The sequence below is a fragment of the Pogona vitticeps genome, chromosome 11 (genome assembly GCF_051106095.1).
Source record: "Pogona vitticeps strain Pit_001003342236 chromosome 11, PviZW2.1, whole genome shotgun sequence".
NCBI classification, from domain to species: Eukaryota; Metazoa; Chordata; class Lepidosauria; order Squamata; family Agamidae; genus Pogona; species Pogona vitticeps.
Window position 1 is genome coordinate 2,892,724 of NC_135793.1, and position 70,600 is coordinate 2,963,323.

The 70,600-nt window shown below is 45.7% G+C and overlaps 3 protein-coding genes across 6 annotated transcripts in view; 1 reads left to right on the top strand and 2 right to left on the bottom strand.

Moving 5' to 3' along the window:
- Positions 1-8,723, bottom strand: part of ZC4H2 (zinc finger C4H2-type containing) — an 11,464-nt gene extending 2,741 nt beyond the window's left edge. Inside the window, exons 1-3 of the mRNA XM_020784425.3 lie at positions 5,100-8,723; positions 1,776-1,947; positions 354-526 (exon numbers count right to left, since the gene is read on the bottom strand). Coding sequence (XP_020640084.2) covers positions 354-526; positions 1,776-1,947; positions 5,100-5,152 — 398 coding nt within the window. The 5' untranslated portion in view covers positions 5,153-8,723. The remainder of the gene's footprint in view (positions 1-353; positions 527-1,775; positions 1,948-5,099) is intronic.
- Positions 8,724-10,170: 1,447 nt separating this feature from the next.
- On the top strand, positions 10,171-35,057 carry ZC3H12B (zinc finger CCCH-type containing 12B). Of its 2 annotated transcripts, none has more exons than XM_072981376.2 (6): positions 10,171-10,465; positions 25,623-26,383; positions 28,004-28,143; positions 29,613-29,847; positions 30,454-30,560; positions 31,274-35,057. In XM_072981376.2, the coding sequence occupies exons 2-6, from the start codon at positions 25,782-25,784 to the stop codon at positions 32,692-32,694; spliced, it is 2,505 nt and encodes an 834-aa protein (XP_072837477.2). In that variant the 5' UTR covers positions 10,171-10,465; positions 25,623-25,781; the 3' UTR covers positions 32,695-35,057. The 2 variants fall into 2 exon arrangements, with proteins under 2 accessions (XP_072837477.2, XP_020639988.3); XM_020784329.3 differs by lacking the exon at positions 10,171-10,465 and adding an exon at positions 16,236-20,722.
- Positions 35,058-38,310: 3,253 nt separating this feature from the next.
- LAS1L (LAS1 like ribosome biogenesis factor) lies at positions 38,311-57,595 on the bottom strand. 3 transcript variants are annotated; one of them, XM_072981377.2, is made up of 14 exons: positions 57,501-57,595; positions 56,679-56,925; positions 55,172-55,297; positions 54,770-54,839; positions 54,518-54,599; positions 52,804-52,995; positions 51,198-51,244; positions 50,254-50,363; positions 48,143-48,228; positions 47,029-47,250; positions 46,409-46,529; positions 45,497-45,900; positions 44,472-44,616; positions 38,311-38,641 (listed from the first exon to the last, which is right to left on the bottom strand). In XM_072981377.2, exons 2-14 carry the CDS (start codon positions 56,867-56,869, stop codon positions 38,551-38,553), a joined length of 1,887 nt encoding a protein of 628 aa, XP_072837478.2. In that variant the 5' UTR covers positions 56,870-56,925; positions 57,501-57,595; the 3' UTR covers positions 38,311-38,550. The 3 variants fall into 3 exon arrangements, with proteins under 3 accessions (XP_072837478.2, XP_078236775.1, XP_078236776.1); XM_078380649.1 differs by having other exon boundaries at positions 47,038-47,250; positions 56,679-56,923; positions 57,501-57,519; XM_078380650.1 differs by lacking the exon at positions 57,501-57,595 and having other exon boundaries at positions 56,679-57,466.
- Positions 57,596-70,600: the final 13,005 nt, after the last annotated feature.

Below are 70,600 nucleotides of genomic sequence, written 5' to 3' on the forward strand. Positions count from 1 at the left end.
TGCAGAAATACCCTTGTGACACTAACCAAAAAGGCACAAAAAAGTGTGATCATACAGATCACAAATCCTCGCAGTTTGCACGGTGCATTAATATTCACCTGATTTATTCCTTTACGCCAGGAGTCAGTACAATTCCCCATCTAATCAGCTTTCAAAATGGCTTTTCGTTTATGTTTTAATAACAGATGTTGTATTGTTTCTTTTAAAAAAAGACAAGTATTATAACACATGGGAAAAACAGAGAACTTTTTAGACTCCTGTTGTAAGCTGACATGAGTCCTAGTTTTTTTTTGGGGGGGGAAGATGGGTCACAGATCCAACAAACGGGCGAAGCAAGAGATGCATGAGCTTACTCGAGAGAGAGCTTCTCTTCCTCCTCACACAGATCCGGCAACCTCTGCAAGCCCAAAGTCATCCTCAAGGCGTCCACGTGCTCCTTCAGTGGCTTGTACTCCTCGTGCAGACGACGCGTGGATTCCAAGAGCTTGTTGAGGTCATTCTCGGACTGCTTGATGGTGTTCTCCATCTAGAACGGGAGCAAGGCAGCATTGGTGGAGGAGGCGTTGCCTTGATGCACAGCGGGATGTGACACGGGGCTGAGCACAGGGCCTGCTTCATTCAGGGGAATGTTGACAGCGTGGGGCAGTGGCTAGAGCACCAGACTGGGATGGCCAGGTTCTGTTTCCCAATGAGCAATGAAACTCACTAGGTGACCTTGCACCCATCATTCCCTCTTGGACTGGCTAACCTCGCAGGGTTATTCTGAGCACAAAGAGAGCCACACACTCTCTCCTCCTTGAGCTCACAGTCAGAAAGGCAGGATATAAATCTAACATATAAACGAATAAATAGTCCAAGGGACCAAGAAAAAAAAATTCAGAATGGGGATTCATCAGGGCTGTGCATGTTTTGTGATCCTGAAGGAATGAAGAAGTGGAACAGTAAGAGTGTTATGCTGGGTTGCTGTTTTATGTGGGGCAGAAATAATTCCAGTAGGACCCTTTTATCTACAGGATTGGTATCCAACATTTTGCTTATCTGCCGTCTGCCAATATTAAAAATGTTAAAAGAAAAAAACAGAAATATGTATGTCCACAATGTAATTACAAGAACTAGCCATCAGAGGGAGTGATAGAGCAAGCTAAGTATCGGGTGCACTGTTATCTGCAGGTTTTGGCATCTATGAGAGGGGCTTGGAACTGCTCCCCCACGGATACCAGGGGGGGTCCTACCGTCTGCTTAATAATATTTGCAATCAAAATTATGGAAAATTGACCTAAATCCAACTGATTCATCGAGTCATGTTATAGGCGGCAGGTCTTACCAGTCTTCAGTCATATTCAAGTTTTAGTTCCCCTTATTCACTTTATTACCTAGGAACAGGTACGTGTAACTGAATTACATCAATGGCACTTTAAAAATTAAGAATGATGTTAGAAAACAAAACTCAAGGCCTCCACTTTGCTTTCTGTCTGTGAAGCGGTGAGGCAGGACCCCCCGCACCAAAAGGAGGAGGGCTGCTGAAGGTGTGGCTCTTCTGGACTACAAACCCCACCATGCTTCACCACTCAGGATGGGATTGGCTTTTCAATCACATCTGGAGAGCACACACACCTTCTCCACCCACAGCTGTGCCTTGCTTTGCTCAGAAACAAGTCCCGTGGGCTGCGAAAGGGGTTACACTTGCCCGGTCACCATGCGGGCTGGGGGAATATGGGAATTGGAGTCCAGAAAACCAATATTCCCCCCCACACACACCGTCTCTGTTCACTTACGACGTTGATGTCGGCATGGATGAGTCGCAGCTCTTCCACGTGCGCCATCTTCTCCTGCAGCAGAAGGTCCATCTCCTGCTTGTACTCCTTCAGATGCCTCTCTTCCGACTCCAGCGCCTCAAACTCAGCCTTCAAGCGGGCCTTGATCTTCTCCATTTGCAAAGTCTTGTTTCTGGCCAGGGAAGGGGTTAGGGGGGGAGGAAGAAACCACATGGAGAAGATCAAAGCTGCCAGAGCCTTTCAGCATTCAACGGCTCTTCTAGGCTGCCAAGGTGAGGCGGACCTGGGCACAGGTGGGGCTAAAAGTGGCACTCCGCCGTGTTGGCAGGGTGTGTGTGTGAGAGACAGAGAACGTGAGTGTGAGAAAAAGAACAAGTGGACATGAGAAAGTGCAACAGAAAGAGAGAGGGAGGAAGGGAGGGAGGGCAAGGATCCTATTGAGTATTTACCTGCATGGACCATCTGCTGTGAAAGCTATATGTGGTCACGAACTTGATCCTGTGACCCAGTTGTACCACTGCCTGCACACTGGCGGGGCCACACACACCCCAATATTGATACAAGACACCAGGCAATGTGTGTGGAAGAGAAAGGAGGACGTGTAGAGAACAGAAGAAAGCCGAGAGGATGGCTTGAAGAAGGTGCTCACCCGGTCGATCCCTTGGTGGCCACCGCTGGTTGGCTTTCTTCTCAGAAGGAGAAGACCAGGCAGCTGGTTGCCCATGACCGGTGTACTCAGATGGGCAGCGGCTGTCCTGGGACTCAGACAGAGATTTCCCCCAGTCCGCTTTGGAAATGGCAGGAACTGAATCGGGGACCCAAAGGGAAAGCCTGCATGCTGCGGCCGAGTGACAGCCCCTTCCCTTGTCAGATCCTGTTGCTGCCGCTCCTGCCACATCTAAGCCAGCAACCTCTTCAAAGCGGCCCCGTGACCTGCACTGCTTTAGGTACACCGCTTCTGTCTTCATGCGGCCTCGTTAAAGCTTCAATGAGAGCCCCACTGAGCTCTCCGCTGCCCTCAAATCCTCAGCTGCAGAGGTGATCAGAGACGATGGTGGTGCCCCTGTTCTCATTATGAAGGCTGGAGGTCAAGGTTCCTTTTGCCCATCTGAGAAAGCGTGGGAGAAAAAGTCCTCCCCGGAGCGCCATCTCTGGTCTCCTTTTTTTTTTTTTTTTACCTTTCCCAAGACCTTTGGATAAATGGGAAGATGAAAGCCAGTGGGATGATAGTCTTACATTGAGGGCATAGAATTGTAGAATAATGAAGTTGGAAGGGGCCAACTCCTTGCTCAAGGCAGGAATCCAAATCAAAGGATATCTGTCAGGTCGTTGTCTAAGTTTCTCTTGAAGCGCTGGAGCGCTCACCACCTCCCGAGGTCAATGGTTCCATTGTCATACCACTCTAACAGCTAGGAAGCTTTTCCTTGGATTCAACCGAAATCTGGCTTCCTTTAACTTGACCCCACCATTGCTTTGTCCTGCACTCTGGGATGATCGAGAACCTGGGGGAGAATGCTAAATTGATGCTTTCGATGGACTATTTCTCCCATCATCCTTCCCCACTGGCTAGGTCAGATACATCTGATGGGAGCTGTGGGCGTGTGATATCTGGGAGGCTGCAGGTTCACAACCCATCTTTATTATTATTATTATTATTATTTGATCCACATATATATATAACAAGCTCAAGGCAAGAATACACAGCCCACACCATAACGCTCACAACATCAGGGCTCACCGGTGACTCAAACTCTACACTGCATTACTCTTCAATTATTTAATAACTCAACGCTCAAGATGAACAGAGGAGGAGAGAAGAAGACCACTATGCTCAGTAAAAGAGCCTTTGGTTTGCTGTCAGATAGTCCCATGCTTATTTATTTATTAGTTACTTGTTTATTAGGTAATTAATCCACCTTTCCTAGTTACCTAATCTGCCCATCCTGGTCAAAGTAGGCCAGACTTGGAATGTGGGGCTGATCCCAGGTTGCAGAGAGAGTTCTGTGATTCAACGTGGGCTTCACAAAGGCTCTCCCAAGTTCCAGCGCTCTAACCACTACACTCCATGACTTCATCCTTACCGTCAAAAGCAAAACTGAACCTGAAACAGAGGATTCCCCAGTTTATATCCTTGCCTGCCATCCCCGGACGTAGAAAACCGCAAACCATACTGCCTTTCGTTATGGGCTCTTTCCAAAAATAATTTTTGAAAATTTCTGCACACACGGGCACACCTTCCAACGTTGTCATTTTCAGAGCTTCTCGTGTCAAAGCTGTCCGATGCCTGCCGGTCCAAAAAAGGAAGTTCCACTGAATTTGGTACAGGCGGCTGCAAATAGCTTGAGGTGTTTACAAGATTTTCCATTTTTCTGACTGCAGTCCAATGCACAGTTACTACAGAGCAAGATTCCTAAAAACCCAGTGGATCTTCCTTCTGAGTAATCTCCCATAGGATCATGCCACCTCTCTCTAACGGAGTGGGATTTCATAGGAAAATCTCTCTAAGGATAGCAGAAAAGCCTTTTTAAAAAAGAGAACAATTTAGATTTGAAACCCATGCCATGTTTCTCTGGCTGTAAACAATCTTTATCCAAATCCTCTATAAACAGCAAGACTACTAGTAAGAAACAAGGCACCCCTGAACCTGGGTGATTCCAAATAAAGCTTTGTGCTCATCACACACTCAACCGTGTGTTGTTTTGAGAAAGAGCACCAGGAAATATGTAAGGCGGCTTTTTGTGTGAGGGGCACAGACCCTGCCTAGCATTTCTCCGGCACAGGAGCAGCCCTCTCCAACAGGCAAAAAGAGAGAGAGAAAAGGAATGGAATAGAGACAAGGAATTTATCCTGCAACCCTGCACAAACAGTGGACCAGGGAGTAAGCCCCTCCTCACCTTATCGGACTTCATAAACAGCCATACAGTCATTAGAGCATCTCCTCTCCAGCAGAATGATAGGAAAGCAGAGGGCCACGAAAATAATAAGCACAGCAGCAGCGGTTGAATAAATCACAGTGATAGTAACAGTAATAATAGGAAGAACCAGATCATCATCATCAACAACAATAATAATATCAGGCCATCCTCTCCCACGTACCCATTCCAGGTGAAAGCAACTGCGCATTTGGCTTCCTTAAAACACCCCCCCAAATCAGTGTGGGGTTTTTGCAAACACGTCCCCGCCAATTTTTAGGGCTCGATTTCTGATTTTTTTTAGGCTGGACCCGTTGCTCCCCACCCCCACCCCATCCTTGCAACATCCATGCTGAGAAATAATAATATTAGTAACAATAACAATAACAACAACAACACGCCAAGCCTCTACCTGATTTCTTTGATGCTTTCAAGTTTGCACATGATTTCTTGCTCATCAGCCATGCTTTTTTTTTTTGTGCGAGCTCCCCCCCCCCTTTTTTTTTTTCAAGGATGCAACCCTCGCGCGAAAGATGCAAAAGGATGCTAAAGGGGGAAAGGCAGGCGGGCGCGGAGGAGGAGGAGGGGGCGAATCCCAGGGAGAAGGAGGGAAATCCGATACAAAAGAGACAATGTCGCTTTGCTGGGCGCAAAGGCTGTAGTAGGGGTGTGTGTGTGTGTGGGGGGGGGAGGCAGCAAAACCTCTTGGGACTTGGAGTCCGGCGCTGGATAGCGGGCCAGGTTCCCGCAGGCGGCGCGGACTACAAGGCCCAGCATGCTCAGCGCTCAGCTCTGCCCGGGCTTCTCTCTTTCCGGCGATCGAGGCTCCGTCGTTCCATTTGTCACATCGAAATACATGTACATCGAAGGTGGCCGGGAGCGCAAGGCGAATTGGGGCGGGGGGGGGGCGCTCCTTGCAGCCAAATCCACCACCACCACCACCCGGAATAAAGAGATTTTAAAAAGGGACATTTCCAGCAGGCAGGAGCGCCTTCGCTTTGGGGACGCGTCTGTTTCCTTCTTTTTTTTTTTCCAAAAAAGAAATATGATTGCAGAATGAAAGGTTCGCCTGCTGCTGCAAATGTCAACACAAGAAACAGACAGAAACCCACAACAACATGGATACTGTTGCATCCCGTGTTGATTCTACAGAATGCAACAAAATTGAACCAACTTCCTGAAGGTATTCTCAAAGGCTTTCGCGGTCGGGATCCGAGGGCTCCTGCACGCTTATGTCATCTTTTGCTTCTTTTTAACACGCACACGCGTGTAAAAACAAGCACAGGATGAAAGGGACAGGCAGGGAATTCTGTAAGCCTGGTTAAATTCTAGAAAAGCAACATTTGTAACAGGTAAGCAAAGTCTGATGATTTCCCTGGGTAACCTAGTCAATTTCCAGGGGGAAATTAACCAGCTCGCCTCTGGCCCTCCAGGTGGAATTTTGGACTACAACTCCCATGACCCCGTTGGCCACACTAACTAGGGGAGACCGAAGTAATACTCTGTCCACCTTTCAAGGGTCAGCCTTTCCTCCCTCCTGCTGTTGAGGGGCCAGAATCTTAATTGCATTCCTGTAAGGTATCTGTAACTATAACTTGCCGCAGCTAACTGTGACTAATTGAAGAGGTGTCTCTCCCCCCCCCACCGCCACCAGCTTGGTCATGTGTCTGCAAATACACCTGACTGTGGAACTGACATGCACCCCTCCAGTACACAAGGCTTAAGCAAGACCAGTGAGATTCGCTCTCTAAAGATCACTTCGTGGGGTGACATCGGGTGTGCTGCCATCCTGCCAAGTCAGTCCTGCTCTCGTTCCTTCCAAGAGACCAGCTTCCTCCAATTTCCAGGACACACATTCCTCTGAAGTGAGATTTAATTAGAGGGATTACAACTGATTGCTTGAAGTGGGTTGATGGACATTATCTGGCAGTGAAAATTTCCCTTGGTTGCTAAGACACTGAGACAGAGAGAGCGAGAGAGAGAAAATATCAAGTTGAAGAGACAGTGAGAAAAGATGTCACAAGGATGGTACATCGTGGCCTCCATCCTTTGCAGCTTACCTTCTTTATTAGTCCTACACATTTTTGTTATTCCTATTGTTTTTCTCCCAAATCAGCTGGTTTTGTGTGGTTTTCTCCCCCAGTTTCATCATCTCATATGTGAATGAAAAGTTACTCAGGTTCCTTTAGCAACCAGCCTACTGAGACCGCTGTCATTAACACAAATGAGTTTAATCACATTGCCTCTAAGGAGAAGCCTCTAACTGGCGTGTACAATTAGGCACACTGATGTTGATTTAAAAAATGCAAAAACAAACGAACTCAGAGGGGCTTGAACTGTAGGATTCTTTGCTAGCTGTTCACTCAGCTGAGTTCACTCAGTTGAGCAATAGGAGAAGGAAAAATTTGTTGCAGATTTAGAGAAAGTTTTCATGCCCTCACCCGGGGAATTTGAGGTATGCATGTAGGTAGACTGTACTGTATAGGATCAAATTAGTGTAAAGAATTTCTGGCTCAGTTGCTTTCCCCTTCTTCTGGCTGATAGACAGAAGGATTACTTTCCCTTAACAGTCTTACGCTGATCATGATGGAACAACCTTCCAGACTATTATGTTGTTTCACATGAAGGGTCAATTATTTAGTTGTTTAATTTTAGTTTTTTCTTAACAAGAAAAAATGCTTATTGAATGTTTCTAGAGATTGCTGCTGAAGAAGGCTCAATGATTTTTGCTAGCCAGATTATGCACACAACGCTGATGCTGGCAAATGGCTTTTAAGCTTTTAAGCTTGGCCCCAGTAGACATTGATTTGACTTGGCAACAGTCATCCGTACCTTAGCTATATCTAATCTTGACTACTTCAGTGCCCTCAACATGGGGACACCCTTGAAGAGTGTTCAGCCACTTCCGGTGGCAGAGCATGACACTGCTAAGCTGCAAAGAGGTATAGGTTCTACCACTGTCTGCAGAGGCCCACTTCACGGGGAGAAGTTTCCCCTATGAAAGCATGGCACATTTTCCTCTCTGGGTTGCAGTCAATTCCTGCTCTTGCTATTATTTTTTTTCAGAATGATATGAAGACTTATCTCAACAATTTGTTGCTGTTTAGTCATTAAGTCGTGTCCGACTCTTTGTGACCCCATGGAGCAGAGCACGCCAGGCCCTCCTGTCTTCCACTGACTCCCGGAGTTGGGTCAAAGTCATGTTGGCTGCTTCAATGACCCTGTCCAACCATCTCATTCTCTGTCGTCCCCTTCTCCTCTTGCCTTCACACTTTGCCAACATCAGGGTCTTTTCCAGGGAGTCTTCTCTTCTCATGAGATGGCCAAAGTACTGGAGCCTCAGCTTCAGGATCTGTCCTTCCAGTGAGCACTCAGGGTTGATTTCCTTCAAAATGGATAGGTTTGTTCTCTTTGCAGTCCAGGGGACTCTCAAGAGCCTCCCCCAGCACCACAAACTATCTCAACAAACTCTCCTTTTAAACTCTTTCACTAGTCATTGTGACATTTTTAATGTCATAAGCGATTGATTACTGTGTCTTTAATGGGTTTATTGCCTAGGTTCAGTGAAAACAAAGCACTGTGCACTCCTGAGAATCCCAAATTTATTTCATTGGGAGTTTTTTTGTAGACTGCCGTCTACCTCTTTTATTGCACTTCTGTTCCTCTGCTGGGCTAGACTCGAGGACTCAAGGTGACAAAAGGTACGGTTGAAGCAGGTCAAAAACAAAGTTTTTAAAACATAGAGCTTTTTTAGAACTGGGGAGATAATAAAAAGTAAATAAAATTAAAAAGGTAATAAAATATAATAAATGATAATTAATAAAATAAAGTAATAAAAATAAAATAATGTAAAAATAATATGATATAAAATATTATAAGTAATATGATATAATAAAATTACAATATGATGATAATTATATAGTTATGAGGCTATATATAATATAATATAATATAATATAATATAATATAATATAATATAATATAATATAATATAATATAATATAATATGGTTTACATTATATATATATTTATATATATATTTAATCATTACACACACACACACACACACACACACACACACACACACACACACACACAGTGATTCTATATATGTATTGTGTCTTTCCTTCCTTCTCTTTTTTCCCCATCTCAGATAATGTGTGCCTGCACACACACACACCCCAACAAAGAAAACAATAAGTCTACAGCAATAGAGACATATTTTCCATAGAGGTTGAAGAAAGATCATGAAGCAGCTGATTCATTTCTCTGTTTAAAGGGCAAATCGATACAGAATAAAAGAATAATACAATGACTCACCAGGAATGAACCATGGAGGCCGAGGGAAGTTTCCATCACTCCAAGAAAGCCCTCCATCACTGAACGAATGGGTTGGCTTTTTTTGGGGGGGGGGGGAAACCGTTGTCTTCCTCGTGGACCAGCGTCTCTAACCACTACACACACACTGCCTCTTTTGCACATACCTGTTGCCCACTCGGAGAGAAGGCTGGACTTGGGAGAGATCCAGGTTTTGTCGTTTCAACGGAGCCTTTAACCTTCAGCTCGTCCACCGCCTTTCTTTTTTGCTCCCTGACGGCCTGTCCTATCTTACAGCGCTGTTGTTGTGGGGAAGAAATGAGGAAAGAGACCCAGAAATGACATTTTAGGAGACTTATTGCAGGAAAGCTAGGCTATTGATATAATACATTGATAAATACTGTATAACAAATTATTATCATGATATAGATAGATGTGTGTGTATATCTATATAACTATATGCATATATAAAACCATGAATATTATCATGCAATATCGTGTATATGTATGTACATGCATATATGTGTATGTTTGTATATATATCTACATGTGTATATATATCTACATGTGTATATATATCTACATGTGTATATATTTATTATGTTTCTATCTATCTATCTATCTATCTATCTATCTATCTATCTATCTATCTATCTATCTATCTGTATATGCATATGTATATACACACACAAACATACATGTATATACATATTCATGATCATTTATTATATTTATTTATCAATTAATTATCTTAATAGCCTAGCTTTCCTCCAATAAGCTATATGTACATATATTTATACATAATAGTTTATTATATTCACTATGTTTTTAAGATTCTCTAGTGGCCCCATAAAAGGATTTTATTGAACCCCCCCCCCCAGCCGAGCAAAGGGCGCCTCGTTTTCAGGCCTCCGGGACTGCAACTCCCATCACCCCCAGGCAGGCGACGCTGGCAAAGGCTGCTGGGAGTCGTAGTCCCCCAAGCCGCCATCTTCCTCCCCGCCGGGCCTTCCCTCCAGCGAGGTAAGAGGGGATGCGAAGTTCCGCCGGCCTTTCCCCGGCGCATGCGCATCGGGGCCTCCTCCTCTGGGTGGCCGAGGACGCCTCCTCCTCCTCCTCCCCCCTCGGCAGCGTCGCTCGGCGCAGGCGGGGCCGTGGCGCGGTTGCTAGGCGACGGCGCCCGAGCGGCCTTGCGGACCAGGAGCAGCCTCTGCAGGAGCCGGGAAGAGGCCGGCCGGTCGGTCAGCCAGGCGGCAGGCGACGACGACGGCGGCGGTCCGGGGTCCAGGCCGGCCCTGCCTCCCACCCCCTCATGCAGTGGGCGCCGTTGGGCGGGAGGGGCCGCGACGGGGCCCCCCAAGAAGAGACGCCGCCGCCGCCGCCGCCGCTGCCGCTGCTGCCGCCCCCAGACTCGGAGCGGCCCGAGGAGAAGGAGGAGGAAGAGGAGGAGGAGGAGACCCGGTGAGGAGCAGGCCCCTCCGGGCCCAGCCCAGGCCTCTTTCCCCTCGGGGTGTGTGTGTGTGTGGGGGGGGGCGTCCCTCATCGGCCAGCTTGGCCCCAACACGGGAGGGGGACGACGACGACGACGTGGCGGCTCCCTCGGTCCGGCCTTAGGAGAGCCTCCCCCTGCAGGGGTAGTATACCTTCCTGCCACGTGCTCCCGAGGCCTGAAGGATTCCGGGGGGGGGGAGGAGGAGGAGGAGGAGGAGGAAGGGAAAAGCCATCTGGGTCGCCAGGGGAGGGCGGCTGTGTTTTACTCAGGTGGGGGCTGTGGCTGCTTCTGCTTCGTAATTTATCAGGGAAGGGGATCTGGTTTTCTGCACGGGGAATATTGCTGGCTTTGGGTTTCCTTTTTTGGCATGGTTATAAATAAATAATTTTTTTTTCTGGGCAGAGAATAATGTGGCTGCTTGTAGCTAGGATACTTGTTTTAGTGCTCTCTCTCTCTCTCTCTCTCTCAATACTTGTTTTATCTATATTTATTTATTTAACTTATATGCCGCCCACTCTACCCAAAGGTCTCTGGGCGGCTTACAACAATTAAAATTCAATTAAAATACAATAAAAGATAAAATGATTAAAATACAATTAAAGTTGCCATCAGGACCTACAGTTGATGTTATTTCAATGAAAAGCTTTCTGGAACAGGAAGGTTTTGACCTGGTCCCGAAATGTCATCAGTGTAGATACTTGTTATAGAAAGATAGATCGATGGATAGGATACTTGTCATATTTATATGTAGATATAGATAGACGGGTATCTATATAGATTGCTATATCTCTATCTATCTATAAACATATATAAAATATTTAGGACTGAAGTTGTTGGGAATATAGATATCTATATCTGTCTAGATAAAACAACTAGGACTGGAGTCAGTGATGTGCAGTTTTACAGGTGACTACAATAGCCAGCAGCCTTAGGTGACATTGAGGGATGATGGGAATTGTAGACCATCCCTATGTGAACGACCACACGTTGTCTTTCTGTCCTGTAGAACCATGTTTCTAGGGAAGTTTGTAATGAAAAGCAAAAAGCTCATTAGCAATCATGGGGTAAGAGACTCAGTGCAACTAGATGTGGCTGATAAAGTTAAAAAGGGCTTTAAGAGACTGCAAAGTGAGGTTTTGATAGTACCTGCTCTTTGTAATGGCCTGGTGGAGCCTTGAAGTTTAGGGGCGGTTTTCTTCCTGTATACAAGATGCTTGCTGGGGCTTTGGACGTTGCCGTATGTACATGTAACTTTCCAGATATGGTGAATTATGCAGGTTATTTGGGAGGGAGTTCGTCCTATCAAAGGTTCTTGACCTGGGTAATTCAGTGAGAGTTACATGCTTAGTATACTTCGAATGCCAGCTGCTTCTGTGGCTTTAAAACAAGTGTTAAAATGGATAGAATAAATGGAGGAATGTGGAAGTATTATATGTATAAATATATGTATTTTTTTTTAAAAAGTAGGTCATCTCCCAGGACAGCTCTTCCAAAAAGCCTTAAAACATGTATGAATATTCAAATTATACATTTCAGAAGCAGTCAACAGCAGCGTCCAGAGTTCCTAAGATATTGGAAGCAGAATTAAAACCAGGACAATAACAACTGAAAAGTCAACAAGCCAGCCACGTAATCAGTTAGATAATCTAAGTTAAGACCCTTCTGGAAAATAGTCACTTTGAAGACCAGAAATAGATAGGGCCCTATTATTGATCTTTTACAGGTGATAAGGGGGCCACTGCTGAGAATGCCCTGTCTTTATGGCTTACCTGACGATTTTTCCTTTCCTATATCTTTCTTTGATTTCTATCTTAGTCTAGGTGCAATGTTTTTAGAATTATATTGTTCTTTATTGTAAGCCGCCTAGAGTGGGCTAATATATCCAGATAGGCGGGATAGAAATAAAATAAATAAATAAATAAATACCAGGGTCACAATTTCAGTGGTGGCCCAGTGTGTAAAGCCTTTGATGCAGAATACAGTCTCAGTTGGTTTCATATACGTGCTAGTAGTCTTCAGGTAACCCATGGAACGTAAAGTGTTACGAAGCTCGTCATTCTTCCTATCAATTCCCTTGTGCTTAGCCTTTTTAAAGGATGCAGCCCATTGAATTAAGAGTAAGCTTTCCAGCCCTGCTTAAAGACCTTTTTTAGATGTTGAGCGAACAAAGGCAAGGAACGTTTGCTTAGCAATTTTTACCGCAATGTGAATCAGCTATGTATTTGCGTGTTCAATCCTCTTTGCCATTTTATTGCCCAAATCATGTCTAGATTGGAGAAACACCTCTCCTACCCCTCATGGTCTGTGGTGGATGTTGGGTTTGGAGGCTTTAAGAGTGGCAGGAGTGTGAATGCTGGACAGTGAAGAAAGGTGACAGGAAAAAAATAGGAATTTGCTTGAAATGTGATGTCAGAAGAGAGCTTTATAGATAATACAAACTGCCAAAAAGACAAAAAAAAAGTAGGTTCTAGAGCAGTGGTTCCCAACCTTGGGTCCCCAGGGGTTCTGGGACTACAACTCCCAGAAGCCTTCCCCACTAGCTGTGCTGGCCAGGATTTCTGGGAGTTGCAGTTCAAGAACATCTGGGGACTGAAGGTTGAGAACCACTGGATGAGAGCAAATCAAGCCTGAGCTCTGAATAGATGCCAGGATTTCTTAATGGAGAGTCATCAAAAGACAACATTCACTGGAAAAGACTCAGTATTGCTGGAAGAGAGGAAGGCAGTAAGTAAAGAGTGAAGCCCAACGTGAAAAGGATCAGTTCAGTAAAGAAAACGACAGCCTTCAGTTTGCAAGGGTTGAGCAGGGCTGTTAAATATATGACCTTTTGGCGGTTGTTAATTCATAGGATTGCCTTAAGTTGCAAGTGACCTAATGGCATATACAATGCAACATTTTGTCATGCCTACTGCTATGTTCTTTATGTGTCTGTATTACCTTTTAGCTGGCTGGATAGCTTGGTGAGTTTGTTATCGGGCTGTGGAGCCAGAGGCTGGGAGTTTGATTCCTCACTTGGGTCTCCAGGGAGAAGAGTCAGCCTGTGTATCCCTGAGCACAGTCCCAGGGCATCCCCAGAAGAAGGGAAGAGTAAACCACTTCTGAGTATTCTGTACCTGGAAAACCTTGAAATGAGTTGCCATAAGTCAGAATTGACTTGACAGCACACAATTATTATTTTATTATTACTACCTTTTAATGCCAACGCTAGTATTGATTCTTCCTGTTGGCAGTAATGGTCAAGTATTACATGTTTTTATATTATTTGTCTTTATAAATGCCTGTTTCCCATTACTCTGTTTAACTTTGCCAACTTATAGCTTTCCCACTTGGCAATTTGAAACGTATCTGATATAACTTTGAGGAGGCAAGCAATTCCATTGAGGTCTCTTTCTTTCTCATACATTGGTTTAAAAGGTGTTCCGTGACCACCTCAGAAGAGCCAGCCATCAATTTCTCTTGCAACCTGCATGAAACCCATCTCTTTTATACAGGCTTTTGTTGCTGAAAAATATCCGTAACACTGTATAATATTGTAACTTTTCTTCGCAACACCACCTCTGTATGCCAGGCTCTAGTGGAAATTTTTTAGTGGTTGAAATCTATTGGTTTCTGTATAAATGCATTGTGATTATAATCAAGTTAGGATTTAGTTTAGGAAGAATAATGTGTAATCAGCAGCCTTTATTGACTGGAATCCTCTTGGCGTAACTCTTGCGAAGCCTGATGATGTTATTATCTGGAAATGGGAATGTTTAACTTAAATTAATTGAAAGGCAGGGCTCCCTTTTGCCTTTTTCTTAAAGAGCTTAAACTGTTGTAACCTTATATGGCATGTGCTTCTACACAGAGACACCCCTTTTGCAGCCTCAGGATAGAGGGGAACCTTTAATCAAAAAATCCCTGCTGAGTCATCCCGGGAAATCCCAACTGCAAACAACGGTGGTCTGGTAGCCATTTTTTGAACCATTTACCACGAGGCCAAATGTCTAGTCAGCGGAGTATGATGATATGGTGACTAGTTTTTTTTTGTTGTGCTTTTTTTAAAAAAAAAACAACTATTTCTGGATCAGTTTCTGTAAAAGTGATACAGTCGACCATGAACTGAATTTTTAAAAATTAAAATGTCAGCGTGGTAGTCCTCTAAAATTACCAGCAAAATAATGAAATGCTAACCAGCGTTCAGTTTCTTGTTCTGTACTTCATCAACTCATCTTTAGTCTCAGAGTGCTTAATTTCCAGCTAGCTGATCGTTGCGGCCTTCCATTATTGAATAATTCCGTCCTCATCAGCTGACTAAATTGACTCTGTAATTTATAGCCTGCATGTGCCAGTAGTTTTCCATCCTCAGACTACGGACTTAATCATGTTTAGGGTCTGAGTTGGTGAACTGTTGAGTGGAAATGCTCTTTCATGTGTTGATGAAGAGTGTCTCTAGATTGTACAGTTAAAACACTCCGATGGCATTTTATCTGCGTAGGCTTCATTATATGGACTCCTGGGATTTGTAGTACGGTGAGGAACTTGGGCTTCCTCACCATAGTCTGCAGATGGCGTGTGCACTAGAATTCTACCAGAGAATTTTAAATCCTTCCCTAAATCAGAAATCCAAGGAGGAAGTGGGGATTAAGGAGGAAAGAGAGAGAGAAATTGAGCCATGGCAGTTAACGTTGCACCAGCTCTGTAATATAGATACACTCCAAGTTGCATCAAGTTTATTAAACAGTGTGCTGTACATTATTGTGCCACAGAATGTGTCTAGCAAGAACCACCTTTGAGGTTAGTGTAGACCAGTGGTCCCCAACCTTGGGCCTCCAGATGTTCTTGGACTTCAACTCCCAGAAGCCTTCACACCACCTCTGCTGGCCAGGATTTCTGGGAGTTGAAGTCCAAGAACATCTGGAAGCCCAAGGTTGGAGACCACTGGTGTAGACCTACACAGCAATGCAGCCTTGGGCACTGGATCCTAAACTTGGGGTCCCAGTTCTTGCAGTGCATCTTCTAGGAACCCTGCCTAGCCCACACAGCTAGTGGTTAAGGCTTCTGGGAGTTGTAGTCCAAAGAACACTCATTGCTCCAGGTTTGGATACTACTGGTTTTGGCGCTTTGTATTGGTATACCTAATATTTGATACAGTTTCTAAAGAAGTGGCTGTGTTTGTATCTCTCAGCATGTTGGTAAAAATAACATGGGGAGGAAGAAATAGAGAAAAGGCAAAACATTGTAGCATTTTAAAGACTCCGAGAGTTATTGCAATTTGAACTTTTATGGATCAGAATTGGCACATTTCAGACACAAGGACTGGGAACCGTTGTCAAGGTGGCCCTGTTAGACTATATATTAATCCTTTTCAGATTGTTCTGAGCCACAAGCTTGGAATTTGTTGTGCCATGTCACACATTCTTTGGAATAATGCAAGAACGGTTTGGTTGAACGGACTCTAAATGCCTCACTGAGTAAACAGAGCCTCCCATTCTAGTAGAGGAAAGGCACGGCTGCCTCCTGTAATGTCCACTCTCAATGTACAGACTTAAGAATTCAACCAGAGATTGTTCTGCAGAATGTTGACGTGTCCTGTTGGAATGAAGGGGAGCTGTGGAGGAACATGAGATGGTCCGTTTATTTCACGGAACAGGGCTTGTGCTAGAAAACTTGCTGTTGCTTTGATTTCCCTTGCTAGCCTTCGTTTTGTTAGGCTTTTCTTCTGCATTTAAGTAAAATCTTCCTAGTGAAGTTTGCAGAGTGAGAAAAGGAGAGATGAATGCAACAGGTGAAGGTGTCTTGTATCGACTGCTAAGATTTAGCATCTTCTATTCTAAGCCATCCATTCCCTTTTCTGTTAACACAGAAATAGCAAGCAAGGTTCAGATACTAGGTAGATGGTGTGACTAACAGGGCACAATCTGTCTCTTTTTCTTTCAGAATGTGTCTGGTTAATTTATAAAGCAATATTTTTTCTGATTTTGACAGCCATGCCAATTCAAATACTGTCCTTTCCTAAGATTTAGGCCCGATGTTTGTGCTTCATGTGTGATGGAGGAAGATCTTTGGATATCTGAGCACTTGTTTTCTGTGCCAGATCTGCTTGGGCATTTAGATGTTAGTGTCTCTTTAGTAAAGCTTTTTTTGTACTACAATATTTCTTTTCAGTGTTGTCTTGTTTGTTTCTCCCCCGGTACTTTGCATCTGCAGAATGTAAATGTTTGGTGCTTGAAATGACTTTATCAAAAGGAGATTTATTAATGTCAAACTTGAGGGACTCGGAGTCAGCATTCCTCGTGATAGTCCAGTTTATAAATTTTGAAAGGATGTCATGGGAAAATTAACCCTTGGAATTAATCACTACCCTGGGCCAAAAGTAGGAATTCTTTTCAGTATGAGATGCAGATTTTAACCCTTGTATCTACCGTGCACTCGTATTAGTGATAAATGCCTTCATTGATCCACCAATTAGTGTGTTAATTGTTCTTCCAAATATGTCCCTATCCACTTGTCCAAACCCTGGAGATGCTGTTATTTTTGTCTTCGGGGGGGGGGGGGGGACGTATTTTACTTGCATTTTCCTCTAATTTGAATGAATGAGGAAGTGTAGCTTTCGGTTTTCCCAGGGAGCTAAAACGGGTTCCTAGTGATGCTGCTTCCTGGAAGAATTGGGTATTCTTTTCCTTCTCTATTTTCCTATCCTCCAGTCCTGTATGGATTCCAACAGCATTCGGTAGACTTTGACACCAAGCTTAATGGGAGCCATTAGGAGTTTTTCCGTACCTAAGAGCTAAATGGCTTATGTTTCTTGTTCGTACTGCAGTCACTGTTGTTACACTGACTCGTTGTTTTGAGGAACATCTTGACATGATAGTTCCACTCCTGCTTGTCAAAGAGGTTTAGGAATTTTGGGGATTTCTGTTTGACTCTGTGGTTTCTGAGCTGTGGAGTCCTGCCAGGCTCAAGCTCAACCACCATGCTGTTGAATATCTGTAGGGTGCAGATTGTGACGTGCTCTGGAGATTTGGAGTCTGGTGCCCTTGATATATCGCCGGCTGTCTCTTTGTCTGAGTTGGATTCTGTACTTGCTTACGGACTTGGACGTGGCCCAGTAAACCGAAGCGCAGTTTTGAAGAAGAGGGAGGCCTTGTAGAATGGTGCTTCCCAGGGGTGCTGGCAATACATAAAACCTGTTCATGGTGGATTTCAGTTCCCATGAAGGAGCAAGTATGCAGTGTGGGCATGTTCCTGCACTCAACAGTGTTGTAGAAACCCAAAGGGCAGTTTCTTTGGCACTCCATGTTCTGGTGATTGTCTCGGCTGTATTACTGTAATGTCCTGTGCCCTTGAAAGCACTTGGAAATTTCGACTCGTAGCGCTTCAGTAACACAAGAATCTGGTCACGATCTTCCACCACTGGGAACACTGGAGTAAAATTCCTTGCCTCTAAGCTAAAGGACTTCTGATTACATTTTGGTGGCGGTGGTGGTTGGTTTTTTTGGGAACAGAATTCGGCTACGTGGAACTTGCCTGTGGAAAACTCCTATTGATTTCTCTGGACTTTGAATGTTCAAGGGCAGCTGTAAAGTCTTTGGCATATATATCATGTCCTTATATGTACAGTACTGAGTGATTCCCTCAAATGTCCTCTGGGGGATTCTGGATATATTTTTTCCCCTTTATTTGTATAAAACACCACTGTACACCGTGATTTAGCTGTCCTTATGCCTTCATGCTTCTAAAGCCAGAATGGAAAACATGCAATTGAAAAATTACTATTTTTCCATCATCTTATAATCTTGTAGAATGTAATTACTGGGAAAGCGCTTTCTCTTTATTTTATTGTACAGAAAAGTGTATTGATACTTGAAACACAGCACTATGTGAACAGAATTCAAGCACTTCTCAAATACATGTTCCTTCTGAATTGCATTATCAACTCCGCCAGTCAGTCGTGACTCTCCTGAAAAGCGGTGTTTAGGTAAGGATGCCCGGTTGCTAAGCAATGGGCATCAGAGGCTTAAACACTTAAAGCTGTAGTGCAGAGTTTTCCCTTCTGAGTGATGAAATATTTTCATGTCACAACTTAGAAGGTTGTAGTACTGTTTCCCCCCTTTCCTTCATTGGGATTCAAAATATGTTTTGTACAAGAGAGTCTGTATTATTGTACAAAGGTTTAAAGCTTTGAAATGGTTTATAGTTTGACTCTTTTTTTTAGCACTGTCACATACAATGAAAGACAGTATTATCTACAGCAGGGGAATAATCATATCTATTTACAGTAATGATTTAGGTGATGTTCATGTATCTTTTAAACCATGATCTGTTTGCAAATTAAGTTTTATCAACTTACTGCATTTAGGTCAGTGTACTAATGACTAATCTCAATTAAAAGTAGATTTATAAGCAGAAATCCAATAGTAAGTCACAATTAGAGTAGACTCATTGCAGTGGAACTTACATAGATGTTAGCTCAACAAATTCCCACAGATTCAGTAGGCCTACTCTAATTGCAACTTACTACTGGCTATCACCTGTTGAATCAATTGCTGGATGATAATTCAGCACTTAGATATCTAATGCAGTATAGTGGATAAAGTGACCAGCTAGGACTCAGGAGACCTGGATTCGAATTCCTGCTCAGCTATGGAAACTCACTGGTAAAGCCATTCCTTAAATATCTCACTAACCTTGGAATGCCTCTTGAGATCATTATGTCAGTTCCAACTTGATGGCACATATCAAACAAATTCAGAACTTAAATAAACCATGTAAAATATTTTTACCACACCTTTCTCCTCGAAAGGACCCAAGGCAGCTAGTAAATATCACTGAGCCAGTGAGTCTATTCTCATTGCAGGATTCTGGCCATTGTTTGATGTCTCCATTTTAATTGTCATTGTTATATATATACTGTATATAGTTTATATAAGCAGTACCAGACTTCATGGTATCCCATGAAGGAAGCAGGTAACCTAGCAAATAATACAGAAGTTGGTTATTTCTGAATTCCTATTATTAGCTGCAGAAGAGGGGTGAAAGCTTAGCAGTAAAGAACTTTGACCTTGGGCGTCCTTCTTCTGTCCTGCCAACAAAGATGGTTAGTCCAACAAGCTTGAACACCAGAAAATGTCCTTTGTGAAACCTAAAAACACAGTGGATTCTTGTTCAAAAGATACAAATGTACGATGGACAGAAGGAGAAAGATGGGAACAATCTGCATTTTTCAAACTTGAGAGACGTGACTGCTGGGTGTTTCTCCCGGGGTTGGAGCTTCTCGGTTTGATTCAAAAGGTTTGATGAATTGCCTTGTACTGTAATGGTTTTGGCGAAAGTGCTGTGATAGCCCAGAGGCTGCAAAAGATGCTCTTAAAACCACATGAACTTTACAGCATGCTTGTATGGCCCAGGACCTTGAAGTGTGGGCAAATAATGAACTATCCTTCAAAGAGAGCATATCCTGTTCATTTTTTGATGCCCATAGTTGGAGCACGCCCTGCACAATGGCCATCAGGAGGGTGTCATGGGGTGCCAAGACCAGCAGAGGGCCCACCAACACAATAGCACGTTCATACATAGTCATGTTCTTCGTGTGGTGCAAGGAAACCCCCATGAGGTCAAGGAAATTCTTTGCAGTGGAAACTGGGGACAGACTGGACCCCAAGTGGATGTAATGGTCACTCTGTTTCTCATACTCAGAGATAGGCAGCATTGTTCGGATACTTCAGTGGGTCCTAAACGTGTCATTCTAGGTGTGTGTGTGTGTGGGCAGGGGGCACACAGGCAAAAGTGTGGAAGTTCATTGGAACAGTTGGAATCCAGACTGGCAGGGCTCTAAACACAGTCCCCCGTCCGTTTCTCAAAATGTAGTAATGGCACAGGAATGCTTTTCATTAAAACAAGACATAATTACGCCTCGTAAACATTAATGTAGAGGCAGTCATGCTTCTTGTCACATGACTCGGCCTCCCCCTCCCCTCCCCATCCCCGTTTAATGGGGAAAGTGACACAGCTGAATTTTCTTATTAGCTTCTCAACCTAAGTTGACACTTAAAAAAAAGAAGCAGCCGCAGAAACTCCAGTGAGTCATGGAAGTGGGTGTGTTTCTGCAGAGAGCAGCTTTCGTAATGCATCCATAGAAAACCCCTGTACGCAGACAGACGCAGCCCTGGCGGCACAGTGCTAGGCGTGTAAGTCTTCAGCGTGGATGACAGCGGAGCTGGTGTCGTTATTAAAGGCCCTCGGAAGTGAGTATGGCTGGGTGCTTGGAGGTAGATCTTAATCTGCTTTTAAAGTCTGCGAGTCACACTTGTGGACAGTTTCAAATGGACAAAGTGTGGGGAGCAAAGTAGTTAACCCTCCACCTGCCAAAGCCTGAACCTTTAAATTCCTCCCAGTTGTTTGTATTCTTGATAGCATTGCATTTTGCATGCTTTAGCTTTTTCTGTGAGAATAAAATTATGTTGCGGAAACAATTTGGAGATACGCGGGGACGGGTGGTGTGTCCTCTCTAGGTTGCTTCGCTGTAGAAGAGCAGTTCCAGACTTAGTTATGCCTTCGCTTTAAGTATAGAAAAGAGATGGTCCTGTATTTTTTAGCCTTCATCTTCATAGCAAGGGGCACAAGAGAATATTAGAGGCAGAGAACTTTGTATAGTTACTGACAAACAAGGTGTTCAGCAGTGCAAATAATACTTGATCAAACTGTTACCTTGGGACTTCACTAGCAATTACAGTAGTGTATGCAGAGTTTGTGAGTTCAGTTCCCCACTTTGCTTCTTGCGAGAAGAGCCATCCTGTGTAGCCTTCAGAAAGCTGCACAGTCCCCAGAAATGCCCCCAGAAGAAGGGAATGGGAAACCACTTCTGAGTGAGTGCAAAACCCTGACAAGGGTTGCAATAAATCAGAATTGACTTGACAGCACATCATCATCATTAGAACAGACAAAATAATTTCTGATTTAAAGATTCTTCATAAGTCTGTCTGGAAATTTTCGCCATTACTTACAATTGCATTTCTGTTTTGTCTTCTCTGCTTTGCTTTGTATGTCCTGGTGTCTCCTTTTGTGCAAGTTTTAAAGTTGTTCTTAATAACGTTTGAGCAGCTGTAACTATGCCTCCTAACTGCACAGACTGATAATTTGAGATAGTGCAGAAAGTACAAGTGGGGAAGCCTACAGGTACCTCTGAGGTCATAATCCTTCCAACCCAGATTAATTTTTTGACAGAAACAGTGAGTTCCTACTTTAGTGGCATTTGGGTATCACTGACTTTCTGTCGATTTCAGACATTGTTTCTGATTTTTTTTCCCTGTTCTGAAGGGAAGTTTTTTTAAACTGCCAACCTGAGGTCCTTAAAATGAAAATTACTGTCCCTGGGGGCCTTCTGGAGCAGAAGTAGGTCTCCCCCCCACTCTAATTTCTTTTCCTTTGGGGGGAAGAAGTTGGGGTCCCCTTGGAGACCACAGAAGTGCCCCAGGGGAAAACCAAATGCTGCCAGTGGGCCACAGGGCGGCCACCATGTTTTCTGTTACGTTCCATATATTGCCATAAACCTGTATGAGCTCCACAAACAGTCATATGTGTAGTAAGCAGTAACTGAAATCTGGTATTATGTCAGAACTTGAATAGGCCCATTGAATCAGTGGAACTTGCATAGGTGTTGATGCACCAAATCCCTACTGATTCAATGGGCCTGCTGTAGTTGCCACTTACACTAGATTTCAGCCAGTGTAGAATTTCATCTACATCTGTTTTTGGTGAATTTGCAAAGTTCAGGGTACTTAATGTGATTTGTGACGAATGAAAACTATTCTTAAGTGTTGTTTGCCTATCCAAAGAAATGTTCAATTTTTGGGTAAAATGCCTGTGTAAAGAGAAAGAAAAGTGCAAAATTGTAGGGCAAAGGTTTCCTGATTCCCAAGGGGTGTAGCGGTCCTTTCTGACAGACTGTTTGCAAAGTACCCTCCGTTGCCTTATTACTGTCCAGTGATTTCACAGTGGTGTCCTAGGAAGGTAGACTGCTCTTTCCATGGAGGTTTTAACTTAAAACCGAGTGACTTGAATTATAATTGATTTGATTATTGTCATAGATGGGTGTCCCAGCCCTGCTAGTCGTGCATGTGATAGATTCCCATTTAGCTCTTTCCCAGCCTATATTGGGAGCTTCTTTAGAGGAGAGACTCTTAAGTAGTGAAACTGATGGAGACAGTGAAGTTAAGATGACATCTCCCTCAGTCCTGTTGTTCTTGGGGTCTTCTGTCTGTCTCTCAAGGTGTCACTTGAATAGTCAGTCTATGTAATGAATGCCCACAGGTGGCTGATGATACGTCTGCTGATCCTTCCAACGGCCACACCGTCATCGGTGGCAGGAGGAAGTAAGTCTGCCTGGTGTAATTCTCCATCTGTAGATGTCGTAATGAAAACAAGCCCCATACACATAAATGTGTTTCCTAGACTTAGAATTCCCCCTCTTCATTTGCATAGTTCGCCTGGATTGCTAAAGGAGGGATCGGCTTACTCAGCTGCTTCCTTTCCAATTTCTGTATCAGAAAGCAAGGGCCATAATGTGTTTTAAAGTTGAAATGAGCAAAGCATTCCAGATGGCAAAACACCGTTCTGTAATTTCTTGGAGTTTCCCAATTGCTTTGTTTATTTCTTAAGTTCAATTTTCCTTGGCCACGTGTCAGAAAGGGGGGGAAAAAAGGATTATTAGCGGTACTTCTTTGCCAGTCTCTTCCCCCACCCCCACCTTTGCTGGGAAATTGGTTGGTTGGACATAACATGCATGCAGTCACCAGAATTCAGAACTTCTATCTACTTGGGTCAATCTCTATGAAAATTGATAGTCCAATGTCTCCCTTCCCCCTTACCACTTATGTTGCTAGTCTATCATACGTTTGCCTTATTGGTCCCTATGAACCTCTGTAGGGTCTAGAGGTAATTGATAGCTGCAAGGATTCATACTGAACCCCCAGAAGAGGATAGGAGACAGAAATGCTGGGGAGGAGTGTGTGTTGGGGCTCATCATCATCATAATTGCATGCCATGAAGTCAATTCTGAGTTATGGTGACCCTTTCCAGGGTGTTTTTTTTTTTAGGTATAGGGCACTCAGAAATGGTTTCCCCTTCCCTTCTTCTGGGGGTGCTTCTGGGATTGTGCCGCTGGTCCAAGGCCACCCAGGTTGGCTGTTCCCCTGGGAGACAAAGTGGGAAATCCAACTTCCACAGCCAGAGACTTAAGCACTGAGCTATCGAGCCAGCTGTGTTGGGCCCATGGATGAACACAATTCTGTTATATCTGTAGAATATTATTTAAACAGTTAAAATGATAGAACTGTATCTAGATGGAAATGTGGCTGGATTGTGGGGTAGAAGGAAGCACAAATGAAGGTCTTGTGATGGTCAATGATCCATCCTCCTAAAGATTCCTTTACCAGGTGCAGTGGAGGAAGAGTGACAGCCCATCCGGTGGGAGTGAGGATTTGGAAGGAAAGGGCTGACACCTTAAGTATAAGCTTGGATTTAGACCAAGTTAGGTTGGCTAGACAGCTGGGCTAAAAAAAAATAATAAAAAAGGAGCCAGCCTGCTGGACCCAATAAAGAAGTGAGCCAGGGAGGGCTTGGATGTTAAAGAAGCCAGTTGGGACGGAGATGCAAGTGTGCAGGCAGATAGGGCTTGGCCGGTAGGTGCCTGGTGAGATTTTAATTGAGGAAGCGAGCAGAGCTACCATTGCGTTTTGAACAAGCTGAGGAAAAGTCCCGGAAGGGGCTAAAGGTGCTTTTGAAAATGTTAATAAAAGTAAATAGCTTTTCTAGAAGAAACTTCTTGTTTTTGGTAAGTAATTCTGCTCTTGAAGTCCTGTGTGGAAGTTTATGCTGCCACAACGAATTGGCAGATGTGTTATAAGATGCATACCGTGTCTTTATTAGAGCAACCACCAAGCTTTATCCCTTATTGAGATTTTTAAAAATAAACAGCAGTTTTAGTTCTATATTCCTGCTAGGGCGCATTTTATACCCGGATCAGTGGATAATTGATTTAACAGAACTCCTGTTAATATTAAATGTCATCCTGTTAGTCTAAGGGTTATGCCAGCAGTGACATAAAATATCGTATTTTTGCTCCATAAGATGCACCTCTCCATAAGACGCACCAAATTTTTAGTAGAAGAAAACAGGAAAATAATAATCTGTTTTCTTCTCCTAAAAATTTGGTGAGCCTTATGGAGAGGTCCGTCTTATGGAACACACCCTAGGACTCTTTGGAGGCTCACCCTGTCCCCCCCCCGTGGGGCCAGTGGGGGTGAAATCACCAGCTTCACTCCATAAGACACACAGATCCCCCCCCCACTTTTTTTTTGGGGGGAGTGCATCTTATAGAGCAAAAAATACAGTAAATTTATTTAGCCCCTTAAAACAGTAGGGAGTACAAAAAAGTTTTGATCATCCTTAGACACTGGCATATGCCCACCTCTCACCTTCAGCAAGATGTCTCAGACCTCAAAGGTACACTGACTAAAAACCTTCCCTGACCTAGCACTTTCCATGGGTATTGTACTTCAGCTCCCTCATTCTCGGCTAGCACAGTCATTGGCTCACCTGGCTGGGATTTACGGAGTTTGTAGTTGAACACATCCAGAAGGCACCACATTGGAGAAGGCGACATTAAAGTTGAGTTCCTTCCAAGGCGAATCACTGAGAAGAGCCATCGGCACCTATGAGCCGACTGTGTGACTCCCAGGTGTTTTGGCAGGTAGTCAGAGCTGCACGATATGACCGTGTAGACTCATAACATAGTTTTTTCAGCATGTGGGTGAGGGGGTTCAAGCACATCTCTTTCCTTTCTCCACATTGGGGACATGGTTTCTAATTCATAACTGATGTTGTGACAGGCAGCTATCTGACAATGCATTGACTTCAGTAGTGAATTACGTATGTGGGCGGTGCAAGTGTAATTGCTGTTACTGTCTCTGATGCAGTCACTGGGAGAATGGGGGCAATGGAACTAAATTTGCTGTGAAGAAAACCGTAACAGAACAGTAAAATCGAATAAAAATGTGTTTCGTAAGCACGTTCATTGTTTTGCATTAGTTAATAAAAGCTAATGCCGTGTGTCATATGTTCCTTCTCTCTCTCCCCCCTCCCCAGCTCTTCCTTGTTCCAAGGAACGTACGATCAGCCCTCTGTGTACCAGCTCTCAAATGCAGCTTCTCAAGTCACTGGCGTGACTTCGTAGCGGAGCACCGACTCGGGATGGTCTCAGCACCGAGGAAACTTGGGGAGTAACCTGGCCTGAAGGTAACCGTGATGACGGCCTGGTCTATGGTGGAAAGGTTGACCATGGAGAAGAGGCGCTCCCAGGAAGACAGAACGGCCGGGCAGGATGGCGGGCCTTGCAGCGCGGAGTCGGACGAATGGACGAGTTCGGAGAGCGAGCCTGAACAGCCTTGCGCCAGGAACAGCTGCAGTGCCGTGCTGCGGCCGGGGAAGGAGATGCCGCACAAGCCCCATCGTCAGCTCTGCCGCTCTCCGTGCTTGGATCGACCGAGTTTCTCCCAGAGCAGCCTCCTTCAGGATCTAAAACTGGAAGACGATAAAACAAACACGAACAAAGAATACCAAGCTAAAATTGATTTTGCTTTAAAACTGGGATACGCAGGAGATCAGATCCAAGCTGTGTTGAACAAGCTGGGGCCCGACGCTCTCATTAATGACATTTTGGCAGAGCTTGTGAGACTTGGAAACAAGGCTGAGAACGAAGGGCAAGCCAGTACCAGGAGTACCCCCGGCACGTCTGGTACCGGTACAAAGGAGACGGCCAGTCCCGAGCTGTCTCTGGAAGAAGAAGTGGTGGACAGCTCGGACAACTTGAGACCCATCGTCATTGATGGAAGCAACGTGGCAATGAGGTGGCTTGGCACTAGTAGAATGTATTTAAAGAATGCATCCATTGTGCTCCATTTGTTTCTTTAATTTTATTTTGTTGTGCTTGTCAGAATCCTGTTGCATAACTGCTTGCCCTGGAGTGTCGTCAGTGGCCTCAATTGATTGCCACTAGTTAAGGAGTCCCTGCTTCATGTTGGGACATGTGCTACTCATGCATAATGAAAGGAAGTCACATGCACCCCGAAATGGAAACAGGGGTTCTTTAATTAGCAATCTGCCACTGCCCGTGACCTCACTTTTGCTGCATCAGCGGAGCAGCGCAATAGGATTCTAGCTATTTACACCACACGTCTCTTTTATTTAAAATACTGTCATAAAACATGGGTCTATTCAATAAATAAACTCTCACAATTGAAATACAGATCAGCATGACAATAGATATGAATCAGCAAGAGTAAACAGATCAATATTTTCAGACACTGAAACTTAGAAAGTCTGTGAATGATGAATTTAAGTTCTGTTCATTAATGTATGTAATATCTCAGATTTGAGGGTATTCATACATAGCTATTAGGATTGTAATCTATTCGTACTTTGAAGTAAGTCTGATGGGGTCTTATCTGTGAGTAGATAAGCTTAAGACTAAGTTTCTTGCAGTATGCTACTGTGGAAAATCTGACTTTAATGTTCAAAGACCTACATTTACCTGGTAAGAATAGCATTTACTTAAGTAACTTTTCAAAGCTTTGTTCATATTCTATAATGGCTCTATATATACATTTGTGAATCAGCAGTGTTTCAGGAAGGTCCTCTTAAAACTGACTGAAATTATTGTTTTGTTCCTAAAAAATATTATGAAATGTATAAGTGGTCTTCCGGATCTTTTTCGTATTATTTGCTAAACTATAGCCATCAGTCTTACTCTGTTTTAATTTCACATTTCATCCAATCAGTCGTCTATAAAAGTCAGGATGATTTCTAGAGTCCTCTACAGACTATGGAAATCATGACACAGACAGACTGTGCTCTTGCTGCTTAGCTTCCCAATCATCTGTAAGATAATTGGAATAAGAAACAGGGAGCATCATAACAAGGCAGGATCCTGAAGGATTCTGGGCTTGTTGTGGACAAGCAAACATGCCATGTACGGTATCCAGTCCTTTTTGCCTGCCGTGGCTGCAACTTAGTAAACTCTAAAGCTTCCCTCTGTATGTTATTTAGTGATGTGTCAGATCTTGTCAGAACAGGCGTTCAGCTGGTATCTTCTTCAGCAAGCCGGAGAGGTGCCTTCAGAACAAACTCAGGTGCTGAAACAAGCCAGAACACTGGCTCCTGCTGGGTTCTGCCATCAGGTTGAACAAACTAGGGGCAAAAGATTTGTGGTCCGTGTAGCTGCTCTAGTGGCGGTTAAGAGTACAAACACATTGCTCATCACCAGTAAGACAGCATCCCCATTGACAGGTTTGTGACCGCCAGGTAGGCTCTGTGGCTGAGCAGGAATCTAACGTTTACCTTCCTCATCACGTCTACCTCTCTGATGGCTGCCATCTAGCAGCTTGTCTGTTTTTAGGTATTTTAGAAAGCAAGTAAAATCACAATGCTTAACATCAAGGGTAGCTGAATCACTTCACTCTGTTTTTCAGCCATGGGAATAAAGAAGGATTTTCTTGTCGAGGCATTCAGTTGGCCGTTGACTGGTTTCTGGAGAAAGGTCACAAAGATATTACAGTTTTTGTGCCTGCATGGAGGAAAGAGCAGTCACGACCAGATGCACCCATTACAGGTAGGCACTCAAATGAGGACTTTTTTTTTCTTGGTGGAACAGTTGCTGCTGCCGAGATGAAGAAGTGCCACAATGGTGGATATTAGTGGCATTTTTTAAAGCAGTGGTTCCCTGCCTTGGGTCCCCAGATGTTCTTGGACTGCAACTCCCAGAAGCTTTCCCCACTGGCTGTGGTGGCCAGGATTTCTGGGAGTTGTAGTCCCAGAATATCTGGGTTACTCAAGGTTGGGAACCACTGCTCTACGCAAATAAGAATGTTGGAAGCTCAAGGTTGTTGCTCCCAAGGAGTACCTCCACATGAACAAGAACATTTGCTCTTCGAAGTTGGCATTTTCCCCATGGAGGAAGGGTTTCGGGGCCCTTTCTTTAAGTGTTGAATACAACCTGAATAGAGCTTTGATTTGATGATAATTCTGCATGAGAGAGATTATTCTCTCTTTCTCTGGCTCTCTCAGGTGTGCAGACATCTACAAGAAACACCTCTCTTCCTCTTAGCCAGTATTGGGACCTGTTCTAAGTCACTGAACGTGTCTTGCCTCTTGAAATTTGTGTATTCCATACTCCAGAATTTTAAAAATCCTATTACCCCACAGCTTTTGAACCATGGTTAAAGATGGGACACATATTGAAACATAGGCATATTATCATACCTTGCAGACTCCCGGGAAGAGGTCTCTAAATTACTATGTTTTGTATGCCAACTTTACACTGTTGGGAAATGCCAAAAAGCAGCTCTGTTTTCCTGTCATGTGGCTGTAGCATATTCTGAGGATCAAGATTTACTAGCTTGGAAGAATCTTAGCGTGTTCGTGAGTCCAGAACATGCTTGTGGCATTCCTCTCCACAAAAAATGGAATTCACTGTTGTTGACTGGGGAAAACAAGCCAGTCTCCGTGTAGTAAACTTGTTAATACTGGTGTGATCCAGAGAAGGGCAGGTGTCCCACAGTTTCTCTGAAATTAGCATGGAGTTTAACTGCTTGTTGACGAGTCCTGCCCTGTTGATTTTAATAATTCTGTTCAAGCGTCTGCATCCTCCAACGTTTTTCCCTTTTTTCAGCAATTTAGTCCTTCACTCAGTATTGTCCTAAAGCAGTTTACATGGGCCACAACCAGTTGCCCGAGTCCCTGCTACAGTCTTTATAAGTTGTTCCAGAAGATCATGCATATTATGATAGGGGGGAAATGTAGTATTGGGAAAGTCCAAGGGAAGACAGGTCTGTACGATACGTGGTATGAAAAGCAGAAGCTCGTCCTGGTCAGAAGGGCTACAGATTATTGCCTCTTTTCTGTGGAATACCCTAACAGTACTTGAATGCAGCTGACAGCTGCATCCTCTAAGGGGGCAATATTAAAACCTGTCAGCAGGATCGCCTGCTGATATCTGCAAGCCGTGACCATCTTCAGGAAATATTTCTTGACCTCGGTGCCTTGATTTTAACAGGTGTGTCTGTTGACCTGATTTTACAGATCAAGAAATTTTGCACAAACTGGAGAAAGAAAAAATTCTGGTCTTCACCCCTTCTCGGAGAGTTCAAGGGAGGAGGGTGGTCTGTTATGACGATCGCTTCATCGTGAAATTGGCTTACGATTCTGATGGCATCATTGTGTCCAATGACAATTATCGTGACCTGCAGAACGAAAAGCCCGAGTGGAAGAAATTCATTGAGGAACGTTTGCTGATGTATTCCTTTGTGAATGACAAGTAGGTGTCCTCTCTCCGTTTACCTTACAAATGTGCAATATTTCTGTGAATCGGTGATATAGTACTTGTGCATTCAGAGTGTGTTGCCTGTGTTGTCACTAACATGTTCAGCAACCCTTTAAAGCCATGGTTCCAAAACTTGGACCTCCCCCCAGATGTTCTTGGACTATAACTCCCAGAAGCCTTCACCACTCACTGCTTGCTGGGATTTCTGGGAGCTGTAATCCAGAAACATCTGGGGACCCCAGGTTGGAAACGACTGCTCTAAAATCATGTAGATGTTTTATTCCCCTCTCATCACTCTGTTCCCCCAATTTGTAAGCATTGTTCTAAACTAGAAAAACCGCAAGCCCCTTAAACTTTCCTGATTGAGAAATGGGGCCATCAGTGCTCTGGTTGGCTTTTGCCCATTTTTTTCCAGCAGGCTTTACGGGTTTGGGGGAAGGAAAAGCAGAGAGTGCAGGACTTTTCCTGTGACACCCTGATAAGATCATCTATGTGACAAGAATAGAACCAGGGATTTCCTGACATGCTGTTGGTGTCTCTATCCTTGCATTTTACTACAAGCAGTAAACCTTCGCCTGTTTTCTCTCCCCCCCCCCCCAGGTTTATGCCTCCTGATGACCCCTTAGGGCGCCATGGCCCTAGCCTTGAAAACTTCTTAAGGAAAAAGCCTGTCATTCCGGAACACAAAAAACAGCCGTGTCCTTACGGTGAGTGTACGTACATTGCTTCACTGTTTTGAGAGAACAGCATCAGAAATCAGTGCCATTTATAAAACTCAGAAGTCATAGCAAATCGCCTGACTTTGTGATTGTTGGCAGGAAGTTATTTTAGCAGTGCTGAATGGGATAGTCAGTGGTAGCAGCTTGGCAAGAATGTGTGGGGGGCATGTTTCACTTAGGTGGGTAGAACCTGCTGCAAAGGAAAAGCTTCTGTGTCTCGTTGTCAAGCAAGACACAACATGGGGGCTTGTGACTTGCCCTTGGCATGCTCCGTTTTCTACTCAGTTAGAAGCACAGGGGGTCTCAGGAGGGGCATTCAAGTGGGAACTGTATTTGAGGGAATAAAAGATTAAACCCCTTCTCCTTCACACAGCACAGCTCCAATCTGGATCTGGTTCTTTCCTTGGCACTTGCTCTTTAAGGAACAAAAAACAGCCATGCAGTCATGTATATGTCTGTTTTTGCATCTGGTTTGGCTCTCCATCCTTTAGAGAACTGTTTATATGGTTCACATCACTGGAGAAAAAAATAGCAGGGAATGAAACTAGAGGTTATTCAGCATCCGAACATATTTTTCAACCCAGTGAGAAAGGCACTTCAGGTTAGTTAGAGGTGCACATCTTAGAGGTGCATATCTTGCTGCTCAAGATATGTTTGTTGCGAAGGTCATGCTTAGTCTGAACAGTTTCTTCCCCTCTCAGGGAAAAAGTGTACCTACGGGCACAAATGTAAATATTACCACCCAGAACGAGCCAACCAGCCCTTGAGATCCGTGGCAGACGAGCTTCGCATCAGTGCCAGATTATCTGCGGGGAAGACGATGAGTGAAGGCGCCCTGGCTAAATGCGGAACTGGGACGGGCCTTTCCAAAGGCGAGGTGGCTTCCGAAGTCAAGCGCATTGCTCCGAAACGCCAGTCCGACCCGAGCATCCGGTCCGTGGCCGTGGAGCCGGAGGACAGGCTGTCGATGGCGCGGAAGTCCGAGGCCAGCTCCGTCCCTTCCCTCGTTTCGGCGTTAAGCGTCCCAACCATCCCTGCTTCCAAAAGCCACGCTGTCGGGGCGCTGAATACTCGGTCGGCCAGCAGCCCCGTTCCGGGCTCCTCTCAGTTCACGCACCAGAAATCCTCCCTGGAGCATATGGCCAGTGTGCAGTATCCCCCCATCCTGGTCACCAACAGCCACGGCACATCCATCAGCTACACAGATCAGTATCCAAAATACGAGTCTTTGGGAGACCACGGCTATTATTCCATGCTCAGCGACTTCTCCAATTTGAGCATCAGCAGCGTGCATAATGCCGATTATTACGGGGCGGATGTGGACCAAGGCATGTACTCGAGGAATTCCAGCCCCTGTCCCGACAGTTGCCTCAGCCATACAAGCAACGATTCCTACTCTTCGTACAGCGACTTGTATCTGGGTGTAGGAGATGGAAACCCTGAAGACAATGTGAAGGCTCGGCTCCCGCCCCAAACCCGCCTCCAGCCCTTCTCTCACGGTTATCACGAGGCCTTAACGAGAATTCAGAGCTACGGCACGGAAGGGTCTAAACTTCTTCCTCGTAAGCACTCGAGTTCCCATTTAGCTCTGCACGCCCAACACCCGGTCCTTGGGGCACGGTCCAGTTGCCCGGGGGATTACCCCGGGCCCCCAAACGCTCACCCGTCGGCCACCCCGCAGCCGAGCCGGGCCCTGGTCATGACGAGGATGGACAGCATCTCTGACTCGCGGCTGTACGAGAGCAACCCCACGCGGCAGAAGAGGCCGCCCCTCTGCCGAGAGCAGCACGCCAGTTGGGACCCGTTGCCGTGCCCGACCGACACCTACGCCTACCATTCCTATCCGCTGAGCAACAACCTCATGCAGCCGTGCTACGAGCCGGTCATGGTGAGGAGCATGCCTGAGAAAATGGAGCAGCTGTGGCGCAACCCTTGGGTCGGGGTCTGTGGCGACCTCCAGGAGCCGCACATCATCCCGGAGCATCAGTATCAAACCTATAAGAATCTCTGTAACATTTTCCCCGCAAGTGTGGTCCTCTCGGTTATGGAGAAGAACCCCCACGTGACCGATGCGCAACAGCTGGCGGCCTTGATCGTTGCCAAATTAAGAACAGGACGTTAGAAAGAAGTTCTGTTCCCACATTCTGGATGCGTCCTTAATGGAAAATCCTGTGCAAGCATTCAGTGGAGGAGGTCTGCGAGAGATCATCCTTTGCTTGTAAATAGTTCCAACCGGTGGTATGCAAGTCTGTATATTATTGTAGTAATTATTTAAGATGTGTGAAGCATTCTGTAAAAGCAGACTGTATTACGAGTATTTAAAAATTTTTAAAGCAGGGATTTTTTTTAAAAAAATGGCTTTTGACAGGAAGTGCATACCTTGTGCATGGATGTACCATATGTTGAACCCAAAAGGTCACAGATTGGTAGGTCTAAAACAGGTCCTTCAAAACGGCACACAGTTGCATTTCATGAGTCAGTGTGTAGTTTTCAGTACTAATTGGCCAGTTCAACCAAGGATGCGTGCAGATGAAAATCTTCACAGGAAGAAGCTTGTAAGGAAATTAGTCTAAGCGGTAGACTTGTCTCAGAGTTGCAAAGGGTTTTTGCATGGGTCTCTAGCATGAAGAGACTCTTTAGAGATGTCCGGTATTTGGTGTATGTTTGAGGGGGGCATTTTGCACACACTCAAAGTATCCCTTTGCAGTGAAGAGCATTGCTCAAACATTAAAAGGATGGGATGGGAAACCAACATGCGCATGCCTGAAGCATAGCAAAGTATCCGGATAGTTGTAGCTAGTATCCTTGCAGGTGGAAAACAATATTGTTGCTAAGCGGCTTGCCAGTAAAGGAATTAAAATAATACTCAGATAATATTGGTGTGGCATTAAGAGTTCTAAATACTGCTGTTGGTGTTTCCAAGCTTTTGATTCTACCTAGTTCATCGCAGGCCAAACGTGGTAAGCATTCCACATCTGATTCGGCTTCCCTTTCCGTGGGGTTTCCGACCCACCAAAGGCCAAGAAATTGTACTGGTTGGATATGCAGATCTACCATTAAGGGAAAAAAAAAGACTTTAAAAAAACCCTAATTGTTGCCGAAGGCAAGCTCATTTTTGAAGGGGTGCTCCGGAATTAGATTTGACTACCAACTAAAGCGTTTGCACTTTGAAATCCATGCAAAAGGTGTGTGTTCACTTCCTGGGAAGGTCAGAGTCGTCCTTCTGTTGGGTGGCAATCTTTGCGCAATTGAGTATTTTTCTGCTCAGGGGGTGGGCAATTTTGTAGCTCAGTGTCTCCTCCGAGAGGCATTTATGGCAGTGGTGGCTTTATCATTTTCGTTTTTTTTTTTTTTAAACAAAGCTGCACTGACTGGAAGACCCTTTTTAGATCCAAATGTGTATTTCAATCTTTTGAACCACGACTAACTCGATATGTTCTCGAGCTAGGACTTTGTTGACTTCTACTGTAGTTTTTTTTCATGAAAGTCGAGAAGGCCCGGTTTCTGGCCTTTTGTTTCTTCATGAGAAGGTGTGACACTGCCTAAATGTTTCTTACTATGAAACACACGGAACGTGAGGCTGCCGTCAGGGTTGTTTCTGGTGTTTTGATAAGGGCTTGCAAGCTGCTTTCAGTTTTTTGTGTTTATTTTATTTTTTTTTAATCTCAGGAGTGGTGGGGTGGGAGACCCAAAATGACGTCCTGCATCCTTTACTTGAAATTTTGCACTGATGCTCAGGATTGCAGGCGATGCTGCTTCAGCTTTGTATCAGATGAATGCACTTGGTGTTGTTCTCCAAAGAGGTCAACATACCTTAAGTTAGCCAGCCAGCTAAGTGGCACCTGCTTGTACCCCTAGCTTATACTTACCCCTTCCCCTCCTCGTTTTCCTTCCTTCCTTCCTTTTTATCTTTTTCTTTTGTCTGCCATAAAACGAGGTGGAGGGTTTGGGCTCCCCCCGACCCAGGCAGTGGTGTTCTTACCCAGAGTTGGGACGACAGCAGTGGGAAAACGAGAAGAAACTTTGCAAGCTTGTGTTATTCTGCTTGTCGACACTCGTGCTGAGCTGAGGGGAGGATGCTGTGCCATGAAGGATGATAGGATCTGTTCATCTATCACAGCAATTCTTTGGAACCGGAAGGCATTTCAGGAAAAGCTTGCATGTGCTGTGATGGTCATTTCCAGATGTGGGAATGTTTCACAACCATGTCAAGGTTTGTTTTCCAGGCCTTCTAAAATGCCAAGTGTTATAGTCATTAGGATTAATCAGAGCTTTTTTTCCTTTCGTTTCCATTCCTTTCAATTTCCTGGAATTGCAGGCTGGCTTCCAGCATGTTGTTCCCGCCTGTTTGAGATAGTTCAGAGACGGCACATCATGTTATCCTGAGCATCAGTAGATGAATCCAGATTTTAGCACCCTGTGTTTTTGAACTTCACCTTGGAAGCACACAACTGGCCCTGGGGTTTAGCTTGTGTGTCATTATTTTTTTTAAAAAAACTAGCATTTAAATAAGAAAAATGGGGGTTTGATTAATGGATCCTCCAAATGCATAGTTTAATCTGAATTGGACCCCCTTATTTGTCAAGTCTTTGCCCTTAAAAAGTTTTTTTGTGTGATGTAGAAGCAGCCAAGAGCAACGCCTCAAATAACCAGAAACGACCTTTTGTTTGTTGATACAAATTGTATCTCTTTCTTGATTGTATAAAAAAATTGTACAAAAAGCCATGTGTAGATTAGCTTCGATATCGTATTTTCATCACTATGTTTGTGACACTGTGTGTCACAGGAGAGTAGCCCATAAAGGATTATGAATCTTTTTATTTAAAATGGGCGCGTAACAGTTTATAGAATAAAACATGCACAGCTTTCGAAATTCACTTTATTACTGTATAATGTGCACAGCATATGCGTGTGCACTCACGGGCACTACGGGCTGCATAAGTTATATTAAGTCTATTTATTAAATGAATGCATTCTTGCTATGATCTGTTTTTGTAAAATTCCAGTGTTAATAAGGCTGATATTAATATTTATACTTGGAGCTACTACTGACAGTAGAACTGCTGTAAATTCTGCTTTCGTTTGGGCCAGGGTAGTGCCTGAAGTCACATTTAGCGTTAAATTTTGTGCACTCGCAACCTTTTGCATGGAAATCACCTTTTATGTGTATCTCTCTCTAAAAATGGGTGTTCTTCCTTTATTCCTATTTTTAAGACAAACTTTTCCAGAGTTATTTCAGAAAAGCCTTTCAGCTGATCTGATGCAGAGCAGAAGTTAATGCATGATGTTTTTTTTATTGAGGTTTAAAACATTTTACTCTTGCTGTCCGTAAAAGTTATTTGTTGAGTTCTAGATATTTTTCGTAAAAGCCGTTAGGTCTCTTGAGTGCTCTCTCAGGGAGAAATACTGCTGGAGAAAGGACATAGTGTAATAGAACTGTAGCACTCTCTTTTTTTTCCTTGAGAAAGGGGACCCTCTTTTCTTCTCCACTGCCCCAAAGGGGGAGGACAGAAATCCTGCTTGCCCATCATTTTCCCTTCAGTGAAACTTTGATGTGTTTGGTTTCTTTTTCTCCCCCAAACTTTTCCAGTACCAGTGCAGAACGCAGTATGTTTCCCTGTCAACTGATAACGCAGCATTTCTTCTAACGTAGAAGGGATGGTATAAAAATAAGTCACAGACGCCTTTGTTGTAAATAGAAGACGTTGCTTTAAAATGCTCTTTTTGAGAGCACAGTATTTAATTTTTTTAAATTGTGTATCAAACCACTATAGCATAGGTATCCATAAATTAATTTTAAAAAAAATGGCCCAGTGATGTCCTTCTTATAAAATATTTATTTCAACTCTATGTAATTTATTATTGAAGAGTGCTTCATAGTGAGGTTGTTTGGCAACTGATGTGTGTCTAGAAAAACCAAAAGGGTAGTTTTGGAATGCTGGCTAGAGTGCGGTGATTTTTGTAAATAATCGTTTTATTTAATATTGTGCTTGCTTGTGCACACAAGGTTCTTCGGACTACTGTTAAGTCTTGTTCTTGTACTGTTATGCTACAGTAACTTGCTTTCCTTATTGGTAGAACCAAACATTACCGTTTGATTGTTCTTGTAAAAATTTATACAATCTCTTTGGGTTTTTTTGTTGACCCAAATATAACGTAAGTCTCAATGACAAAGAATGAAGGGAGGACTTGACAGCCAATGGCCCCGATTCAGCAGGACGTGTGTAGGAGGCTGGGTTTCCAAAGTGTGGCAGAAATGGAAGTGTGTCCCAGGACCAACCTTGAAATCGTTGGTTGCATCACGGGATTTTAAACGGGAAGCACCCCCCCCCCCATTTTGGGGCCGCTAATACTCTGAAGCTGAGTCAGGGGCCAGTATGTGGCGTCTCTAATCAGGACCCTCCACTCTCTACAATCTGCATGTTTTAAGGCATTTGTTGGCATGTGCATGCATGATGCCTCTGTAAAAAGTGTTTCTGTGAACGAAAAGGCTGAGAGACCTCACCAAACATCAGCTTGTGGAGTTGAGGGTGGGTAGAAGCCAGTTTTTCCTTTCCTGCGAGAATCAATGCCTTTGTACGTTGCATGATCCTTGCTTGACAAGAAGCAACCTTCCTCCGTAGGCTGGTTGTCCGGATGTCCCTGTGAAACGTAGCACAAAGGTGGCTGAAGCATCCTCTCCGCTGGGCCCAGCATCCCTTTGGCTGCTTTCTGACACCGCAGAAGTCATAGGAGTCTTGCTTGAGGTCACCCAGTCCTCTCCAGAGTGTCCCTCAGTCCTAGGCAGGTAGAGGGTGCGCTCAACTCATGCTTACGAGACTCTGTTTTTAAGGAGGGAGGAGCAGTCAGCTCCACGTGAATCACTTGGGTTCCATCCTGCCAAATAACTGCCTGCAAAGCAGCACATGAACCAAACATAGTGAAATGTTTCACTAATCAGAGCATTAGTTTCTCGTTGTTTGTGAATGGTCCTGCTAAAGGTGTGGCCTTCTTAGCACTGCCGACGGGGAACCTCGACAACCAGGGGCTTCAACTTGAGCCTTGAAAGCCCACCAAAGTGAACAGAGAGGTTCCCCAACAGCAGAGCTGGTTGGGCGGCGTCTAGTCAACGGGTGGAAGGTCTCAACTGAGAAGAGGGCATTTCTTTTCCGTAGAGTCATTGCTTGCCACATGCATGTGCGCACTCATGTAAATTTCATTGTCATTTCATACTGAAAGAATGTACCTGTTCATTGGATAAGCTCCCTCTCTCTTGCATTTAGATTTAGCACTTGCAGAGACAGGTCGCCGACAGAGTCTTTGTTTAACTACAATGCAGAGGATTGTTACAGGAAAAATAATCTACCCCCACCCCTGTAAGAAGACATTCCATGACTGTTTAACAGGTTTCATGTAGCTGTTTTCTATCTACGCATTTATCACAATGTATTCAATAAACAGTCACTTGCTGACTACCACCCAGATCACCTTGTGTATTTCTCTTTGTGCTTTATCATGACAAAAGTCTAACCCGGCTGTTACAGGTCTCCTGTTAAAAATATGTTTGAACATTTTTAAATCTCAAGTTAGACAGTGGTGGACGCTCATTTCAAAAGGCTTTTTTTTTTTTTGGTAAATCCACAGGGTAACTCAGCCCTGGAAGGGTTCTTCAGATCTATCCCCTGCATACCAAAATTATCAGTTTAAAAAATCTCCATGTACCGTATTAACAGCAAATAAAATAAAATTAAAAAAAAAAGAATATGAAAGGACGTTTTATTAAAATAAGCTTAAACAGTGTATGTGTTAAGCTGTTAGCATGGGCTCTACACATTCTTCCCTCCCTCATTAAATGTACAGGAGGTAAAATATTGTTGACTTCAACTCCCTTATGCTGCAATGAGACTTTAGAAGGGCAGGCATCCTCCTCCGTTTTCCTTTTACCGCAAGATAGTACTTTCCACACCACAAATTCCTCTGAGCAGAGAAAATCCACTGGTCAGAAAAGCTGAAGGCCACTTTTCAATTTATGGAGCTCACTCTGGGTCCAGAGCAGCCCCTCAGCACCAGAGCTGCTCCACTCCAACGTGCTGCAGGAGGGGGGAAAAAAAGAGGGATGAAAATGAGACTAGAAGAACAAAGATACATAATGATTTCTTCCACATGTGTCCATGAAATGGGTCAGTTTTTAGTACAGTTGCATCAAGCGGCAAACACACACAACTAAGAGTGAGCTGTGTTTCCATCACCACCCCCACTTAAAATTTATTTCCAAGGATATCAGGGCTGGGCGCATAGCTGATGTCATACTCTTCCATTTTGCTTAATCAAATACTACTAATAAAATAAATAACTAGGAGCCTTGTGCTCCGGGGTGACCCAGCACCATTTGAGTCAGTACGAGCCAGGCCTTCGCTGCAAAGAGCTTAAACGAGCACAGGTTTCTTCCAAGAAAGCCACAGGCTGACATAAAAGGAATTTTGCGGGGAAATCTCTGTCCAGCCAGACTTTCCTATAGCCTTTTTTACTTGCTGCCCCTCCACAAACAGCCCTGAGAAGAGAATGGATGGGAATCAGAAATCCTTCTCTAGAGCAACAGAAAGGTCTGTGATCTGATCAGGCCTTTGGCTTCCATCTCCAATCATCTCCATACATTGCTCTACACCAGGGGTTTTAAACTCAATTTACCTGTGGGCCGCTAGAGGTAGAGGCTGGGTGAGGCTGGGCCGCATCAGATTTTCCGCCAAGTGGAGCAAGAGCCCAAGGAAGCCACCCATGAGTTTCCTCAGCTGACAGACAGGTGGGCTGGCTGGCAGGCTGCAGTTCTGGATGGAGGGTGCAAGAGGTGCTGTCTTGGGAGAGAGCCGGCGAGCAAGGGAAGGCTTTTTTTTTAATTCTTGACAGCAGAGGATGTGTGGGCGCTTTGGGGGGGCAGGCAAGGCGAGGGCCACAAACTATCATCTGGGGGCCCGCAAATGGCCCCCGGGCCGCATGTTTGAGACCCCTGCTCTACACAAAGATAGATCAATAAAGTGTATTTATTACTGAGCTTGTGCGGCTGGTTATATTTTGCACGCACAAGCAAGACATGAAGAAACTTGTATGCTACGGTCTAGTAGCTAGTGTTTTCTTTGGAAACTCAGACAGGCGGCTTCCCAGAAATGCAAATATTAGGCTGGACACCTGCTGACAGTTTTCAAATCAACCTCCGTGGGCTGCCTAGTATCAGCTAGGATGTAAATCTCGTTGAATTCAGCATTTGCTTCCTGCTTTTTGGCTGTTGATTTTACGTCCTGCTTTTTCACTGTCAGGTTCAGAAAGCAGCATCCAGAAGGTAACTAGAGTCCAACGAATGGACAAAAATAATGAGAAAATGAGTACAGACACACTCTGCCCTCTTAGAGATGCCAAGAAGGGGTGGTGGATTACAGCCGATCTTCAGGTAGCCAGGGACTAATAAGAAAGATGACTTGGTCCCTTTTTTTTTTTTTTTTTGAGCATTTAAAGGAAGTTATCCCATAATTTCAGTGCATGGAAAGGAAGTCAGACAGAGCATGATGACAGACAGGGAAGGCCAAGCTTTTTCCTTGTATATTTCTGCTCTGCAATTTCTGGGGCCAGTGGGTCTGTTTCAAAGGTGGTTCTTGAGACTCAAAAGGTCTGCTTTGAGTTGCCTGCGGTTTCTCATTTCCAGTCCTCACAGGCCACTGGTGTGATTTCAACAAGCATGAACAGGAAAAGGCAGAACGCTACTTAAGAATTCCCCTAAAGTTACCCAGAGATAAGAAATTCCCTAGAGCCAGACAGGAGAGGTAAAGTCATGTTCAAAGTTTACGCCATCCCAAACACAAATACACGTCTTGGAGGGAGGGCAAGCTAACTGCAATCAAACAAGATAAGGCCTAAACTCATCTCCTCTTTTGTTCCAGGAAGCTTCCAGTCCTGGCCACTGGAAATTCAAAGGAACCAGGTTTCAAGCTGGGGTCATTCAGATTGAACCTGTCATTATTTATTAATTGCTGACTTGAATTCTCCATTTTTCTGTACTCCCACAAACTGTAAATTATAGTCTGGTCTACAAATTCCATACACCTCTGGGCACAGAAACAAGCTTAAGTTCCCTTGAGTTTCTTACAAGTAACAGGTTTCGTTCAATTTAATTAACGCTTTTCCCCCTCCAGGCTGGAACACCTCTGTGTAATTGTTTCCCCCTACAGGACATTCTTTCACTCATTGAAGCCCAACTTCCTTCTGAAAACCGAGCCAGAGATGTAGGAATTATAATCTTGTAGTCTCTTTCCCATAAGATGACCTTGGTGTAGTTGTTTAGTCGTTAAGTCATGCCCGACTCTTTGTGACCCCATGAACCAGAGCACGCCAGACCCTGCTGTCTTCCACGGCCTCCCGGAGTTGGGTCAACTGGTGTAGTCTAATGGCAAAGGTAAAAGTTCCCCTTGACATTTTTAGTCCAGTCGTGTCATCCCGTTTTCAAGCCGTAGAGCCAGCGCTTGTCCGAAGACAGTTTCTGTTGCCACGTGGCCAGCGTGACTAGGGAATGCCATTTTACCTTCCCACCGAGGTGGTACCTATTTATCTACTGGCATTTTTACATGCTTTCAAACTGCTAGGCTGGTGAGGAGCTGGGACAAAGCGATGGGAGCTCACTCCATCACGTGGATTCGATCTTACGACTGCTGGTCTTCTGACCCTGCAGCACAGGCTTCTGCGGTTTAGCCCACAACGCCACCACGTTCAGGTGTAATCTACCTGAATCAAATTCAGTTTATAGGGGCAGCAGAATTCTGATCCTTTAACCTATCTCAGGGACCATAAAGGAAACCCAGAAAATTATCTTTTTTCAGACTGGAGCTCACAAAATTCTTCCAAGCCAAGCATGACTCTGCCAGTTGTGGGATTCTGGGACTTTGGAACCTCAAACAACTAATTTAATTCAAGATCTGCACCGAAAGCCTCAAGCCAAGCAATTCTCTGTCCCATGCCACAGATGAGAACCAAGCACACCCAACCCGTTTCTACATCTTTGCACTGCTGGTGCAAATACAGATTGAAAAGATCTGATGCTCTAGCGCCTGTCCTGAATGTTACAAACCATATTTTTGCTCACTGGAACAAGAAGTAAGGTTTCTGCTGCATTGCTCTGAACAGTTTAAGTGTAACACAGCTCAGGAGACTCTGACCCACCCCTTAATGTGATAAACTTTCGCATCCAACAGCCATGCCTTCTGCAAAGCAGCTGCATCCTCTACACCACTGAGCCCTTCCTCTTTTGTTTACTCAAGTAGACGGGGAACCAGAGAGGGCAAAACCCAGTCCCTCCGCGGCGTATCTGAAGCTCTAGGAGGAACAGAAACCGCTGATCCGAGACCCCCGGTGACGGAGAGAAACCATAAGCAAAATAATACACCTCTTCCTTGGTGGGGAACAGAAAATTGACACTCGACTGCGAAAGCAGGGTCTCCTGACCCCTCTTACAACTGGCAAAATTATTTGCACTTAAGTCTCGCCAAGGAGGAGAAGAAAGAGGAAACAGAACAACCATAAATACACCAAGAGAGAAGAGTGGTTTAAATAAGATTCAGAGAAGTGGAAAGGGGGAAACCCCACGTTTAATCTCCCAGGGCGATCAAACATGATTCTGGGCGGAATGTGATCTATGCAACTGACAGGGATTTGGCTGAGGGTTGGGAACTGGCCCGCTGATGGAAGAGTGGAGTAAAAGGCAATCACAGATCCCTGCAGGTCCCTTGTTTAACAAAGCTGTAGGGTGGTCGGGGTGCACACACGAAAGAGAGACACACTCAACTGGCTGTCTTGGCTGAAATGGGGGAAGGACTCCTTTCCTTGCTCTCTCCCCTGGTTTTTACATCCGGGGACACAACCCTAAGGGAACGTGCCATTAAATGGGCCTCCCTGAGTGCAGAGAGACTTACTTCTGAGTAAACAGACCAAGAGGATTCCTTCTTGGGTCCCTGGATAAAACTGGAACACAACCAAGCCAAGGAATGCCAACTTAAGGCCTTCTTGGGATTCCAACTTGTTCGCTCTCTTGAAACCGGCCGGGCTGGTTGGCCTGCTGGCATTGGGTTGCCCAACCCTACACTATGGGGAAGCTCAACGGGCTCGCTGAGGTCTTTGACCCTACTTCTGTGTCACAACCTGTCTTGTACTTAGGCAGGAAACGGGTGTGATTGCCGGGGACTGGCCTTCAAGCCTGTGCTCTGAGAAACACCCTCGCCCTACAAGGGGCTCAGGACAGATGGCAGAGATGGTGAAAGCCAGACCGTAGTTGGGACCTTGGAAACAAAAAAGGAGCTTTCTCATCTCTCCACGCTCACTTCTGCATGGCTGTATGGTCAGCCATGGAAAAAAACAGCTACAGCAGGACTCCCACATCGGCAGGATCGGTATCTGTCGTACCACTTCTCTGCTGTTTGCTGCAGCCCTATAGACAAGGGCACCCCTTTGTGTCCTGTGCCTCCCTTCCTTGCATGTTGCACATACGGGTTCCCTTGTATCTGCGGTTTCAGGCATCCACAGAACCAATCCCTTTCAGACACAGGGGTCCTGATGCCCTCTCAGGCACAGGTGAGCCCACCTCGGCTGCACCCTGTGGGCTCCTTGAACCATTTCCAAAAGCCCTCAAAGAGGGGAAATGTTTCGATCTGCTGCAGTGGCATTTTGAACGTTGGCTGGCAGTCCTGTGGGTGAAGAAGAGGAGAGGAAAAGAAGGCTGCAGCCCAGCCTACTTCGGCCCTGGCTTCATCCACTCTTGCCAAGCAGCCCTGGAAAGATAACCTATAAGATGCAGCAGGCTTCACTGGAAGAGTTTCCCACCCCAGTTTCCCAGACAGCACTATTATTACGCTCCTGGAACTGGCTCAAGTGTTGTGTGAATCCTACACCACCAAAAAATAATAAATGTGGGGCCACGTGGGCCTGTAGGAAACCAGTTCCTTTCTCTGTGAGCCAGGCCCCAGAGATCTATGTCCAACCTCTCTCCTCAAAAAACATCCCCATACACAAGAAAACGACCACCACGGCAGTAACGCCTGACGAGGTAGAACGTTTCAGGAAGCTGGCCGGAATGGCTCTAATTGGCCATAATTGTCGCAGCTGCTGTGGCAACCAGCGTGAGCTTCCTGGTGAACAAAATGAAGCGAGCCTAGTGACGTTGATTTGAAGGGACAATTAGAGGCCACCTGCCAAGCGCCTCCGGCTTGGTGGAAAAATACCAAGAGTGGACCGGGGGGAGGGGGGTTGCGAAGGCTCAAAGCAGACGCCAACTCATCTAAAAAACAGATCTGAAAGGCGCAGAGGCTCTGAGACGTTGCGTAGTTTCCAAACACCACTTGAAGATGCGGGTCCTCAGTCGGGTGGGTTGCGAGGCAGGCCACGAGGCCACACAGGTGAGTGCACGCAAAGACCCACAATAAGCAGGCTCAGGGCTTCTACTCAGTGGTTGACGTCCTAACCGTGGAAGCTTTGATCCATTCACTGATGAAAGAGGCACAATCTGACCATTATCAGGAAGAATGCTTCCTTTTCAGATGGTGCATTTCTTGCCATTAAGGATAACTGGGGATGAGGACCTGCTACGCTATTTTTCTCATCCGCCAGGGACTGGCAGGCACTTTTTGATCTGTGTCTGCAGTGGCAAGGACGAGGGTCTGCGCAAACCGCGTGGGTGTTTGCACCGTGCTGTGTAATTTGCATGAAAGGAAGACAACCACTCCTCTGTCTCACGGAGAAGTCGGAATCCGAGCAACCTTCTCCACCAGGCTCATCCATCTGTGCGTCGTGTGGATTCCGCACCGGTTTGTGCGGCGCCTCTAAATAAAAGTTTGCAAAAACAAGGCTTCCACCACCATAAATATCTAAACCCCATAGTGCGTGACTTACGTAGCAATTGGCGAGCTTTTCCGGTCTCTGTTCACCACCTGATCAAGCGCCGACATCATAGAGTAGTTGTCTACCAGGAGGGTATCGGGGTCATCCGTCTGGCCAGGCAGCCTCCCCAAAGGAAAACTCTTCCATTCCACCCCGTCTGTGGGAAGAGACACCTAGATCAAGGCAAAGCAAATGCTTCACGGGCTTGAAGCACTGGGTCCGTCAAGAAGACGCTGTGCTCTACTGTCATTCTCGGAACACTTCGACGGAGACAAAACAACATTTCAGGGCACATTCTCTTGGTCTCTTTAGGGTTCCCCAACCCATGATCCCCAGAGGGGGGTGGATGTGCACTCATTGAGAGAAAAATAGCCACACAAGGCAGAGCAAGGCTATCGGTGCACCTCGAGGACAGCCAGAGGGCAGCTCAAGAAGTCACTAGTTCCACTCAGGTTGGTTTGCACGCCCCTATAAATTATGAAATTTTGCTCTGGTGTTGTGGGGTTTACAAATGAGGAGGTGTGTATTGGGGAGGGGGGGATACTAGGTGCCGGTTGCTGTAGCAAAAGAAGAAAGCACCTAGTCAGAAGGAGACCTTGTTGAACTCCCAATGAAAGCCTAACCCTTCCTCCACCCCAAAACTTACAGGTCACCCATCTTTGATCACAGGCAGTGATGTGGTGGAACCAGGGCCCACGGGGTCAAAGCCCCAGGACTTCTGGAATAGCAGGGGCTGTAACACCCCCCACCCCCACCCTTACCCAGTCTTTCTTCTGAGCTTGGCTGCCATCCTCGGAGCAATGGACTTTCCCAGGAGACCGTCGCCCTGCTTTCGGAGGGTACTTTCATTCTGCACAAGCCATTAAGAGCCACTGACCTTACAAAAGATCTGTCTACCCTTTGTTGATCTGTACAGATTGAGCTGCCTGCGTTTTGGGGGGGCATAAGAGGGGATGGGCTGTGAGGGCCATTAGGAGGAGTTCCTGCACCATGACACCGCTTGGCCCCCGCCTGACAAACTAAAAAGCACCTTTTACCTGAGCTGACCTGCCAGACGGACCCCTGGAGGGCCATCCTTTTCTCTGCCAAAGCCACCGGACTCTCCACAAGGGAAGGTTCATCTCTGGCTGCGGGCTGAGCGTCCATCTGCTCTTCATCCTGGTTGTCATCGGCTTCCTCGTCCCCCTTTTCTCCTTCCTCCTCTTCCTCCTCCCCCAGTGGCGTCTCTTCCCTCCTTGCTCTCTTGCCAAGGCCTCGGGCCAGGCCGCTGTGCTTCATTTTCCACTGCAGGCTCTCCACCGTATAGACGGGCTGCTTGTGAAGCTCCGTGGCTGAGCCCGGGCTCGCAAAAGAAGCAATGTCTTGGGTGTAGATCGAAGTGAGATAAAGCAGCTTCTCTTGAGAGTCAGGGGGCAAAGGGGGGTCCATGCCGGACAGAATTCTGGCCAGAAAAAAAAAGGGGGGATAAACAACAGGTCTCTTTCCCCTGGTCTCCAATGTTCCTACAGTTTTAAAATAATGTTTTAATAATGCTAATCATCATCTTAGACCTGCAGAGTTGGAAGGGATCCTCTAGATCATCAAGTCCAGCCCCAGTCAAGGAGGCCTAGAGGGGAATCAGACTCCCAACCTCTGGCTCCGCAGCCAGATAACTGAACCGCTGAGCTGTCCAGCAGTCCATTAGGTATGTATATATTGTGATTTAAAATCCGATTAATGAGTTTGAATTCATTGTTAGTTCTAATTTTTTGAGCATGATGCCTTGGGTCTCCATTCAGGGAGGAAATCAGGACAAGAATCAAATTAGATCAATCGATAAAGCTTGTTAGGACACAAGGTAGGGATTTCAGCCCCAAGTGCCCAGGAATCACGATGCATTTCTAGAAAGGACAGTCTCTGCCTTGAAGATGGACCAAGCCCATTTCGAGGCAGCCCGCGTCCATACTTACAGGTGCAACAGGTGAGGACTCGCCCAGCAGGTGGCTTCCAGGCAGTCTTCAAGAAGCTTCAACCACTGCAAGGAGACGTGTCGGGAAAACAATGCCAGGGGACTCTTCTTTTTCTTTTTTTCTGTGATGCCCAAACGTGGAAAGGGAGGCGGAAGAGAGAGAGAGAGAGAGAGATTTGGTTTGATTCTTTTAAACATTTCTATGCTTACTGTTTTCAGCTTTTAAATATTGTCTTTCAAGGGTGTAAGCCGCCATGGGTCTTTTTTAAGGAGAAAGGCGGGGTAGAAATACAGTATTTGAAATCAATCAATACTCCACCTCTGGCCTTTTGAGTGGGCTATCCTGTGCCGGGACTAGCAAACAGAGGCTGATCGGAGTGTAATACAAACCAAGTCGAAGGACATGGAGGGATTAAAAACAAAAAACATAAAACATTTCCAACTACAAACCTCTTAGTTCTTCATTTTGGGAGTTACAGATAGCTACTTCACAGAATCCATATGTCTGCCTGACAGACCCCTAAAATAAACCCCAGCTGAGTGAGAGTGAGAGAGTAGGTCCCATTGTGTGTGTGTGTGTGTGTGTGTGTGTGATATGGCTGAAAGGCCCCAACACTTTACCATACTCACTGGCTTGCATGTTGGCCTTGAGAATTTTGGCTATCCAGTTGATGAGGTACTGGGGACGGAGCGCCGCCTGGCTATAAGCGGGCTTCTTCTGCAGCTCCGCAAACATTTTCTCCAGCAGCGCCTGGGTGAAGTCTTTGGAATGCAGGCCCTTCAGTAGAGGCTGCCAGAAACGGAGAAAGGGCCGAGGAAGGCTCAAGTCCCACTCGCTGGTGTCTTACGCCGCCATTGGGAAGAGGAAAACAAGATTATCGTTTTCTTTTGGGATCCACAGAAAACATTTTGAAAAGACCCACTTGTACCCACGCTTCCTTCTCAAGCTTCAGAGTTTCAGGAGAGTGTTTGGAAAGCCAGGAGAAGAACCACAACCTCAGACTCTTAAAAGGCGCAAGCCGATATGGCGCGGAAGGATGAAAATCAGACTCAGAAGAGAAGCAGACAGGGAAATCGGACAGAAACCAACAAATGAACCACCCCCACCTAGGATAAGAGCTTATATACTTGGGTGGAAATAAAAGAACAGTTATAGCAATGGTTCCTGGACTAAGCACTGCACCAAGAGGAAAATGAAGCAAGAATTAATGATGTACAAAGACCAAAAAGGGGGAGGGATGAAAGGTAGACAGCCCCCTTTCTCTCTTCATCTCTCCCTGCCATTCTTCGCTTGTTTCTGAATAAATGTTGGTTATTCCATACACTTATGTAAAAGCCACTCTTCTTTTTGACATTTAAAAATGACGGCATAGTTTTAGACATGCAGAGGTGCCACCCGTATCTGTTCTGTGCGTTTTGAACAGACCACAGCTAAAGAAAGCTGCTCAGGGAGTTAGTTCCCTGGCTCGGGAGCCAGAGGTTGGGGGTTCAATCCCCCCCAGGCATCTCCAAGCAAAAAGGACCCAGCCTGGGTGGCCTTGGGCCAGCTGCACAGTCCCAGGGCACCCCAAGAAGAAGGGAATGGGAAACCACTTCTGAGTAATCTCTACCTAGAAAGCCCTGAAAAGGGTCGCCGTTAGTCAGAACTGACTGAACAGCACATAATTATATTATTAAAGAATGAGCATTTGCCTCTGTGTCTTAAGGAAAAACAGCTCCGTTTGAGGAAACCAACCTTGCTCGTTGATTTTCAACGTCTGCAGCTCATCTGCCGATGGGATGAGAAAGCCATCGTCAAGCAAAGCTCTGGCCACGATGTTCCTACAGTAATGACAAATTCCAATGAGTGTTCTCTAGATGCTGCTCCTTGGCCACGACAGATGTTGGGTCAATCCACAACTGCCCTCTTCCTCCAGTTCCTTCTTTGCACTGTGTAGTTAATGGCCACACGCCTCTCAAAAAAGCTCAGTCTGGCACAGTGGTTCCCAACCTTGGATCCCCTGAGGTTCATGGACTAGAAGTCCCAGAAGCCTTCACCACCACTAGCTGTGCTGGCCAGGATTTCTGAGAGTTGGCAGTCCAAGAACATCTGGATTACCCAAGGTTGAGAATCGCTGCTCTTGCAGATTCAGTGCATTAGATTCCATCACCACCCCTCAAGAAGCAAAGAAATACAATACAACTTCACCAACTTCTAGCGGTCACCCCTTCATGATTGGATGCGCCTTCTGGCAATGAGGTTTAACACCGGCAATGTTGATCAAGGGCTAAGCTGTTATTTGACAAACGGAATCCAGTCGGCGAATATTTCTATTCATTGGCCTGTCTTATTCATTAGCCCCCTTATTCCCGATAAGGGGACTCAAGGTGGCTCACAGCATTAAGAAGAACAGAATTAAAAACATAATATGTTATACATTTTAAAACCCAATTCAACTCTAGTAAAGGTAAAGGTTCCCCTTGACAATTTTTGTCCAGTCGTGTTCGACTCTAAGGGGTGGTGCTCATCCCCGTTTCCAAGCCGTAGAGCTAGCGTTTGTCTGAAGACAATCTTCCGTGGTCACGTGGCCAGCGCGACTAGATACAGAACGCCATTACCATTGAGTGATTAAAAACATGAAGGAACCAGGGGAAGAGGGCAGTTGTGAATAGGACAGCTAACGAAATCAGAAAGCCAGAGTAACGTCTATATCAGTCAGGTGGAGAAAAAGAGGGTTCCGTCTAGATCCATGTATCAAATGCCGCTAAAGGTGAAGAAGCAACCATTGGTGCACATTTTCCTTATCCGTCACACAACAAAGTTCATCCATCAGCGGGAGGAAGGTTGTTTCTGTATCAAAACAAGGACCGAATCTTTACACACGTAGCTTGGGGTCACGTTCTGAGAATGAGACTACGACGACTCGAGACGAGAACAACTTCCTGGCCTGAAAGCCTTCTTCGGACGGGTTCCCCAACCAATACCCTACAAGAAACTCTTGTGTAGAGGGAAGTTTCTGGTTTCTCCCTTTTCCTAAAATAGCCACTCCTTGGCACGTCTCCAAAACAGAGAAACTTCTCCAAAAACAAAACAGGGAAGCAAAACTTGAACGATTCACTTGGCCCCGTATGGTTTTTTTTTTTTACGTAATATGTTCATGAGATCTGCTAAAAAAAGAAAAAAAAATACTCTGCCTGGTTTCGAGGACCATTAGCAAATGCTTAATGTATTCTCTCCAGAGTAATTCTTTTTCTTTTTTACAATTTTATTTTATTGAAATTTCAACTGGTTCAGTTTCTATGCGAATCATCAAGGGACAAAGAAATTTCCAAAATACTAGACCATATTACATGACCGTGTGGCAACAAACTACAAGACTTTCAGGTTTCTTTGACTAGAAAACCCATCATTCTGGCATCTCCACCTGACAAGATGCTTTACGGACTTCTAAATGTGGCTCGCCTGGGAGAAAGACCCCTTCCTAGTTTCCTGTTTCAGAAAGAGAACTCCCAGCTTGCACTGGGGCAGGAACAGGAAGCTTGGGAGGAGCAAGGCCTTAGCTAGGCCTCAAAGCCCTCCAGTTTAGGTCTTTTCTCCCAGGCGAGCCACATTTAGGTTTCCCTCAGACAGAATTCTTAGAATGGAGAACTATGGGATTTGTAGGCCAAATGATCACAAAATCCCATCCCTAGCAGTAATGTCTAAGGCAGTGGTCCCCAACCTTGTTCTTGGACTACAACTCCCAGAAGCCTTCGCCACCACCTCTGCTGGCCAGGATTTCTGGGAGTTGAAGTCCAATAGTTAATAGGCATGTGGAATACCAGCAATTGCACGCTTTGGTGTGAAACTGAAGTTGCAGCCCTCACCTGTTCTCCTGAAGCAAGTCTTTCAGCTGAGCCACCACCCATTCCACCTCTGAGGAAGAGCTACACCACACTCGGCAGGCCTGTTGGACATCTTGCAGCTGCTGGAGAGCCTATTACAAGCAGGAAGAACCTTGTCAATTAACAGAAGACATTGTTACTAGGTTGCACAGCAGAGAAGACAGAATGAGCAAGTTCCTGAGAGGCACCCTGCATGAAGCATAATATACAGGTAGACTCCCAGGCCCCTAATACCTTGCAGCTCCCTTAGAATTTGTCCCAGACACTTTCTCAGTCTTTGTCACATCTGAGACAAATCCAACTGTACACAACGCAGGCACAGGTGGCGAGTCTTGCAGCCCCACATAGTGGCACACACCAACTGGCCCTGACGGCCAATGTCCCTACAGGACTAGGAAGAAAATCTGCAAAAAGGTCTTCCCACCATCAATCTGCCTGTTCATGCTTCTGCAAGGCAACGTTTTCTGTGTATGCTTTCAGTCACAATTAGCAAGGGACACACTGGGCTACTGCTGTCTTAAAACTGAAGTTTCAATGACCAGCCAGGAGAGAAGCATGGAGGCTGGTCGCAGTTACCAACCACCACCACCGAGGCTGTGCATAAATGATGGGCTTTTGCAATCTGTACCTACAAGACATCCAGACGACACTGGGGAAGCACACTCCGCATTTCAAGTTCAAGCACCAACATGATTCCCTACGTGGGTTATCAAGAGGGCTGGAATACCGTGCAGTATCAAAAATCTCTCATACTTTTCACTCTGGTAGCTTTCGATGGACTGGGACCTAGTCAAAGCGATCTTATACCAAACAAACCTGGTTTTTCGGAAGCCACACAACTCTTGGGACCGACAAAGATGCCCCACCCCCTTAGGTTTTCAATGAAAAGGAAATTGCTGATGGTATCCACTGCCTGCGGAACTTACCTTCAACTGGTGATTTTTATAGGAAATCAGGACATCTGTGACTTTCTCTGTGGAAGACAGAAGGGGAAATGAAAGCCATTTGAAACCAATGAAATGTGCAGGAAGGAACTAATATGGAGTCCTTGAGCTCCATTTGACGGAAGACCAGCACGCCAACTTAAGACTGAATAACTAAGCCATTTCCTTCATAATAACTCTAGGTCCTTGAAACATCCTTTGGCCTGTGTAACCTTGGGCAAGCTGCACAGCCCCAGGGTGCCCCTAGAGGAAGGGAATGGTAAAGCACCTCTAAGTATTCTCTACCTTGGAAGTCACTAAAAGTCAGAACTGACTTGATACCGCATGATGCTTATTAAGCCCTCATAGCTCCACTTAGGGAGAGAAACCCCTCTCCCCGAAATCCTGGAGAGATGCTACTAGTTAGGTTCGGGTCGTGCTAGAGCAGAAAAAAACAATGGCATGTCTCGGCATGGAATAACTTCTTGGTTCCCATTTGAGTGAACAGATTTCAAGCTTGGGGGAAGATACTTTTAGTGAAGGAAACATTCTGTAGAAATAAGAAAATGAGGGCCCAGGATTCTGTTCGGAGTGCCTTGTACACAAACGCGTATCCACCCCTGGATGGGCCAAGATCTCTTAATTTAAAGCCTGGGAGCTGTTTTCTTACTGCTAGGGTTTAAAATTTGGGACGCTGACATCCTTAGTCATCTATAGCAACGCACGCCCTGAGAGCTAACGACCCACCCAAGATCTACCTTCTGCACAACCCTGATTCAGTTTTAGGCACATCTGCACAGGCAGAAATGAACATTGGAGCCTCCGGTCCCTAGGATATAAACAGGCCATCAGCTCTTAAAGAGACTGTACAAAACCCTTTTGGCACATCCTCAGGAAGGCTGGAGAGATACAAGCAGGGATGGACGAAGTGCTTTTCTGGACTGCTATCTTTCTGAATGTTACAGCTAGAATATACCTATTTTTGGGTTGTGAGATCCTGAAAGTTTAGAAAAGTAATTTCCCCCCATAAGTCTAAGTGGAGAGGGAGGAGGGCATTGATCTTTCTTTCTTTCTTTCTTTCTTTCTTTCTTTCTTTCTTTCTTTCTTTCTTTCTTTCTTTCTTTCTTTCTTTCTTTCTTTCTTTCTTTCTTTCTTTCTTTCTTTCTTTCTTATTAAACTCTTGATGGCAAATGTCCTCCTCAGCTTTCAAGACATTACAAGTTGTCAGGGGCTTAAGCTGGCCCATTCCCTCCCCTAATTTTCTTTTTTAATTTGACACCAAGGCGGATTTGATTTAAATCACCATTAAAAAAAATTAAATGGATTTCCTGACCATTTAAAGAAAAAAAATAGATTTAAAAAAATTTAAATGGTGATTTAAGTCAATTTGACTTAAAAAAAAAAACATTGATTTTTATCCACTCTTGATCGACACGCTGAATGTTCAACTCTCCACTAGGAAAACTTAATCCACTAGACTCACAAAGTCGGGCAAATCCTTGGTTCTGTTTTTTCTTTTCTCTCCCTGAAAAAATGGTCTAAAGAAAACCATGCAGGAGTCCAGGATTTCCAAGGGGCACTGGCCCATCTCCCTGTCGTTGCTACTCACCCAGGAGCTCCAGGTGCTTCCGGGAGATTGGTGACGGCGATGACTTTTCGGGCTCCTCTTGGCTGCTGTCGGTCCCGCTCTCGCTGTTGGACAGCTCATCATCCTCTTCCTCTTCACGCTCACCTGCCAGGCCATTACTCAACTGCCGGCTCCAGTAAGAGCGCCGGAGCCATTCTAGCACGACATCGCAGCCTACAATGATGACAACAGCAGACGCTGCTCAGAAGACGGGCGAACATAACCCCTTTCCCTGGGGTGGGAAATATCTCCTCCTCCTTCCCCGCAGAAGACTGGCTGGGGGAATCCTCACAGACCTCTCTATATTTTAAGTCCTATGGGAACTGCAAGGCATTATGGGCCCGGGAGTCTACCTGCATATGATGCTTCATCTCTGGAAACGAGAGGTCCCAAGAGCTTAGCCTTGCCTAGCTATTCCCTGTGTGTTCATCAGGTCTGAGAGAAGCCATTATTTCTCAACTGAACATACCTATTGGTACCTTGAAGGACTGCAGACCTCTGGGGGATATAGTCCATGAATTCTAAAAAATCCCACGGCTAAATGCTAGAACAGGAACCAGCTGCCGCAGTAGAAAAGCTGGAGAACCCTGACAATTTCAAGCTGTGGGAAAGACTTCTTCATTCAAAAGAGCAGATTACACCTGCCCTTCCGTGTCCCACAAAAAAAAGCAGCAAACAACATGGCTGCAAAATCTTTCATAGGTAGGACGCGAAGAGCAGATTCCAGATTTCCCTTCTCTCTCTTTTGATGAAAATGTGTAGCTAACTGAAATCTCATGCCACCATCTGGTGGAAGCTCCAAAGCACTGCACCTACAGAAGCGACTTAGGGTCAACTGGAAGGAGGCAGCAAGTTCATGGACGATGGTCTGCAAGAGTCGGGAGGGTGGCATGAAAAGACTACACACTTTCTATCCTCACTGTGGTCTCCTGGGCACTCAAGGCCAACAGGACCTGCAAACTAAGATAAAGGCATGCACTGTGTATCGCCATGTTTCCCCAAGACCACTCTCTATTTCCAACTTAGATGAAAATTTGGTGTCCATGCATACTATCAGAACATGCAGATGGCCGGTGACCTTTGCTAATCCACCTCCACAACCAGGGATGATCTGAAGGCATTTCCAAAAGACTCACCCCTTCTTCCTTAACCCTGATCTACCTCCTGGCATACCTTATCAACATCCTTCGCTCCAACTTCTTCCAGATCCTCCATCGCAAGTCACAGTTCTCACAGACCCTCCCAGGCTCAGCAGCCGTGCTCCAACACTGTTCTATAACTAACTACATGTAACTAAAAAAGATAACTTATTCCCCTTGCCTTCATTTCTCTCCCCTTTCTCTTCCCTCCATGATGACAGATTAGAGACGGGCTCAAACAAGCAGTTCGTTTTTCGGCCAAGCAAGTGCCCGGCATTTCTCAGCCCCGCCTCCGCCGGCAGACATCTAGACAGAGGCAGCGTTTGGAGGAGGCAGGCTGGGGAAGCCCAAACACTGCCCATCAAAGGAGGCAGGGCTGGGAAGCCCCAAACAATGGTTGGGTTGAAAAACAAATTGCCGGTTTGTACCCATCTCTATGTCAGATTCAACACTCTAGAGGGCAACAGTCTGTTCTCTCCTGCTCGATGAATTTGCCATCTGCATAATGACATGACATATAAATAAACGGTAATGGTAACACCGATAACGGCATTTACCTTTACGGCAAGTAGCTAGTGGGGGAAGTTTGCCGTGGGTCAATTCATGTCGGAGGTCTACAATCCAAACAGGGATGTCCAGCTTTGAAAAAAGAAGCACCTCCGTTAAAATCACAGAAAATCACATCTGCCCAAATACAGACTTTGGGTTGCATTACATTGTGAAACCAACGCATGGGTCACACACCCCTGTTGTTGTAAGAGTACACCAGAGGTTTTTGCATGGGAACATCTTTAGGCAGTCACCCTTACCTCTTTAGCAAGCCACCTCAGTGAAATATTGAATTTCTTCTGCTTTCGCTCCGTGATGAGATTTGTAAACCTGTGCACACGAAAAAGGAAAATGGCCCTATAAGTAACGGAACTGAGATTACAGGGATACAACACTACAAAATTGTTATTGAATGGATTTGCTTGGTCACTAACTCACAAGCTAGTATATGTCATCTTCTTGAACTGGGTTTGTCTCACATCATGGCATGCTTTGTCATGGCTCCCAAATGTATCCCTTACTAAAATTATTTCTGAAAAATGTGTGCACAGAGGTTGATGGGCAGAACTAAAAATGGTCTGCCCTTCAAGAACCTAGAGACCCTCCCCAAACTTGGCTTCACTGACAGCCCCTCGTCCCCCTTTCCTGAAGGCAGTCCTTACCTTACAAGAGCCAGACCATACATAAGAACCAACTCATGGGATTTCATATCGTCAGAGGCGTCCAGGATTTTGCATCGAACAAGATCTGCCGTGCACTCCACAGCCAAAGGCATTCTGTGGCCGTACCTAGTTCCAAAGGAAAAAAAAAGACAAAATTGTTGGGAGTTTACAACCTCACATGCTGCCTTCTAGCTTGTTTGACAGGGAGGGGCCTTCCTAGGCTGGGAGAAACTGTCAATCTGTCCAGCATTAACCAATACTCCTCTCCGGTGTGTCAGAACTCTACGAGAGCCCCACCTCTATACTGAGAGTCTTTTTTCCTCACAAGGAGTTTGTCAATGTCCATTGAGGGTGGTCAGTAGAAAAACATCTGTTACAGCATATGGAAGCAGAGTTGTTAAAAAGCATTCATGTTGTTAATAACTTTGTTGTTGAGACACCTTTGTAAGTAAATGGAACATTTTTTAATACACTAATGTCTCAGTGACTGTAAGTGCCCATTAATGAGGAAAGAGGGTGGACTATCTGGGAACTAGCAACTATTATGCTCTGTGAGTCCCTGGACTTCTGATGTACAACCAAGGAAAGTTAACCACGAAATTTTAAAACACTGAAACAAATCAGGTCAGGATCACCTCCTTGCTCAGGCAGAAAGAGTTTCTCTCCACTGATCCCCCGAGATCAGTGGTTTCCCAACTGGAGTTCTCACAAAAGCCACAGTTTGTTTGAGGATGATGGGAGTTCATTGAGAGGATGATGAGCTGCAGGAGACCGGACCAGCTGAAAGACTACATCCCCCCCTCTTGCCTGATCTTTCTCTGCAAAGCATAAGCCACAGCATGGGTTCTGTAGTGCCCTTGGCTGGCTCTGGGACCAAAAAAGACACCTCCAAGCCTTAATGCAGGAATCAGGCGGGTGCTGCCAGATGTGCAAGGATTCCATAAGAAACAAAAATCATAAGCCAAGGAGCATTTTAAGGAAAGAATGGCCGAAAGCCAAAACCCCAGAGGTCAGTCATTGGGAACAATTTCGACAAGTGTTACCAGAAGAAAGATCTTCACACATGTCAGATGCAACCCAGTGATGCTTCTGGAGGGGAAGAATCAGCCAACAGGGTGCTGTTGTTGCCCAGGAGATCCCCGAATATGTTCAGTCTTCACATTCTAATCTCCTGAAGTCAGATAAGGGCTGCCCAACTACATTAATAATAATAATAATAATAAAAGGTGCTATGACATCAATTCGGACTTCTGATGACTCTTTTCAGGGTGTTCCAGATAGAGAATGATCAGAGGTGGTTTACCACACTCTTGGCTGCCTTGGGACTGTGCAGCTTGCCCAAGGCCACACAGGCTGGCTCTTCTGCTAGAACACCTGGTGGGGAATCACACTCCTGACCTCTGGCTCCACAGCCAGAGACCTAAACCACTGAGCTATCCGGCCAGCTAGCGTCCCTTCAGATGCACCCGTAACGTCGTCTCCGCGCCCTGCACGCCTCTCCTCTCACCTGCTCTTCCAAACGGACACCCGGTCCAGCGCATCGCGTTGCAGCTGGCAGTCGCCGCAGTACAGCCCCACCATCACTTGGTCCCACTCCGCCTTGCTCTGCCAGGCCACCACGCTCCGGGGCCTCTTCCGGGGAGATTTCCCCCCTGCCGGCCGCTGTCCTGGGCGTGCGCTTCCGGGACCACTAGCCATGCTGCAGCTGGACTCTGCTGACGGCTCCGGGAATGCAGGAGTGCCACCGACCGCCTCTAGAGATAAAGCAGAAATGTGAGCCAGCGTCCCTTCAGAGCCAGGAATGGGGGGAAAAGTGACTTTTTGAGACTGCATACAACAGAGCATGGAGCTGTATGACACATAAAGAGATGGCTCATCTATCCCGTCTCCCTGACGGATCATGCTGGTAAACACTGAATGATTCTGGGAGATATTCCAACACATGCATCCTCATGCATATTTCCCCCACCTACGTGCATGCTTTTCTTACTCTCCCTCCCTTCTCTCTTTCCATCCCTTCTTTCCTTCCTTTCTGGCTCTCATGCACACTTCCATCTCCCCATCAACGCCAACCCCCCCTCTTTTTTTTTTTTTTTTTGCTTAGCCTGGAAGAAACCCCCATTAATCACTGCTACCCAAATCTTGGAAAGGCACCCCTGCAAATGTTGTTTTTCTCTGGACTACAACACCCAGCATCCCCAGCTGGCTAGCCCTCTGGGGATGCTGGGCGTTGCAGTCCAAAATTACATTATTATTATTATTTTTTATTGTTAAAGGCACGTCCCCCCCCCCGTTTGGCCCTCCCAATCACACCCCCCCCAGGACTGACCAAAGTCCAGCCCCAGTGGAAGCACCGGCCAACTCTCCCTCCCTCCAGGACCTCTGACCAGGCAGCAAAAGGGAACAAATAGAGAGTAGCCAATCCCGGCAGGCGGTACGGGAGGGCGTGGGTGGGCGGGGCCGAAAAAAGAAGAAGAAGAAGAAACGCGCGTGCTGATTGGGCACGCGGCTCCCTTCCGGCCCTGGAGTGGCCGAGGAGGCCGCGGAAGGAGAGGGGCATTAGAGGTGCGATTGCTAGACGGGCGTTAGCGCCGGGAGCTTCCGGTCCCTCTTGCGGTCTCTAGGGCGGAAGTTAGGGCAGTTCCTTGGAGAGACAATGGAAGGCTTCCAGGAGAGCTGTGATTGGCCCACGCGGGGCTGCGTTAGCTCCTCCCACACGACAGGGAGGGGGAAGGAGGAACTTTTTTGCAGCCGTCTTCAAGTTGGCTGTATTTTTTTTTCACACCGATTACCGGTTTTAAAAAAAAGAAATAAAAATAAAAAGGGCAAAAACGTGGTGACACCTTTTTTTATTCCCTCCCCGTGCATTTCTTTTTCTTTTTCTTTTCTTTTTCTTTTTCAATAAGTGTAACAACAACAATAACAAAAAACAAAACAAAACATCAGCAAAGAAAAAGCAACTATTGTAACATAAAAAGAGAAAAGAAACACAAGGGCAACATACATTTCCAATTCCATGCTCCCCGCCAGCCTCGGGATTCATTGCCTTCTTTTAATGTTTTGTAGTTGCCCATTTTTCTCTCCAGAAATGTAATGATTCATTATGTTCTTTTATTTTCATTTTTAATTTTTTAATATCAATTTTACCTATAATGCTTGCAGACTTGCGCGGCTACCCGTTCTACAACTGCAATTTTGGTACCCAGTTGAGCTTCTACGGCTTTGTTCTGTGCTCTTTGCTTTTAATCCGAGTTTTCGTTAGTCTCTGGCTTTCTTCTTATCAATCACTGTTCTCGTTTTTTATTCAGATTCCGTCTTTTTATTCCATAAGCTCCCCAGAATACCTTCACGTTTTGCCATAGTTCATAAAGTGGCTGGGCTGGATGATCCCTTCAGTTCTAAGATGTTGTTGATGATGATGATAAGAAACATGAAACCAAATAAGAAGCCAGTCAATGGGCAAAAAGGTTACTAACACACATGCTATTGTTTTATTATTATGAATGCATTAAATGTTTGTCTCAACCATCTAGTGACTAGACATTCTAGCAATTGTGATCAAAATAATCATAATTTTCAAAGTTCCGGGAACACACATTTATCCATTTATCCAGTAATCCCACCAAACCTGCTGATCTGGCTGTTCTTAGATTAGGCACCCTTCAGTCTTGAGAGACTGTGGTAACATGCTTTGAATAGAGGTCTTGGAACAGCATCTGGTGTGGCTGAGGAGGCCAATTTGAGAGTAACTATCCCTTCATAATAAGACTAAATTCTAGTCTTATTATGTGCTGTATAACCTCCTTTCTTCTTCTCCAGTATTAAAGCATGCCCCACAGCCCTATAATTTAGCTCTGCTGTTTAGTTTTAGTAAGATGAACAATTGCAAAAATGAAAGCAGCAAAATAGGCGTACAGCATCAAAACACTAGATGCTGTTCCAAGCTGTAGACCTCTACGTGGAGCATGGGAATCCACTGAAAGTGTAAAGCCTGATGAGTTAAAGCTCGAGGCAAAATCCGGAGCCGGAGTCCCGGAAGCAGTTTGTGTTGTTCTGTCAACTCCTGTGACGTTGCTGAAACTAGTTGTATTGGCTCTTGCCTTTCCATTGGACTATTTCAACGACGTGGAGAGGGGGGATTTGCTGGGTGGGTAACATCCTATCCTCCATATTATTTTACCCAGGCTTCGTGCCCTGGAGAGGACACTCCAGCTTCGCGTACAGCTTCATGTACAGCGTCAAAACACTAGACGCTGTTCCAAGTCCTCCATACAAAGCACATTACCATAGTCTCTCAAGACTGAAGGATGCCTATGATTCCTTCCACACTGAAGACAAATGCAGTCTGTACCCTGTCCAGCTCCCTGGTTTTGCTGGTTTCGGGATGGCCTCTTTGCCTCGGCCTGCTGGACAAGGGTCTCTTCAAATTGGGAGAGGCCATGATGCACCACCTGCCTCCAGGCTGAACCCTCAGAGGTCAAGGTTTCCCGTCTGTTGAGGTCCATTCCTAAGGCCTTCAGATCCCGCTTGCAGATCTCCTTGTATGGCAGCTGTGGTCTCCCTCTCTGGGGAAATTTCCCTGCACTCATTCATTCTCCATCCAGGAGATCTTTTGGAATCCGACCATTCCTTATATAAACTTACGATCAGACCCCCAACTTGATTTATCTGCAGTACTCCAAATCTGACAGGAGGGGGCGTGCATCAGCCACAAAAGATAGGGAGAACCCTGATTTCCAGAAGAAAATGTCATTCTTTTCCCATTATTACTGACTGGGTTAGTATATAGAGACAGAACATATTTTCTACGTAGCAGTAACATGTACAGCAAGAGTGATGCCCAGACCTTTAAATTGGTTTCCAAATATTAAAAACCCTGCATCGGTGCAGAAGTGCTACTTTCCTGTGATGCAGAATTAATAAAACTCACTTCCACTGACCACGCATGAATCGCAAGAGTTTGTAACTCAGAAACAATTATCAAAGTAAGCGTGCCAGTTGGCAGTTGTTATTGTCATCATCATCATTGTGTGCTGCCAAGTTGGAGCCAATTTATAGTGACTCTAATAGGGCTTGGGGTGGGTGGATGAAATATTTAAGGAATGGTTTCACCAGTTTGACTCCCCCAGTGAGTTTTCATGGCTGAGTGGGAATTCGAACCCTGTCGGCCACTCTGTCCACTTGCACTTTCTCTTACTCTACAATGGCTCTAAATCCAGCTGGCCCTGATTCACCGGAGCGGGCTATCTCCCCAGCCAGCACAGAGACTTTGAACGTATCCAAGCAGCCGCACCTTAATCCTCCCAGTGCTACATAAGATACTTCCTTTTTGAAATCACTCTGGGACTTTCTTCTGCGGAAGCATGACTTGGACCGGAGCAAAAGTCTTTTTACGGATCATCCTGCCTGCTGCTGCTGATTCTCTGCAGAAAACCATATAGCATCAGAAATCAAAGTGTGGGCAAGCGGCGCTCACCGTTGTTCCCGTGATGGCAAAGAGGCCGGCCGCTAACAGAGCCGTGAGAGTACTGCAGGATTTGCATAATAAACCATGCCTCTCCTTATCCAGCAGAGACATGAAGGAAGGACATATATTTCCTCTGTTGTGCTGCAGACTGGCTAGTTGATCCTTCTTGCAAAGCAGTAACCCCTCACAGAGCTGTGTACAAAAATGGCAAACTGTTTTCTAACACAATAGGCAGAGAATACTCAGAAGCACATTGCATTACCCTTCCCTTCCTCTAGGGGCAACCTTGAGACTGTGCAGCTGGCCCAAGGCTACACAGGCTGGCTCTTCTCCCAGCAGGCACTGTGGAGAATTGAACTCCCAACCTCTGGCTCCACAGCCGGGGACCTAAGTCACTGAATTAGATTCTTCCCTTTTGTCCGGCCGCTGGACGCAGTCACTCTCGGCCTCCTTTCCAACTTTACCGACCTGTGAGTCTGTGAACCCTGACAAATAAGATCAGGGACCTTGGAGTTGCCAAAATTAGAATATGACGCAGAATTGGAGACCTGCAGATCATCCGGTCACTACCTTCTTCATTCAGGTGAAGTCTGTTGCAATTTTGTCCCTCTTATAACAAACCATGTCTGCTTTTGCATCTGTTAAGTAGAATTTAATGTATGCAAATCAGGTTCTTCTTTCTCTCTCTCTCCTTCGATGACCAATGCCTTTCCTGGTTTGATCTCTTTTTTTAGTATTTGCAGACTTACTGGTTTTAGCTTCAAATAGTGTCTTTCAATGAGGCAAACCACCTTGGGTCCTTTTTTAAAAGAAGAAAGGTGGGGGTAAAAGAAATATTTTAAATCAATACATAAAATTAATTTTTGAATAGTGTCAATAGTTCTTATGAAGATACAGACAGGAGGGGAAAGAGTAATAGAAGAAATAGAGAAAAAGGTTTTTAAAAAAAGCAATGAGAAACAGCACAACAATCACACACACACACACAAAATCTACAGGGATCAAGGCTGGCATATGAGCGGTGCTCTTATGCTCAATGTTGTCAGCAGAAGATCGAGCGCAGGTGGGCTTTTGCTTCTGTTGGATGCTGGAATTGGTTCAAAGGCATGTCAGAAGCCTTCCGCTTGGCTTCATTCAGCCTGGATCCCAGGAAGGGTTGGAAAGATCCGGATGCCAATTAAAATCACCCTTAGGATTCTCTCCATAGAACTGGATTTCCACTGCAAGGCTTGGCAAAACTACCGCTATGGTCAATAACTTCCAGGACCCCAGAGCCAGCATTTAATTATGACGTTCCAAAGCAGTTTAAAAGTACACAAATTAATTACAACGCCTCTCCCTTAACATCTTCGGTCTTAGCTGCCCATCAGAACTGTCCGATGCTTACCTGAAGTCTTTGCGGTCCAGCAGAATTACAAGAGGAGAAAGGGACAGCCTAGATTCTCTTGGCAGGAAGTTCCACAGTCCCTGAATATTCAGACTCTCCCACCTAGTGCGGCCCCTATTGGCTATGCTGGCTATAAGATTCTGGGGATTGTAAGGGCAATTGCAAAAAGCGACTAATTCAAATTTCACCACCTCCTCCAAGGTATGGTGGCGATGCTGGCTTCGGAAACCTTTATCCAAATAACATTTGAGGCTTTGGTTTGTCTGCACTGCGATTCTGTACCAGGCTTCTCAGGGTGTCAGGGTAGATCCCTCCAGCTAGAACTCTGCCCCACTCCTGCTTCAATCTGGAAATGGGTGGCCTCACCACAGTTCTAAAACATCACACAGAGGGAAAGTGGATCTGTGATGTCACTGTCCCTGATCAATAGGGGCTTAGCCTGGATGCAGGAAAGAAATACAGTACTGCATATATGCTGTTTTAGAGTTGCAGAGTCAGCAACACTCCTTTCCTTGAGATTTCAGGCCCAGAGTCTAGTCCCTTGTGATGTCACTGGGGCTGGCCCTCGAACAACAACTGCACAATGGTGGGTGCGTAAAGGACAAACGAGGCCGATACTCTTGCAAATTAAAGGCCAATTGTGAATTGGCCGGAAATGCTGGCTGCTCTATAGCAGAAACACCCATTGTGTTTCCAGACAGCAGTTCAGGTGTCGACACCTGGGTCCTCAGGTACTCTGCTGGATAGCTCAGTGGCTTAGGTGTCTGGTTGAGAGTTCAATTCCCCACTGCGGCTCCTTGACATGTTTGCAACCGGACAAGGTTGGCTGCCTTTTATGGGGTAACCATGTCATTGGTTTCTTTCCGAAGAGAATTAACTAACCGCTTAGTTAAACTGTCTTCGCACTAACTCCCTAATTGTTTCACATTGGAGGGTAAGACATAAATTATAACCCATTGGTCTCTAATTGCATGTTCTTACCTTGCTACTAATTATCTTTTATTCCGCAATATTAAAGCGCTTCTAAAGAAGAGACAGCCCGCCCTGGCTGAGAGCTTCCTCATTCTCTCAACTTTTCCAGGGCATCATGGTGCAGATCTGAGCTTGGCTACGCCTCAGAGTGGACATCTCAACGGTGTTGCAGTCGGCTACGAAGATATATCTCTCTTGCGGGAAACCTTTCTCCGTAGTTCCAGATATTTCTGCAGGGAGAAAAAGCTGCTGATCTCTCTCTTTTTTTGGACTACAAATCCCATAATGCTCCATTCTGGGAGTTCTACCGGACAGATGGCCATCTAAATGTGGTTCACGTAGGAGAAAGAACGTAGACTGGAAGACTCTGAGGCCCATCCAGGAGACAGAAAGGCGGCAGCAGAACGTAAACCCCCAGCTCTGGTTCGAACAGAGTTTGAACTGTCTTCAATGCCGTGTATTCATAGCTCCATCAGATATTCACTCCCAGAAGCGTGGAGGCATGAATTGTCAATGCTGTTTTTTCCCCTCCTTGCGGTAAAAGGATTTCTTTCCTCCAATGGAACGCAGATAATCACTCTTCAAGGGTGAGACATTTCATGTATTCTGTGGGGATGCATCTCCATCTCTTTGAAACAGCTAATCTCTGCTTTGAATTTTTAACATTGGCCACAGGGGAAGGGCAGACATAAGAATCAGCGCTGGAAGAGAAGGAAACTCCTCGCCCACCCCATCTTTTGAAAGCTGCGTCTAGAAAAGAGATTATGTTTTGGTCCTCTGGCACTTCTTTGGTCGGGGTGATCCTGGGAACCTCTGGCTTTCGCGTTTCTCATGTGGTAAGGTCTGTGGAGCCAGAGGTTGGGAGTTCGATTCCCCCTCTGTGCCTCCTGGGAGAAAGGGCCAGCCTGGGTAGCCTTGGGCCAGCTGCACCGTCCCAAGGGTGCCCCTAGAGGAAGGGAAGGGTAAGACAGTTCTGAGTCTTCTGCACCTGGGAAATCTTGAAAAGAATTGCCATAAGCCAGAATTGACCCAGCAATACATCATCATAATAATTAGAAAAGCACTAGGAACTATAGCAACTCAGTATTGCTGATTTCCCAACAGAGAAATATGCTCTGATTATTAATTATAGAGGTTTGCTATCTAACCATATTATGTGTGCTAGTAGCAAAAGAACCCCCATTTCCACTTGGGATCAGTTCCAAGCCACCCCATGGAGGCTGAAAAACGTGGATTATAGCAAATGCTATTTTAATAGCAAACACTATATGTAGCACGGTCTCTGGCTCCCTCTATCAGTGAGTTTTGGTAACTTCATCTTGAGAAATATATATTTCTAGGATTTTTCTTTTAATATTTTTCATATCCAGTCCGTGGATAAGTGCACTAGCAGATAGTGATCCTCTGGATAAGGGAGTCCTACTATAGATGTAACACAGTTTGAGGCATACAGATATTTTGATATTAGGTACTTTATGGTCACAAGATCTCATCTGTACTGTTCTTCTAAGTCTCTATCTGAAAACAGAAAACATGGAAGATCTTTCTTACTCAGTGGTGAAAATTGTATTAGTTGCCCCTGTGTGTGTAACACAAACATCATCATTTGGGGCAGCAAGATGTCCATGTATACAATGATCTGTCTCACACAGGGTTCTTAACTTGAAGCAGCGCCTCTTGTGTTATGCCAGTAAAAAAATTACAGTAAGGTTTTGGCCAGCGTTGTGGAGAAATATCTAAAGCACACACAGTGCCTGGATCTCCTTGTGACCTCCAAATCTTCCAGGGTTCCTTCTCTACCCCCACCAAAAAAAAGTGGTTTTCCCCAGTAGAAGAAAATATAATTGTCTTCCTTCCACTATCTGGTTTTCTTTTGTGTGAGGATTTTCTCCAGAGAATTTAATCAAGAAGGACAAGCTAGAAAACAGAGCGCAACTCACTGCATCATGTGCTTTGTAGTCTCCAAACTGCAAATGCAGTCCAGGATCAAGACAATTGGGGTGTGTAAAAAGACCAGCAATTGGAAGAGGAAAGATAATATTAAATATAAGAAGTTGCGGCCAGAGATAGCGCTCATTGGGCTGAACGTGATTCATAATTCATCAAAGGTTCGGCATATCTCAGTTTGGCTACCTGCCAGAATTCTGGATCTAGGAAGCAGGAATGAAGGAAGCCACATTATTTAACCTTAATTTACATCCTTCCATCACCCCCCTCCTTTCCTATTAAAAAAGTAACTGTACTTAAAAATGAAAAACGATTGTGCAGCGGAATGCAAGCTTTGTTCAGGAGGCAGAACTCATTAGCGATTTAACGAGAAACCAGAATTCAGCTGACGTTTTGCTTTGGGCTTTCGTATCGAGGTCAAGAATTCAAGTTTTGTGCAGGGCTGAATTGGATAGGCTTCTGGCTGATCCACAGATGCTGGAGAGTCAGGAACAGATGCAGAAGAAAGAATATGGGATGGGAAGCATGATTAAAACCCACAACAGAATGCTTTGAAGTACGGAGGCAGAATCTGGGCCTTCAAAGACCACGTGTGAAAGAAAAGAAGACAGCATAGGCATTAAATTCTTCCTTTATAGGCAGAAGGAGATTTAGGCATATAAGCAGACTAATGCATATTTTCTTGGCAGAGTGCGAATTTTGGCTAGAAAACCCTCTAACTATGTATGAGAAAGTGCCATAGTTATAATGCACATAAACAAAATAATAATCCCATCTTATAGAATCCCTGTGTTTCATTTCAGAGCACTTCTGCACCTTACTAGTTGCAGTGGTTTCCAGCCTTAAGTAACCCAGATGTCCTTGGACTACAACTCCCAGAAGCCTTCACCACCAGCTGTGCTGGCTACGATTTCTGGGAGTTGCAGAGCATTAGGTGAAAACTGCTAAGTTAGAGAACAATGGTCTATTTCCCTTGAATCTTTGCCAAAACTGATCCTCTTCTCTCTTACCCCCTCTCTTTGACGCAGTACACATTCTTCAATATTTATTTGGGGGTAGTGTATTTCCTTCCATCTGTGAAATGGAGACAAGTAATTATTTGTAGTACATTTTCTAGTGCCATTTCTTTTCTGTACTGCTCAATTAATATTTGGCTAGAGGCCACTCCTCGTTGTTCATGACCTTCAGCTACCTGGATGGAAGCTCATTAGCGCATGTGAGGCTGGTTCCATTCACACGCCTTAAAAATGTAATTTTCTTGTTATTTGAAACATTCGCCTTCATTGGTATTATTTTTAAAAAAAACAATATGAGGGACGAAAATGGAGCGCCATGAGCAATGTTTACCAGCCAGCCCAGAAAATGTTTGGAAATGATTTTAATTCATAGTCAAATCATAACGAGAGAGAAGGAAGGAGGGAGGGAGAGAGATTTTGGGAATATCCTATACCCACCCAAATAACTGATTTCAAATAACTAATTATTTCTAACCAGGGCCGGACTGGGACCAAAAATCGGCCCTGGCATTTAGAGCACACAGGCCCACCGGCTGTGGGGACACAGGCCCACCTGGCTTTGGGCCAGGATTGGCCCTATGGACCCCTGAAATGCACCGGGGGGATTTTGAGCGAGGTGCTCTCGCCATCAGCCTGGCCTACCTCACAGGGCTGTAGGGAGGAGGATAAAACTTGGGAGGGAGCCGAGGATATGAACGAAACGAATAAACAGAACCTCCCTGTGCAAGAGGAGTGTATCTTTTCTGCCGCAGCGCATCCTAAGGAGCAGGATAAGAAGGCAACTCATATCTAAAGCGGGGTTGTGACATTCTACAGCGTAGCCCAGCTCTGATGAGGAAATTTTCACTTAAAAAAAAAACTGGCCAGGAAAGTTGATCTTCCCGGGACCAGGTCAGGATCCCTCCGGTCGAGGCCGGGCTTGCCAACGAAACTTCAGTCCAGCCTCGTCAGAGGGGCTTTCCTGGGAGGCAGCATGGCCAGCCCTGCCTGGGAGGAGAGGCTTTCTCGGCTTCCAGTTTCCGATCGGCCCTCCTCACCTCTTCCAGTCCCCCCCTCCGCTCTTTTCCCTGTCCTCGCCCCCTTCCTCCTCCTCCTCCCCTCTCCGCCCCCTCCGGCTTTCCCTCCTCGCCCGCCCGCCTGGGGAAGGCCGGCCGAGGCGCCTGCTCCCTCTCCCATCCCCCAGCGGCGCGCTTCCCTTTGGAGAGGCCAAGGGCGCCCGGCGAAGGCGACGCACCCGGGCACCGTGTGCTCTCGGCCACCTGGGCGCCCGGGCAGCGGGCCAGGCCGGGCCAGGGCGGGCGGGTGGTGGGGGAGGATCCGAGGCGAGGCTGCCTCCTCCTCCTCCTGCTGCTGCTCCCGCTCCGCCCTCCGGCCCTCCCCGGTCCCGGCGCGCCAGGGCGAGGAAGCGAGCGAGCGAGCGGGGCGGGGGATGCGCCAGCCAGACCCTCCGGCTGGCCACCAGCACCAGCCGCGGCCCGAGAGCAGCCGGCGGGCAGGCAGGGCCGGGAAGCCGCGGCATCTCGGCTGCCCGCGCTAGCCTCGAATAAAGCGCACAGCCGCCGCCGCCGCTGGCTCCGCGGGTGCGGGAGGGAGGCGGAGCGGCCGCGTCCCCATGGCCGCCGCCTCCGCCGCCCGGAGCCCGCCTTCGCTGCCACGCTAGGAGCCGGGTCTCGGCGTTGCCCCCCCCTCGGGCGCGGGTGCGCTCTTGGGCTGGGTGGGGAGGTTGGGGGGGACGCCCCAGCTGGAGGGGCGGGAGGAGGAGGAAGGAGGAGGAAGAGGAGGAGGCAAGGCAAGGCAAGGCAAGGCAAGGGGGCAGGGAGGGAAGGCTCCCTTTCGCTCTCTCGCTCGCTCGCTCTCTTTTGGGGAGGGGGGCTGGGGAGGGGGGCTCAGCCTGGCCCTGCGCTGAGGCAAGAACCGGCCCTTCTGACCATCGGCCCTTCTGGCATTTGCCAGAATTGCCAGATGGCCAGTCCGGCCCTGTTTCTAACTAAGGTTGGCTTTGAACCTCCAGTTTTGCCCATTTAGGTCTTTGGAATGGATCCGATTCAATCTGGTGCTAATTTGATGTATGGCCCGTGTCTGGATCAATATGTAAGCCTTTTATTGAACTTGCCCTGGAAGAGCCAAATGGATTTAACTGTTTCGTTTTTGCCCATGAAATCTGGAGGCAGCATAGACCCTAAAAGGAGGGCTAGAACTTACGAACAGCTATCTTCAGAGGTTTGCCGTTTACAATTAGTGTGGGTGGTTCCCCCCTCCCCCGCCCCGAGACAAATTACTGCATACAATTTCTTTGCTTCACTCTGGAACTGAACTTGGGTATTGATCTGGATTTCATACAAACACAACTCTGTTAGTAATTCAGATTTTGGACAGATCTGGTTTGCAGCCCTAGTTATAATGAAACCCTGTCTCATAACAAAGGAATACTTGCATCAAATTATACTTGTAACTTAAAGTGGAATAAGCTTTCCTCCTTCTATACTTCAACTGTAACTTTTGTGGTTTCTTTCGTATTGTACTTTAACTGGAGCTTCTACAGTTAGTTTCATATTGTTCCTTAACTGTAACTTCTACAGTTACTTTCATGGGGTCTGCTTCAATGGCAGAGGAGGGATATCACATTGTCAACTGCCATCTCCCCCTCTTCACCCATTGTGACAGTTACTCCTCTCGTGTGGTCAGATTATTTGATCTTCATGTCAACGCTCGTAAGCAGCATTTCCAGACAAGGTTTTATTATGCAATGGCCTTGATATATGTCCAGAGTAAGGTGGCAGCGGCGGGTGGGGGGGGATGACACCCAGTCTAGACAAGGTTGCCTTTTCATTTGTAGGCCTGCTGTGTTTTCTTGCAATTTCACTCATCTTCTTTTTCAACACCCTCGTCGTTAACCGAGGCGCTCGTTAAGCAAGGCACCACTGTATTTCACTTACTCTGTAGTCATAAATAATATCTATACATGCTGGGTCAGGTTGTGACGACCATGCTTGCAATGGAAAGTGAGTGTTGGCCATGACTGATGGGTGAGGAAGGTCCAGCTTGGTGTGTGCGTGGCTGACGGGGTTCAGTGTCCTGCCACCAAGCCGCACAGTCTTAGAGTGCCACCCGGAAAAGGGACTATAAAGCACTTCTGAGGGCTTTACACATACACAACCCTGCAGGAATCCCATAATCTTCTTAGAATTTAGAACTACACAGAGCTGGAAGGCGCCCTACGGATCACGGAGTCCAAAGCCCAGCGGGGGGGAATCAAACTTGTGACCTCAGAGACATAAACTACTGAGCTATCCAGCAGTTGGAATTACGTTTGCAGCACATAATCAATCCCAGTTGGCCACCTTACCATGGTAGGAGCACTTCCCTCAAAATCTATGGGTCAGTCGGGCCCCTCACATTGGGGCTACTGTCCACTATGATTTACTGGAAACTTAGGATGTTAAATGGAAGAGAGGCAATAGTTTCCTCATTTATCATCCTGCCTTACCACAAAATTCTTTAAAAAGAATGAGGAATCTTTCCTGCCCTTCGCCCTTGATAAATATGGATGCCTTTCGTTTCTCTTTTTAAGAGCTCCATCTCGAAAATACAGCCACAAAGCTAAGGGTCCAGGAGTCTGACAGGCCTGTAATCAAAGTCATAGCTGCGCGATGCCGGCTTTTCGAATCGTATTGCGTGCATTAGGCTAGATTTGTTTCCCTCAGCCATTCCTGGGGGGTTGAATGTAAGCGATGCCTGCTTCGAACCAGGAACGGAAAACAATGCAGGTAGAGCTGTTGGCATAGCCATGACTAGGGAGCCCCAGGTCCCTTCTCCCTGCAGCACTAGGTTTATTGACGATGCCTGCATAAGCCAGAAGGTTGACATGAGTGATACTCAAGTAGGAGGCTGTGTGACAGATGAGCTCAGAAGTAATTGCTGAGGGTTATGCACTCTTAAAAGATTTTTTTTTCTGGCGAAGAGTGTACAAGCACTAAGTTTCCTTCTCACCCCAACGACTGCCGTTCTCTCCATCTGTTGCTTTCAGATAGAATAGAAGCCGATCTTTAACCTCTAGCAGCAAAACGCTCTCCAGAATGACAGAGAAATGGAAGTGCCACCTGGCCCTGTAGACTTGTCAAAAGTTTCTTTTTTGGTGGGGGGGTCGATAACTTCCAAGCTTCCCAAGCCCGTGTGGTCACTGGGCTAAGCTTCCCTTGAAGACCACAAGGGAAGCTTAGGCCAGTTGGCCACCACTTGTTGGCCACCAAGTGTTCTTGGACTACAACTCCCATCAACGGCACCAAGCGATGTTGACAAGTGCTGATGGGTTTTGGAGTCCATCATTGTCCAGAGGTTCACACATGTTGTGCTCTTGTGCTAAGGCACTTTTCCCAGAGTGCAGTCCACCCTGGATTACGTCACATGCAGGCACAGGTCATGTGCTACGAAGAGTCATTCATTGAATTTCTTTTTATGTTATATAGCCCTTGAAGAAGGCTGATAGGCCGAAATGCGTTGGACAATTTACACTGAAATAAATAACATTATACTTTTTACATCCTGGGACTATGGGTCCTTCTTTTTGACCTAAGATTTTAGTGGATGTACCAGTACTTTTCATGATTTCAATATATTATTTACAACTGTGTCGTGGACAT

Coding starts and splice junctions, on each gene's coding strand:
- ZC3H12B (XM_072981376.2), top strand. CDS start 25,782: ATGACGGCCTGGTCTATGGTGGAAAGGTTGACCATGGAGAAGAGGCGC. Junction 26,384..28,003: donor GGAAGCAACGTGGCAATGAG/GTGGCTTGGCAC, acceptor TCTGTTTTTCAG/CCATGGGAATAAAGAAGGAT. Junction 28,144..29,612: donor ACCAGATGCACCCATTACAG/GTAGGCACTCAA, acceptor CTGATTTTACAG/ATCAAGAAATTTTGCACAAA.
- LAS1L (XM_078380650.1), bottom strand. CDS start 57,115: ATGTGTTGGAATATCTCCCAGAATCATTCAGTGTTTACCAGCATGATC. Junction 54,840..55,171: donor TATGGTCTGGCTCTTGTAAG/GTAAGGACTGCC, acceptor TCGTGTGCACAG/GTTTACAAATCTCATCACGG. Junction 51,245..52,803: donor GAAGCACCTGGAGCTCCTGG/GTGAGTAGCAAC, acceptor TGTCTTCCACAG/AGAAAGTCACAGATGTCCTG.